This window comes from Otolemur garnettii, unplaced genomic scaffold (assembly GCF_000181295.1).
Source record: "Otolemur garnettii isolate 467f Iridium unplaced genomic scaffold, OtoGar3 scaffold00001, whole genome shotgun sequence".
Lineage (NCBI taxonomy): Eukaryota > Metazoa > Chordata > Mammalia > Primates > Galagidae > Otolemur > Otolemur garnettii.
In genome coordinates this window covers 9,108,746-9,179,897 of record NW_003852396.1, presented here as the reverse complement: position 1 = coordinate 9,179,897, position 71,152 = coordinate 9,108,746, and the positions used below count along the sequence as shown (strand labels likewise).

Here is a 71,152-nt window from a genome sequence, read left to right as displayed (position 1 = left end):
TGTAGAGGGCAGTATTGGAGTACAGGAGATAGACATACCAGGCTCTCCAAAAAATAAACGTACATATTGGAACTACGGTAAACCTGTGTTTGTTTGTTCATTTTTTATGCAGCTCAATAAGTATTTATTGAGCACTGAGGATATGCAAATGACTCTACAACTTTTGTTGTACTGCTGTCATGAAGAAACCTAAAACTTTGTAGGGAAAAATATAATAACACACGTCCACACTTACAGCTATCATATGTCTCTGAATCTGGTGAACTCTATAGGAGTGGTGGGCTGACCAAAGCACTATAGGAAGCTTTAGAAAGTCAAGGAAGAAACAGCATTATGAGCAAAGCTGAAGATAGGGAAGTAGGGGCATGTTTGAGACATGTTAAAGTCCCGTTTGGCTGTCGTATAGGGTCCAAAAGGAAAGCAGGGGGGAACTAAGAGAAGTTCAATGGGAGAGCAAAAGGAAGGGTTCACAGACTGGCCAAGAATTTTACTTTATTCTGTATGCCATGGAAAACCCCTTAAGACTTCTAGATATGGGAGTGGAGATTAATCTGGTGGTGATCTGGGAGATAGGCTACAGGTGGGGTGAATCAGAGCCAGAGAGAAGCCACTTTCTAGGCTAAAGTATTAAGATCCTACACTAGAATGGTGGCAGGTGGAATGGAATATCGCCAAATTGTTTAATTCAGTTTATTTTTCTTTTAGGATACATACAGCGGTTTGATGGGTCCTCTGATTGTATGTCGAGAAGGAATATTGAATGAAAGGGGCAGAAGAAGTGATGTTGATTATGAATTTGCTCTCTTGTTTTTGGTATTTAACGAGAATGAATCCTGGTATCTGGATGACAACATTAAGAAGTATCTCAATAAGGATCCACAAAGTTTTAAGCCCTCTGATGATTTTGAGGAGAGCAACAGAATGCACGGTAAATCAGGGGTTTAAAGAGAAGACCATTGTTGAAGTAAGCTTGGAAAAATTCCTATAACTGTAGAAGGCCACCTCCTCTGAGCCCTGCCCCCTCCCCGGGACACCTGGAGTGAAGCTTTCCTTCAGAGAGAACCAATTTAGCTATTTGTTGTCTGGCTGCAATGTCATTGAGGCTTTGAACCAACTTTCAGGGTCACATCATACCTCTGAATGCTGGGATCTCTAAACTGTGAGACTGTGATGTAATTCTTCAAACAGAAGTCATCACTTATTGCTGTATTTCTGTAATACATAATAACTTCAAATTTTAGGGCCTGGTTTATATTGTCTAGGCCAGTGTTTCTCAAACTTCTAATGCTGCAATGTATTTTCGTTGTTAAAAAGGGGTCACAACCCACAGGTTGAGAACCGCTGCTCTAGGCAATGAAACGCCATCACCAAATTTCTGTTTTAATGCGTCTATGTAATATTTAATTCCGTGTAATTTAAGGTGGGTTTGTTTGTTTCAGCAGGAGTAATGTATTCAGGTGCACACATCCATACTCTCTCAAGATGTACTTTCGACCAAAAGTACACAAAAGGGTGGGCTTTGCCCACAGTCATAAAACTGGCTGTTAATACAGATTACAGTAGCCGGATTCCTGATTCACTTACTGTCTCCCCTACCAACTCTGCTTCCCTCTACCAAAAGTCTTCTAGTGTGGTCTCTGTTTTTAGTGAGTGCAGCTGATTCGCCTGTGCTGGGATGCACAGCGTGAAAAGTCAGCAGGGAGCAGAGGCCTGAGAGTCGCTCTCATGTAAACTCAGTCTGCCTTGGTCATTGGATCATGCAGCTCAGCCTCCGGGGAGCTCTCCTTTTTTTGGAGATTCTGCTATAACTGGTTGATTAGGCTGAACTAGTTCAGGATTAAACTAGTTCTAAGACAGTCAAATATTAAGAACATATCTTCTACTTCATCAATTTTGATTTGTATAAACTTGTTTGTTTGTGCCTTGGACCACTCACTCAGCTATGAGATGCTACCGTGAGCCTGTAGCCTCCCTTGTAAAGATAATATGCTGAATAAATAAAGCAAACATTTCCACTGAGATATAGCTTTAGAAAATAAACTGCTATTTCTTCCTTCCTGGCTCTCATTGTATAGGGATTTCTGAATAATCTGAATTTTGAGTCTAGAATGGTGGGGACATTGGTAAGTGTGAGTGAGATTGTTACATGTTTACCAAATAAATGAAAATATCAGTGACCTAGAGACCTTTTTAAGCCATTGTAAAAACCAGATTAAGTATCTTCTCACTAACCAGAGGCTATTTTCTTTTCACCTTCTCAGCTATTAATGGAAAGATTTTTGGGAATCTCCAAGGCCTCATAATGAATGAAAATACCATGACCAACTGGTATTTGTTAGGGATAGGAAGCGAAGTGGACATCCATACCATCCATTACCATGCTGAGAGCTTTCTTTTCAAAGTAAGTGTATGCAGAATGCTTTGGGGAAGAATTTTGAACTACCAGATTCAAAGTATTTCCACTGAAGAGTAAGAGAGTTATTTGGCAATAATGCTTATGAGGGGTGGTGTTTCATAGTAGAGAATGGAACAGAATAATGTGATTATTCCATTTGCCCGGCAGCTATTTCTTAATATGTATGTGTACATTAATCATGCTCGTAGAAAATTCGCCAGGCCCCGCCTGAGTTTTTTTCAACAGTCTTACGGCCATAATTCTGATCGCACTGGATGATGTTAATATCGTATGTAAAAGTGCACATAGTATGTGTTCCTTTGCCTAATCCTTCCATCTTCCCATTTTCTTCTGTCCCTTTCTGTCCTTTCCCCACCCACTTTTTTTTTTCCTATGTAATTAGCTAACAGAATAGTCCTACCCAGTACAGGAGATACTTTGAACTCTGGCTTGAGCCTGCAAACTTTATCTTGACTTTTGCCCTGGAGAGCTGGGCTGGACCATGTGTGACCTTCTGTTCTCTAGCTTCATATACCATCTGGGTGGTGCTGGCTGTGCAACAGAATCACCTGCGAACTGTGTAAAAAAAATAGATTGCCAGGCCTCACCCTAGACCTGCTGAATCAGAATCTCCAGGGATAAGGTCCAAATAGTCATCTCAAGTTTCAGTGTCATCTACAAGGAAGTAGAATAAAAAAGAATAATCACATCTAATCTGTGGGGAAAACTAGAATCGATCCTTTCCTTGTTAAACAGGAATAAACAGTAATGCTAATAAAAGATCTAATAGCCTTTCCCCTCTGTATATTTTAACATTGTTTAGGACATTATTAGCCTACGATGATTAGTGTTTTCACATTTTAAATGGCTATGCTGCTTTTCAGAATTTGGCTTTTTTGACACACATTCAAAATGTATATTAAAAGTTTATACAATTTAGTAAGATACACAAATTATAAAAAATTTCTATTTGTGTAAATTTTAAAAATTAAGATATAATTTACACTGCATAAAATCACCCTATTTAGTGTGCAGTTCTATTCTGATAAGCACGTACAGTGGTGTAATCACCACCCAAACTACAGAACCCTGCCGTCATCCCCTAAATTTCCCCCTTGCACTCTCCAGTGTCAATGGTTTGCCCATGCTTAACACCTGGCAACTGCTGACCTATTTTCTGTCTCAGTAGCTTTGCCTTTTCTGAATGTCATGTGGAAACATACTTTGCAGAATCTTGAATCTGGCTTGTTCCGCTTAGCACGGGCATTTGAGTTGCACCCATCAGTATTGGTGGTTCATTCCAGGTGGTTGCTGAGCAGAATTCCACTGTATGGATGTGACACAGTTTGTTCATCATTCTCTTGTTGAGGGACATTTGGGTTGTTTTCAGGGTTGGTTATTACAGACAAAGCATTTGTGTACATGTTTTTGTGTGAACATAGGCTTTCATTTCCCATAAGAAAATAACTAGGAGTAGGATTGCCAAATGGTATGGTAAATGTATGTTTGATTTTGTAAGAAACTGCCAAATTGTTTTCTTTTTTTTTTTTTTTTTTCAGTTTTTGGCTGGGGCCGGGCTTGAACCTGCCACCTCCGGTATATGGGGCCAGCGCCCTACTCCTTGAGCCGCAGGTGCCACCCCAAATTGTTTTCTAAGAGACAATACCATACCATTCTGCATTCCCAACAGAAATATATGAGAACTCCATATATTCCACATACATATTTGGTATTTTTAGTTTTATTTCATTGTATTTTTTCTTAGACATTGTATGAAGTGTGAAGTGGCATCTCACTGTTTTATAAATAATTTTCCTGACGGGCAGTGATACTGAGCATCTTTCCACACATTTGTTTACTGCCATCTGTAAATCTTTGGTGAAGCATCCAAGTTTTATGCCCACTTTTAAAAATTGGATTGTTTGGTTTTTACTAGAGAGTTTGAGGGCTTTGTATATTCTGAATACAAATCCTTTATTAGCCATGTGATTTGAAAACATTTGCTCCCAGTTCCCGACTTACCTTTTCATTGTCTTAACATTATCTTTCAAATAGCAGAAGCTCTTAATTTTTGGTGAAGCCCAATTTTTTATCCTTTATGAATCTTGCTTTTGGTATCATATATAAGAAATTTTTGCCTAACACAAGGTCACAAAAAATTTCTTCGTTTTCTTTTAGAAGTTTTATACTTTTAGGTTTTATAATTAGGGTTCTGATCCATTTTAAGTTAATTTTCTTTTCCTTTCCTTTTCTTTTCTTTTTTTTCTTTTTGAGACAGAGTCTCACTATGTCATCCTCAGTAGAGTGCTGTGGTATTACAGCTCACAGCAACCTCAAACTTTTGGGCTTAAGTGATTCCCTTACCTTAGCCTCCCAAGTAGCTGGGACTACAGGTGCCCGCCACAACACCCAGCAATATTTTGGTTGCAATTGTTGTTGTTTTGGTGGGCCTGGGCTGGATTTGAATCTGCCAGCTTCAGTGTACATGGCTGGTGCCCTAGCTGCTGAGCTGTAGGTGCATGTGACTGGTGCCCTAGCTGCTAAGCTATAGGTGCTGAGCCTTAAGTTAATTTTCTATGGTTTGAGGTTCATTTTTTTTTCTTTTTGGCATATGGATTTCTAAATGTTCCATTACTACTCATTGAAAAAATTACTGGTTCTCTTATTGAATTTCCATTGTACTTTTGTCAAAAATAGAGGAACACATATTTATGGGTCTATGTCTGGGCTCTCTATTCTGTTACGTTGATCTCTATGTCTGGAGTATCATCATAACTCACTGCAACTGCAAACTTCTAGGCTCGAGTGATTCTCCCACCTTAGCCTCCCAAGTAGCTAAGACCACAGGTATGCACCACAACGCCTGGGTAATGGTTTTGTTTGTTTGTTTGTTTTTTCATAGAGATGGAATACTATGTTGCTCAGGCTAGTCTTGAATTCCTGAATTCAAGTGATCCTCCTGCCTCATCCTCCCAAAGTGCTGGGATTACAGGCATGAGCCACTGGCCCTGTCTGTCCCTTCTTGAATGCCATGATATCTTGATTACTTTAGGTATTATAAGTCTTGAAATCAGGTGGTGATTATTTTAGCTATTATAGATCTTTGCCTTCTCATATAAATTTCAGAAATAGTTTGTTAATTTTGATTAAAGACTCCTGCTGGGCTTTTGCTTGAAATTGCATTGAATTCATACAATGGCTCAAGGAGAATCCTGATACCTTAACAATACTGAAGCTTCCAACCCATGAACATGGTATATCTGTCTATTTGTTTAGTCTTCTTTGATTTTCTTTCATCAGTGCAGTTTAGTTTAGTTTTCAGCATACAGATCTTATATATATCAATTTATACCTAAGTATATTATGGTCTTTAATGTAAAAGGTAATGTTCCCATTTCAGTTTCTAGTTGTTTAGTATCAATATGTAGACATGTAATAGATTTTTGCATATTAACTTTGTATCATTTTAAATGATAAACTCATTTTAATTCCAATAGCTTTTCTGTAGATTTTAGGGGGATTTTCTACATAGACAATTATGTTGTTTGTGAATAGAGATGGTCTTATTTCTTTATTTTCAATCTGTATGCTTTTTCTTTCCTGTCTTATGCATTGGCTAAGACCTCTGGTATGGTGGCACAAATGGAAATCGTCATCTTATTCTTAATTTCAAGGGGAAAGCATTTAGTCATTCATGGTTGAATAAAAAGCTAGTTGCAGGTCCCATTACCAGGTTGAGAAAGTTTCCTTCTGTTCTTAGTTTGCTGATAGTTTTGATCTTGAACAGATGTTAAATTTTATGAAGTGTTTCCCCCATCTATTGAGATGATCCTATGATTTTTATTCTTGTGTCTATTGATGATTTTCTTTAGTCCATTGCTAAATTACATTTATTGATTTTGGAGTTTTAAGCTGCCTTTTCATTTCCAGTATAAACTTTACTTGCTTATGATACATTATCCTTTTTGTGTTTTGCTGGATTTGATTTGCTAGTATTTTGTTCATAGGAATGTTGATTGTAGCTTTCTTTTCTTATAAAATATTTGTTTGGTCAGGGTAATTTTGGCCTTATAAAATGAGTTGGATGTGTTCTCTTGTATATTCTGGAAGAGTCTATTTAGAATTGGTAAACTGGTATTATTTCTTCTTTAAATATTTGGTAGGATTTGCCAACAAAGCCATTGGGGCCTGCAGTTTAGTATGTTAGAAGGTTTTAATACAATCACAGTTTCTTTAATAGATACAGTGTTATTCAGGAAGTGATCTTTAGCAGTTTGTATCTTTTAAGGAATCCATTTGTCCAATATTCCTTTCTTATCCTTTTTAATGTCTGCAAGATCCTAGTGATGTCCTATCTTTTATTCCTGGTATTTGCAATGTGTGTCTCTTTCTATCTTTCTTTAGTCTGTCTAGAGATTTGTATTAATTATCTATTGCTACATAACAAATTACTCCAATACATAGTGGTCTAAAACCACAAACACTTACTATCTCACATTTCCTCTGAGTCAGGGATCTGGGAGCAGTTTAGCAAGGTTAAATTCTGATTCGGTATCTCTCATGAAGCAACAATCAAGATGTCACCTGGGGCCGCAGTCATCAAAGGTATTACTGGAGCTGGAGGATTCACTTCCAAGCTCTTGCCCATGGCTGCTAATTGGAGGTTTCAGTTCCTCTCCACCTGGGTAAGGGCTGGGAACTGGCTTCCTGCAGAGGGAGGGATCCAAGAAAAGAGAGAAAGAGAGCATCTAGGACAGATGCCATGGTCTTTAACACCCTAGAAATGGAATGTCATTACTTTCCCATATGCTGCTGGTCACACAGACCAAGCCTTATACTTGTAGGAGGGAACTACAAAGGTTATGAGTACCAGGAGGCAAGCACCACTGGGCCACTATGGAAGCTGGCTACTACAAGGTTTATCAGTTTTATCAATATGTTCAAGGGATCAGCTTTAGGTTTCTTTGATTTATTTCTATTGTGTTTCTATTCTTGATTTTATTGATTTCTGTTCTTTATTATTTCCTTCTTTCTGCTTACTGTTTTTTTTTCCTTCTTTTTCTTCTTGCTATGCTGGACAAAGAAAGCCACAAGTCGTGTGTGTGTTTTATTTTTGCAGATGGATAAATCATACCGAGAAGATGTGTATGATCTCTTTCCCATGACATTCCAAACCATCGAACTGTTTGCAGATCACCCAGGGACCTGGTTGCTGCACTGTCACGTGTCTGACCACATCCATGCTGGCATGGAGACCACCTACACGGTCCTCCGGGACATAGGTACTGTTGTCTGTCAGGGATGCCAAGCTTCCTGTAGACAACAGGAGGCATGACAAAAATCTCAGATATGGCCCTCAAGGAACTCAGTCAAGTAAAAGGGCCAGATATGTAAGTACATAAGTATAATAGAGTCTGACGGGTGTCATAGCAGAGTACAGGGTTTAGTAGCAGCCGTAGGGAACAGTTAACCATTTGGAAATAGCCAGCATTTGACAGAAGACAAGACGTTCCAGATGGATTTTAATGGGTGAGCAGAAGCAGGAAAGGCGGATGGGGTAGGAAAGACTGTGCATTGACATGAAGTAGCAAAGTCAGAATCCAAGAAAGACCGGCAGACACTGGTAGATGAAGTCCTCGCTGGCAAAATGAAATGACTCATATAATGGAATGAACCTCCTTTTGTCGTTTATAAAACAATCAATTTGTCTTCTTTATGCAGACAACAGGACTCCCTACTCCAGTCTGTCTCCTTCCAGAGGGCCGTCCTACCCGGCCACAGTGCCTTCTGATGGTAAGGATACCCTCATCCTGCATGGGAATGGGTCAACATTTCACTCTCCAAAAAAGGCAAGGGTCTGACACCTCACTTTTTATTTTTCTTTTCACAGAACAACCCAGCAAGGAGAACCTCTATTTCTTTGGCAAGAGTCTGGGTCCGAGAGGAGCCAAGGCAGCCTTGGTCATCCTTTTCATCACTGGACTCCTCCTCCTGATCACCACCGTGATTCTCTCCCTCAGACTCCGCTCTGCGAGGAAGCAGATGGTTTACCAGGAGGTCCAGTCCTGTGCACTCCCCACAGATGCTCTGTGAACAGTCTGGTCTTCCTCAGCAGGGAGGGGTAAGGCCCTACAGCTGGCCAGCCAGATGGCAGCCAACAGAGAAACTGGACCAAGGCATCATTCACCAAGGAAGGTTGACAGGATCCTGGATCAGGCTTCTGATTCTCTGGAACATCATCCAAAGCACTTTGCTTTTGTTTACTTATTTTTCAATGGGCTGTGAGTAATCCTCAGGTATTAAACACAGAAAAAGAAGCATGGGCATAACTGAGAAGCGCCAACTCTTAGTCTTTTCTGGGGATGAATTCGCTTAAGTGGGAGACTCTCTGAAAGATATCTTTACATTCCATCTTCCATAGTTATTAAACAGTTCTTCCTTCACTAACTGTCAAAGTTTCTAAATGAACAACTCTAGAAGGCATTACAGTGCCTCAGACATCTAACAGGAAGGGCACTGATTTTTCAACACCATTCCATACGATGCTTCCTATAGTTTCTCCAGGGGAAATATCTTTCTGAGGAGTTTGTAGAAATGTCTAAGTCAGTATCTGCTGATAGAATTGGACCAAATGGAGTTTGGGGGGGCATTAGCCAGCTCTTCTGGACTTTTCTCCTTTAATATAAATAACCTGTGCATTGATTGTTATAAAAGGTAGAGTTATAAGCTTTTTAAAACAATTGCTGCTGTTTTCACCCAAACCTGCAAAAATACTTGAATGTTTATAACTCACTTCATGTTTTAATGTTTTTACAATGTGTTTCTATGACAATGCTTGTATTTTCAAAAAATCAAAAGAGAAGTTGTATTTATACTGCAGACTGTGGAAGACTGGGATCTGTGGAAGAGCAGGCTACATTTTCCCACTGTGAGTCAGAGACTCCCGGGGAGTTCAGCGCAAGATCTCATTAAGAGAGGCAAACTTCGGAGGAGGCTAGTCTGGGCTTGAATCTTGAGTCTGATTTTTCATTCAGTTCAGGGGCATCTTTCCAAGTCTCTGTCTTCTATGAAATAATAACAGTGTTATCAAGTGAGAAACACCAAGAGGAATTCATCAACGCCGGTGACTGGGTGGAAGGAGAAGGGATCTCTCAGAAGTCCCGGATTCCATGCCTCTTAAACACACAGTCCTATAAGGAAGAAAGGAGGAAAATAAAGAAAAAGAAAAAAAAAAGGCGAGTAAAAGAGTCTTGGTGGCAGTTTTTAAAACTGTTAAATCAGCATTGAAAATAAGTTTTACAGTTTCCAAGGTTCAAGTGCAAAAATAAACTACTGAGAAACTACATTCCACCCATTGCGGCAATCTGCATTCTCTGTAGGCAAGCTTAGACATTAGGCCTCCCAGTAATAAACGCAACAGTGTTTTATTACCAGGCTGAGAAGCAAGGTGCATGGCCTGGGCTGGCAATGCCCATGTTAGCAGTGGATCATTTGAGCATCCAGGTGAAGGACTAGGACCTAATAAGTACTCTGGTGGTGGAGGGGCATGTCATACTTTCTCATCTTCATCTTGGTAAGGGGAATCGGGTAGTTTGATAGAAGCTATAGGTTTACATAAAAAAGGGGATCCAAACGCTAATAGTTCTGTTCATAGTTTGCTTGAATGTCAGATCAAACAGGATTCACAAACGATTTTGAATTTCAGCTTGTTAACCACTGACAATGTGATTTTGTAATACACGTTCTACAGTTTCAAACATCTGTAGGCTACATAATTTCATAATAATTATGGTGAATGCCTTATTTATTACTCTCCTTTAGTAAGATGACAAATTGTTCAGTTGTAAGTTTTTTCCTTTTCAGTTTATTTTTTTAATGAAAACAAAACCATAAAATGCAGAGTTTGATTACATCATTTCTCTTTTTAATAAAGTTTAACATAAGATGGCTATGTGCATGTTTTTTTTTTCACTCAAAATTATCTATTACTAAATGGGGATGAAGTCTTAAAGGAAAATTATCTTTTAAGTATGTATTTAGCTGCTGTGATTATGCCAGTTATTCTAGTCAGAAGAAATGAAACAAAATAATATAACTCTGTAAGTAATAAGGCTCCTCAAACACTGTTTCCTCCAATGGACCCCATGCCTTAATTCTGAGCCTCACTCTCCTGAGAAAATCAACTTTACACACACCCTTCCCTCCTGTTACAATGTCAGAAGAGTCCCTGCTCCTAGCAGGGCAGCCTTTCCGTGGGACTCTGGAGCTCATTCTTTCTTGATTTCTCAAGGACTTCATTCCCTTACTTATCAGATTTCCCTACTGAGATTCTGTGATGCCATCAGTAATGTTTAAAATTAAAAACAGAATGTGGAGATTCATCTTCCTTAACTCTGTAACCTCTTTCAATGCAGTTTCTCCCCTCTTGATAGCAGAACATAAATAGTTATCACACTTATCGCTTGTACCTGGTGACCCCATGTGATTCTCTCCCCATTCCAATGGCTTCCAATCTGGGGTGCCCAGGTCCCACACCCCAGTCTGCTGTTGTTGAGATCACCGGCCATGATGCTATGCTCAGTGGTGGCTTCTCCATCTTTACCTTACTCAACCTCTCAGCAACAATTGACAGCGCCTTCCTTTTGAACCCCTCCAGTCCCTTGGTTCTGCAAGGTGACTTCCTACCAGCCTGTCTTCTTCCTCAATTGCCATTCTTTCCCAATCTCTTTTGATAGCTCCTTCTCCTCTGTCTGACCTAAATGTTAGCATGCCTCAGAACCTGGCATGTTCTGGGCCTACACATACTGGGCCATTTTCTCCCTTTTCACCCTCTGTGGTAGGCTAACTAACATCCCCAAAGATTTCATGTTCTAATCCCTAAACCTATGAGTGTTATCTTGTGTGGCAAAAAGGACTTCACAAGCATGATAAAGTTAAAGATCTTGAAGTAAGGAGTTTACCCTGGGTTACCCACATTGGCCCTGATTGTGTCCTTAGGAAAGAGCAGTGGGAGATCTGACTATAGATGGAGTTGCTATGCTGCTGGCTTTGGAGATGGAGGAAGGGGCCATGAGCCCAGGAATGCAAAGAGTGCAGCTCAGAAGCTGGGAAAGGCAGAGGAGAGGATTCTCCTCTAGAGTCTCCAAAGGGAACTCAGCCTTGCTAATATCAAAACTAATTTCAGCCTTTACAGTTCCAGAAGTGTATAAGAATGAATATGTTTCATCAAGTTGGTGGTCATTTGTTACTGTCTTCTCCACAGTTGATTTCATCCATCCTCATGGATCTGGAAACTGTCTTCATGCTGATAAATTCAGTATGTGTTTCTCCAGTCCTGACCTGGGCTGCAGACTCACACAAATCCTGTTCAAGCAGGGTTGCTGCGGCAATCCCCTGGCCACCCTCTCTACTATCCCTCCTGCCTCTCCCAACTACTATCCACATGCTGCTACAGTGTTCTTCGAAAACTTATCACATCATCTTTCTCGTTAATAATCTTTTAATCTCTTTCAATTTCACTTTTAATAACAATCAAACTCTGTACCTTAGTCTTTAAGGCCTAGCCTGATATAGCCCATGCCTGTCTCTCCCACTTCTTGAACTCTACTCGGCTCCATCCTTCATCAGTCCCTATGCCTCTCCAGTTCTTTCTGCCTTGGGGCCTTTGCACGTGCTGCCTTTTCTTTTTTTCTTTTTTTTTTTTTTTTACTTTTAGTAGAGACCAGGTCTTGCTCTTGTTCAAGCTGGTCTCAAACTCCTGAGCTCAAATGATCCCCCCACCTCCATCTCCCAGAATTCTAGGATTATAGGCATGAGCCACTGCACCTGGCCCTTGCTTCTATTTAAATTCAGCACAAGTGGAAGGACTTTATACTGAAAGGAAAAAATTGCCAAGACTGAGGAAAATTTAAGCAACTGCTGAGATTCAATCCAGATCCTCCAAAGACTTGATATGTAATGAAAAAGTCATACAGTTCACTATCACATCACATAAGGCAGAATGAGCGAAATGCTAGGCCAGCGGCGGACAGTGCTTCGGAAGGGAGGGACTCTTTACAACTGAGGCTTCCTGGAAGGCTTCCCAAAGAGCAAGGCTGGAACCTGTTGGATGAGTAGATTTGACAGGGAGAGAAGAGGATGGCACCTACAGTTTTCCCTGTTTCCTCACCAGAAAGCTCCTGTCCCAGTTCTGACTGCCCCAAACTGACTCTTCCTCCCAGGCCCGGCTCTTTCTCTGTACCTCCCTTGGCATACCCTACCTTTCCCCCAAATCACTCAGCTGTCTAACTTGCATTATTATGGTTTATTGTGCATGTGTCTATTTCTCTTACCAAGTCATGAGGTCTTTGAGGAACTGGAATGCACCCACTTCAACTTTGCTTCCGCATCCATTGAGCCCAGAACTGGCCCCTGACTAGCCCCTATATATATACCTTGAATGTATGGATAAATTAGCATAATTTAGGCCACTTGAAAAAAAATTTCAGGCTGGGTGCTATGGCCCATCCTGTAATCTTAACACTCTGGGAGGCCAAGGCAGGAGGCTCACTTCATCTCAGGAGTTCAAGACCAGCCTAAGCAAAATCAAGACCTGGTCTCTTCTAAAAACAGAAAAACAACTGGGCATTGTAGCAGATGCCTATAGTCCCAGCTGCCCAGAAGGCCGAGGCAGGAAGATTGCTTGAGCCCAGAGGTTTGAAGTTGCTATGAGCTATGATTCTACAGTACTGTACCCAGGAGGACTGAATGAGACTATGTCTCAAAAAAAAAAATTAAGGTGAAACATTTTCAGATTCCTTCAGACATTTATTAAATAATGTGAATTAAGACACCAGCTCGGTGCTATACATTTGTGCTAAGTGTTGGAGACAAAAGTGATATACGTGGACCTGGGCCCACCCTCATGAGGCTGACCATATAAGGTGACATACATTAAATGAATAGTTAAACATTTGTTGATCGTAATTGTGACTATTTTTAAGGAAAAATAGAGAATATTAACAATAGGTGACATGTAGCTAGACTCATGAGTTGCCAAGCACTGTCCTCAGCATCTCCCATGTGTTAACTCATTTGATCTTTAGCACGGTCCTAAGAGATATGACTATTTTACACATAAGAGAACTGAGGTGCAGTTCTCTCACCACAGTTGGTGGTGCCAGTATTACCTGATCTAGTTTGCTTTACCCACTGAAAAGGATGGAGCTGAGGCCAGAAGGCTGAATAAGGGCTGGCCAGGCAAAGAGACCACTTGAAGAACTGAAAGGGGTGGTGAGGCAGCCAGTGGGCATGCCATGAAATTTGAATTTTATCCTAAAGATAGTGGACACTCTTCAGTAGGGAAGTAAGGTGATCTGATTGGAGCTCTTGAAAGCTCTATCTGGCAATGGGGGAGAATGGCCTGGGAGACACATTTCTGTGTATGCTTAGGAGACAGGTTGGTGGGCCGAGATGGGGTATTGGTGGTAAGCTGTCAGATTTGCTGTATTTAGGACAGAGAAGCAAGAGTATTTGGAAATTGCTTTGGCAGTTGGTTGTGGAGATGAAAGTGCTAAAGATGGCTCTCCAGGTTTCTGAGTTGAGCACATGGTTTAAGGAGAAGTTGGAAGATTGAATTCCTGTGAGCCATACGAGTGGAGAGCTGTGCAGGCTACTGGATGTGTGTTGAGAGGACAGGCCAGGGTGGAGAGGTCCACGTGGGAGTTGAAACTTGCACCCATGCACCTACGGGGAAGACAGCCACCCCCAAGAGGTCTCATCTCTAAGGTCTTGCCTGTTTCAAATGTTGCTGGTGATAACTGACAGGTCACATCTAGTGGACTTCCAAATTAACCCACCTGGGAAAGGTCTTAGGATTCATGGCTTACATCCCATTGAGATAGGTGCCAGCAGCCTCATGGGTGCCAGTTGCCTCATCACCTCCATAAGATGGATACTGGCGGCCTCACACCCACCCACCCCGGGTCGGAGGAAGAGGAAAAAGAGGTAAATGAAATGGTGCCAAGTACCATTACTCTTAGATGGGTCCAGATCGGGCCAGAACAGAACAAGATAGGAACTAAAGAGCCAAGTACTGTCACGATGAGGGTTAACAAGCTAAGTGCTATGACAAATTGTTTTACTTACTTGCTAACTGCCAGATCTGCTTGATGTGACCTTTATGTCACCTATCCACTAATCGGCTAAATTGCAAGGTTCGCTTCTGTAGGAGGAGTCATGGTGACCCTGTGCTCGCTTTTTGCTTGTTTTGCCAACTTTCTTTTTGCTTCTAATCACTAACTTCCAGCCTACCTGTTTGGCCCTTTGCTAACTTTCAGACTAGAAAAACCCCAGCTTCAGACCCCTCAATGCTCTTTCACTTAGTCTGCTTTAGACTTTGCTGAGACAGCCCCGTGGTTAATAAAAGACACCTTATTGAAATTCTAATTTGAGTCGGTGGTCCTTATCTCACCCCATAACACCATCTCTGAGCAAAAAAAAAAAAAAAAAATACCGAGTCCCTTCAATTTTATTGCTTCTCAAATTGGTATCATAATGATTATTATATAACCTACAGACATCGAAAAGGACACTGATTTGTTTCTGAATCATGAAGTTTGAGTGATTGTCCTGTGGGCGAACCGCCTTAGTGTGTATGTTCTCATCTGCAGCCAATGAGAGTAATCTCTGTATTGCATCCTCCAGTGAAAAAGGAAAGCTCAGTTATTAGGAGTTCCCCTCCCTTACAAAAGCATTCTGACTCACAATAATGGTTGTGAATTGGTTGGTGTGTCTTCTCAAACTGATGGTCACATTTGTCTTGCAGTAAACCTTTATCAGAAGATTTCTTCCTCAACGGCCTTAATTTCCAGGGTCCCTGGTCGGAGCATTGCCCTTGTCTTTCTCATCATGCACTTCCTGGGGGCAGCTCAGAAGTAGCTCTCTGGCCCCCAACACCCACCTACCTGCAGGCGCAGGGGTCTGTGAAGCAGCGGGAAGGTGGCCTGTTAGGGTTAAAGGCATTTTGGCTTTGAGAGGTTGGGAGAGGTGAGGAGAGGCCAGTGGAACTGGGCCTTGGGAAAACTTAAGTCCAAGGGTGAGTGGCATTTAGATAAGCAGAAAGGTAAGAGAGAGAATGTTCTATGTTCCTGGAAGAGGAGACCAGGGGCTGTTTTAGCCAAGGCGAGGATTAGTCAGGGTTCCTGGGATATGAGAGTGAATACAGGTCTGGACCAAGCTCTTACCGGCATGGCAGGGAAAGTGCTAACTCAGGTCAAAGACCCAGTCCCGACCAGCGATCTCCACAGTTCCCGCGCCTCCCTCGCACGTGGACTCCTGCAAAAGTCCAGCGCTCCCCCTGCAGCACACCTTGGTCCTCAGTGCTTACTGGCCTTTTAATAGACCCATTGTTCTTTCAAGCTTTTGTAGCTTCCTCTAATCCCATTTCACCAGGTAGAAATAATGGGGGTGGGGCGCAAATGGGGGCCATTCCCCTCCAGAGGAGTTGCCTGCAGAAATGATTTCAAACATCAGGTGCTAGAAGTAGGGACAACAAGGACCGAAAGGACTGGAGAATTTTCAGAGGGGCCGCTCAGTGCAAAGACCCCTTCGCTGGGGTGGGCCTGGGGACAGGGAGGCAGCCGCGCCCACCCCGCCCGCGTCACCGCGTCTTCCGGAAACTCCACGCCCCCGGGTACTCGGTTTCCCCGGACGGCGCCGGAAAGGCGCGGTGGGGGCGGGCTGGGGGCGCACGGGCCGGGCCGGGGAAGCGCTTTGTTCTGCGGTTGATTTTAGCTCCCGTGGGCGCGCGGAGTCCGGTGTCACGCGCGCCCCGGGGACCCGCACGGGCCGAGCGCGCGGGGGCGGGACCGCAGCGTCCGCTTGGTCCGGGCCCCGCCCCGCCGGGCGCAGAGCGCGGGCGGCCGCGGCTCCCGCGGGGTTGCTGGGAGCCGCAGGCAGGAGGCACCGACAGGCGGGATGCGGGAGCAGCTGGAGCGCGGGCAAAGGGAAAGCGAAAGCTGCACTCTCCGCCGGTGACAGGGTGAGAGCGCGGCGCGGCCCTCCGGACGCGCGCGGTACCCGGGTCTGCCCCCGCGGGCCCGCCCGGCCGAGCGCAGCGCGCCGCAGCCATGGCCATCGCCCACCTGGCCACGGAGTACGTATTCTCCGACTTCCTGCTGAAGGAGCCCAACGAGCCCAAGTTCAAGGGTCTGCGGCTGGAGCTGGCAGTGGACAAGATGGTCACGTGCATCGCCGTGGGGCTGCCCTTGCTGCTCATCTCGCTCGCCTTCGCACAGGAGATCTCAATTGGTGAGGCCCGGGGGCCGGGGCCGGGCCGGGCCGGGCCGGGCCGGCGATATCCAGGGCTGCCGGGCCGGGGACATGGGCTTTTCCTACGCACAGGCCCGAATCCGGGCACGCCCCTGGTAGTGCTCGTAGCTGCGATGGGCGTGAAGTTGGGAAGAAAGGTGCCCCAGTTTTATGGCCCAAAGCGTTCCTTGCCTGCGTGTGTCATTTGTACTGTCAATTGTGTTCACATCCTACTCCGCAGTTCTCATGTCCTGGGCGCCCCCCCACCCGTGTGACCGTGGCTTAGAGTTCATATCCCACACTTATGACTGGCGCCCTTGTAGCAGATGAGCTGAGAACAACTGTGTCCTCCTTTTTACCCCATCCCTCACTTATTTGTGCACTCACTTAAAATTCCGTATCAGAGAAGTTCCTGAGGGGTTAAATGGAGGGTGTGAAAACTGTTCTTTAGCTGTCTTGACACTGAGACTTTATTTACTGGGACTTTAGCAGCGTTGTGGATGATAGGAAATACCGTGTTTCCCCGAAAATAAGACCTACCCAGAAAATAAACCCTAGTAGGATTTCTATGCATTTGTTAAATATAAGCCCTACCCCATAATAAGACCTAGTGATGGGCGTGGCTATGCAGCATATCTGTGTAGCTACCACATGCATTTCAGCGCGGAGACATCCCCTGAAAATAAGCCCTAGTGTGTCTTCTTGAGAAAAAAATAAATGTAAGACAGTGTCTTATTTTCGGGGAAATACGGTACCTGCTTGCAGGTACTAACAGATCCTCTACTCTAAAGGGCTTGTAGTGGGAATATGAGATGAAGTCCCCATTATGCAAATTCTCATTTGCTCTTAGAAACAGCTCTGTAAGATGTGAAAATTTGGTGGTTTGAGCAGGATCACGTGGCTATGGCTGGCCTTCCTTATCAGCTGTTCAGACTGTCAGCTCGGGAGAATAATATATGAATTAACAGGAAGACAGTATAGGAGGGTAAAAGACAGTTCTGGGGCAGGCGGAGGTTGGGAGGAGAGGAAGAAAAGGCCAGTGGGACTGGACCTTGGGAACACTTAATGTCAGATGCAGGTGGAATTTGAAAAAGCAGAAGGGGAAACCTTTGTTGAGATTATGATTAGGCAGAAAAGGTATTTCTGGAAAGGGAGACATGGGGACAATCTTAGCCAAGGGAGGAGGATTAGTCAGGGTTTCGGGATGTGAGAATCAGGTTAGAACAGAGGAGCGCAGACTGATGGTTTCAGAACTGTGAAGTTATTGTTAGAGCAGACTGGTTCACAGCACCACCACTTAGTACGAGCCTTAAGGTGGCAGGCAGAGTCTGTGAAGGATGGGGCAGGATGGAGCCGGGAAGAGTTCAGGGAAGAGTTGATTAGAAAAGGGTACAAGTTTGATTTTGTAATCTGCAACACTAAGTTTAACTTGGCAGGAAGTTGCCAAGTTCACTGTGGAAAATAAGTGTTCAGTTTCCTTGGTCTTTGAGCTGGCATAGTCATCAGGGTTTCATTTTGACTTCTGATGACAGTGAATCGAGGCTTCCAGCTGAACAGGAAACCACCAAATGGCATGGGTCATAGCAATAATCTACCTGTTCAGTCTCCTGGAATACCAGCTGTGTTCTGAACCCACTGCTTGGCACCAGGGACACAGAATGAGTGAGGCTTGGTCCCTGTACTAGGGGAGCAGGGCTTGGGTACCCTGCCTTTGGGGATAGAGAGCCAGGAAAGATGAGTCAGTTACCCTCCATGACCAGGTGCCACCTCTAGCCCATGTACTAGAGACCCTTCTAAGGCACATGCAGTTGAAGTGCATTAGCTATATCCAAATCGACACCTGTCTGCGAGATGAGGGGCTGAGATGAATTCACCGTCACGGGACTGAGCTCATGCTGTGTGCATACACCATAGTGCCTTGGGGGAGGATGGGAAAGGACTTGGAGATGGCAGTCTTGTCCTGCCCTTTGGTGGTTTACCACCCAGCTTGGCATTAGAATGGACCTGTTAGCAGGTGCCATTTTTTTAGTCATGTGTGATTCAGAGACCAAATACCGAGCTCTGAGCACCAGGCCAGTGAAGGTTGGCAGGCACTTGCATGAAGAGCCGTCAAGCGGACTCCCATGTCTTTTGAAGTGCTTCGGGAGTTCCAAGGCAAGGACAAGCATGGAGATGAAGCCAACAGGACCAGGAATACCTATCAGACTGAGTATGCATTTAACTGAAGCCAGCAGAAGGGCGTAGAGTGGAGAGGAGAGGCACATGGGTTAACACATGGAGTTGGTACTAGCATCATGTCACACAGCATTTTGTTTTGTTCACTTTAGCCAAAACCAAAACATAACAAAAAAGAACAACTACCAAGGGAGAATGGAGTAATTTAAATGGAGCAGCACGATGTCCACCACGTTGGACAGGGGGCGCAGGCCCCAGCAGGAGCGTGCACCTGGCCTGCAGACTTCACCCTCCCTCTCGTGATAGTTACCCTCTTCCTCCCTGGGGTCTGGAATACACTTTCGTTGTTGTAGTTTACACAAGCATTATAACCTGCCCATGTGGCTGCCCACCTGCAAAATACTTAATCTTCTATTGATCCCTGGAAGCTGGTGCCTTGTATGGCACATTGAAGCCACTCTGGAAACGTTTGTTGAGTGAATGAAAGGTGATAGCTTTTGGCATCCTCAGAAGTTTATTGAACCTGGTATGCTTGGTGCTGTGACTTGGCAGTAGGGTGTCAGACACATGTAAGATACAGACTCCGCTCCTCTGAAGCACCATTTAGCAGAGAAGTTGAACATGTAGCCCACCTAATACAAGATTCATGGGATCTGGGTTTGTCAAAGGTGTGTACTAAAGCCTGGTACAGTGGGAGGGCAGAGGAGGGGAGTTTCTCCTGACTCAGAAACAGTGAGGGGTTTATGTGAAGAGGAGAATGAGTTCAGCTCTGAAACAGGGTTCCAAGTATATGGAGCTGTGTACACTGAAGCAGAGACGTGTGAGACAACGTGACGTGTGGCCACAGGAGCTTTGGGGCGCAGTCACACAGCCAGGTGGGAGTTCAGATCACTATACAGCAATTTCGTGTGGGAGAGAGCACAGCAAATCTCTTTTTCCCATTTGTATTGGGTGTGTAGGCATAAAATTAGAAATGAGAAAGTCAACTTCAATGATTACATGTACCAATTGTTTTTTCCACTTATATTGATAAAGTAGTATATAAAAATTCATCAGTTGTGATATAAAATCCTCTTAAGGGTAGAATTTCATTTTCCAGTTAGGGTTCAAGTTGTTCACTGCTGATTTTTTTTCCTTAAAGAAACATTTTTACTTTGAAGAAAATTCAGTAAATCAAAAAATATGTGTGGATCAATTTTTAGAGTTAACAGAGGGTTCTGTGTGGCAGGTTAAAGAGAGAATGTCCTCGTGTGATAAAATGTATTCAGTCTCACATTAAAGGCTTCTTGTTAGTCTTTATACTCACTAGTTTGCTCCACTGGGCTCCTTTCAGAAAAGAGGGACAGAGTTTGCCCAGGCCGCAGAGACCCCTGAGCTGACCTTGATCAAGCCCCGCTGGGTGATTGCGTGGTGGCTGCAGGTGAAGTGTCCACTCCTGGGGATTCTGGCTTTCCCCTCCTGTAGCACCTCGCATAGGCCCAGCACGGTAGGGGCTGGTGTGGGGCTGCCTGGGCTGGTGGGGATTGTCGTGGGGACAGAGGGCACAGGGGATTCTGCCTTGCTCATTAACCTTGCTCTGCCTGCCCACGGGCTGTGGGTCATTGTGGGAGTGACGTGGTCTACAGGGGCTGGTGCCATAGTCAAGGGAGCTTTGCATCTGTTTGGGGCCACAGCTGTTTATTGGTCCTGACATGCCCTGTGACAATGAGAATTACAAGCAGAAACCCTCTTGAGGGAGTTGTAAGGAGACTTTTAGCTTCTGGCTTGTGGCTGGGAGCATGTTGGAGGTGTGCTAAGTGTGCTGAGGAGTGAATGTGAGGATAAGTGTGCACCTGCTCTGTTTAGGCTGCTACCTGCTGCTAAGCCTTTCTAAAATACTATAGGCCCAGCTCCTCAAGAGGGTACAGTTCAGTTGGGTACAGGAAAGAGTATACATAACTGGCACACAGCAGAGGGTAGTTTAAATTTCAGTGTGACTTTGAGCTAAAAGGACCCGGCTGTTGGAGCCAGAGAAGGGAATATCAGTGCTGGTTATGTTCTACCAGCCCTCATTTCTGCCTCTCACCTGCGATCATGTCTTGTACACAAAAGGGGCTTGATAAAGGTCAGCTGGTGGGTCTCTGTGGCTTGGGCAAATTCACTGAAGGAAATGCTGGTTCTCCAAGGCACATTAGAGAACTATCCTGGGTGTGCCCTGGGGGATGGCTGGGCTGAGGAGGGAAAGGAGGGGAAATTATAGCCATTGAAGTCAAAATAAAACTACAGAGATAGATCTCTAATTTAGCATTTTATTTGGGAAGCAAGAATTACAATTTGGGGCATACACCAGATTGGGTGGACCTTGTCTGAAGGACAAAGGGAAGGTTAGGAGTTTTACTAGAGAAATGTTACATATTGTTCTGAAGGAAAGATCCTGGGCACCAGGGCTGGCAGGCTGTGGTTTGAGAGTGACGGTGGTAGATAAAACTAGTCTTAAAGAGTCACAGCAGGTGGTTTCAGCAGCTACTAGTTATAATTGATCTTATATTTATGGTAAGCCATTTTAGGAGCCCAACTGTGGAAAATTTAATTCTTGGAGCAGGTGCTGTATCACCTGAATGCTTTCCCCCCTTCCCCGCAACTCTGATTTAGTTGGGTATGATAAGAATGGTCCACTTGGACCCAGTCACTTGGAAGCATCCTCCCTGAGTGTCATATGATGATACAGGTGCCATCCAGGTCAGGTCAGTCTCAGCTCCCTCCTGGACATTGCCTTTCATTGTAGATGGGACATGTGTTGTCCCACTTGAACTATAGACTCAGGTTATATTTCAAGTACCTCAGATTTCCTTTTGTGATATTTTTAAGGAATCTGTGTTCAAAGTGCCAAAGAGCTGTATTGTGGCAGAAGGATCAGTGTCATCCTGTTTGGCTTGGGGACCACGTAGCGTCCCACATGGCAAGAGTGCCAGGAGACAGAGTCCTATTCAAAGAAAGGCCCCTCATCTCTGCACATCTATTCCCAGGAGCTGCTAGAGGTGCTGTACAGTGAACTGAGAGGAAGGGAGAGAGGTAGGCTTACGGAATAACTGGGTGACAGCGTGGTGTAGGCTGCAGGCATGATTGTACTAACTGCTCTTCAAGCTGTGAAATTCATTTAAGCCATTGAAGAAATTGATTCTCTAAGTGTGCTACTGTTATGGACTGAATGTTCGTGTCTCCTTCCTAGTCCATGTGCTGAAGCCCTAATCTCCAGTGTGATAATATGTGGAGACGGAGCCTTTGGGAGATAATCAGGTTTAGATGAGATCATAGGGTGGGGCTTTCGTGATGGGCTTAGTACCTTTAGCACAAGAAGAAAAGAGAGAGATCTTCACGAGGAAAGGGATGTGAGCACACAGGGAAAAGGTGGCCATCTGCAAACTGGGACCAGAGCCCTCAGCAGGCACCCTTCTGCTGGCACCTGATTGGGGGCAGCCAGACTAACACATGTTTGCTATTTAAGCCACCCGGACTGTGGTGTTTCCTCATAGCATCCCGAGTAGACTAAGACAAAGCTTTCAACAGACCAGACTCTGAATGGGATTCATACTCCTGGGAACTTCCCACAGAGTCTGCTGTGCCCTGGGTTAGGGCACAATGCCTTAGGAGCGGCTTTGATTCTCTGTCCTAATCTGGCATGTAACCCTTGGGAGAGGAGAGCCCCCACCTCCTGCCAGGATGGTCCTTGCCGTGAGCCAGGCAGGCTGGACCAGATGGGCTGCAATGGGCAACCTGTCGACCGTTTGAGAAAAGATGTCTTGGCTGCTGGGCACCATGCCTCTCTCCCAGGGGGCAGCCACAATCTGGGCAAAGAGGAACTTGGTACTTTTGAGTTAGCTGTGCTCATTTGCTGTCATTATAGGACAGGCCTTGGGACCAGTGACGCAAAGGACCTATAACTGCAGCTGCTTCCAATATCATTTGTTAGCAGTTCCCCTTTCACTTTCCAAAACCGAGTCAGTGGCTGGGTGGCTTAAGTCATCTGCTCTGTTGTGGCTGAATTTAGGTACAAATTGGGAATGTCTTCAGGCTGCTTTTTAGCATGTACCAGCTGGCAGACCAAACTTGTTTCTTTTCAGGGATATCTATAAGAGTGGGGCAGTATTTAGGGTCTCATGGTGTAAGCTCCATAACAGCACTTCGTCAACTCACGGGTAGAAGCAAAGAGCCAGGAGGGACTCCTGACCCCGGCTAGAAGGATGTAGGAGAGGCAACTGTTGCAAACTTGTTTTACTTTGTTAATGTTTTTGTTGTACAAGTTGTACCTAAATACTTTCGTATGGTGAAGGGTTGTAAACCTCCTTCACCACGTGTCTAGGTAACACTGGTGGACACAGCCTTATTGTTCCCTTTCTCTGCATCAATGTAGCATGTATACACTCTATTTAAAAAAAAAAACACAAATTGTGTTATACCATGGTGGTTTGCTTTCCCCGCATAGTATATTTGAAGAGCTTCCCAAGTCAGTACATAGGTGTCACCTCACTGTTTTATAATAGACAGAACAGTATTCCCTAGTGTAGAATAAATATTCTTAGCATAGTTCATCTAAACAGGCCCCTAGTGATATTAAAATTCTTTCAAAATTTCTACTCTCACATAAAGCTTGTTTGCATAGAAATCTTTGTAGATCTGCATCTCCTGCCAACACTGAAAGTAGATGAGCACAGTATCAGTTTTTAGAAGGATGAAATCATTTTCTGGGATAGCCTTGCATTCCTGAGTTCCAATTTCAAATAAGTAGGAAAAGACGCCGCCTTGTACACTGTCCAGCTCTAATTCCCGCTACATGTGACTCAGAACTTTGGAAGAGGCATTTTGCTGTGCTCTTGGTGTTAAGAAAGAAATGGCTTCTTTCAGGAGTAAAATTGCAACTTTAAGTGGGATTTCCTGATAATGTGTTTTCAAAACCCACTGGAATTTTCCTTCCTAATATTTACCACAAGTTGCATTTGGGTAATTACTTGTATAATTATTTGTTGTATACTGTTCCTCCACTGGACTGTAAATTCATTAAGGGCAGAGACCACATGTCCTTAAAACTTGATACACAGTAGGCTTCGTTCAAGTGTGTGTAAATGAACAGAATGAACAGGGAGGCCAGGAGGGTTGTAATGTTTTTTGAATCGTTGTTCTTATATTGTCTCCAAAATGGGACTTTGTGCAGTCTTGAAAGAGTGTTAACTTCCATAAAAAAATATTTGGGGCTTGGCGCCTGTGGCTCAAGCGGCTAAGGCTCCAGCCACATACACCTAAGGTGGCGGGTTCGAATCCCCAGCCCGGGCCCGCCAAACAACAATGATGGCTGCAACCAAAAAATGGCCAGGCGTTGTGGCGGGTGCCTGTAGTCCCAGCTACTTGGGAGGCTGAGGCAGGAGACTCGCTTGAGCCCAGGAGTTGGAGGTTGCTGTGAGCTGTGATGCCATGGCACTCTACCCAGGGGGATAGCTTGAGGCTCCGTCTCAAAAAAAAAAAAAAAAAAACTATTTGGGAACTCTGTATAGTGTCATTGGACCTGACTAGATAACAGAAATAGACCAAGAAATATGAAGTGACAGGAAAGAAAACTTTAGTAATGATGAGAGCAGTTAAAAAGGACAATCCTAGAACACACCCAAAGTGCATTTGCCCTCTCAGTGCAGTGCACCCTTGACTTTGAGACCCAGTTAGTTAGAGGATCCATATTATTTACTGCCACCTATTATTGTCCTCACCACCCCCATCTCCAAGCCCCTTAAAAAAAAAGAAGAAAGAAAAGAAAATGAGGCGCCTGCTGTGGGGAAAAACCAAAAATCCTATTATTTCAAAATAAGTGAAACTCCTGACCTCTTAGAAAAACTGAAAATAACTCTTTGGACCTTTGCAAGTCTAGGTGTGTATTGCAATATCCATTTTAAAAAGCCTGCAAACGCAGTCCCTCTGCAGTCTTTTGCTTCCTGGAATTGCTGACAGATCTGAGGTGGTGAGAGTTTGGCCCATGGGTGGGAAGGGGAGGCAGTTTTGGAGCATTGTGCGTGTGCACTGACTGAGCTGGCCAACTCTGAGCAAGGTCGGCCCAGCCATGTGACACGGGGTTTCTGAGGATGGCAGGGAGACCTTCGTTGCCTGGGGAGTAGGTGGTCTAAAGAGAATCTGTGATCTGTGTGCTGCCCAGGCCCACTGGGTTCTGTCGGGGGTGGTGATGTGAAGGGGAGTCTTCTCTTATTTTTCATTCATTCTCACTAAAGCCTGTACTCCTTTTTCTTTATAAATATTTATATGTTTGTCTGATTATAAAGATAAGGCTTGCTGCAGAAAATATGGGAAAATCGAGAAGAGAAAATAGCAGTAAATCCAGCACCGGGGTAACCTCTGCTCTCTCTTGGTGTATCTCCTCCTGTGGTTTTTTATATATACAGAGCTGGTCACTTGTATTCTCCTTTTTAAAAACCAAACGCTAAATCAGTGGCATGTTATTGACAACCTAAAATAAGTGACTGCGGCAAAGACTTCAATCAGTGGAGGTTTATTAAGCCAAAGTTGAGGATGCCTGGGAAAAACACAAACCATAGAAAAATCCTTGGCTGTGTTTTTAGAAGGAGAATTTGGAAGTGTTAGTATGTAACAGGAGTAGGGCATACAGAAAGGAAAACCGAGGGAGTGGGTGGGTAGTGAGACACAATGGTTAGGTTCTTGTGGGACCTAGAAAAATCTGCACTTTACATAAGGTAAGAGAAATGCTAGAAGAGAAACTAGGAATGAGAGAAGCATCAGTTATATAGATGTCCCTGGGTGGGTGAGAGGATGGTCCTGTCTTACCTCTCACCTGCACCTGGGAATATACATTTGTAATTCATTATTGCTGTGGAATGAACAGACTTTGGTTTTAGGAGCTGGACGGAGCTCCTTACTTACAGGAGACCAGCAAGGGATTCCCTTAATGAGTCTTCTGCGGGGCCAGTCCTTCCTAGGTGCCTGAGGGCAAAAAGCATAAGGAGTTGGGGTGGTGATCCTGAGATTTTTATTTTCTTTTGTATTACTATGTTCTTAAATCTTTGTAAACTTGATTATTGTTGGTGATACCATGGAATGTTGTACAAGTGTATGATTACTAGTAAATAGCATAGTGAAGAACATTCTTGAACATAAACCTCTTCTCTCCAAAGATCTCAGTATTTCAGCAGAATGTGTGAGTCTAACTAACAGTGTCAAGGTGTAGTGAACATTGTCAAGATTCGTGATTCCTGTGGTTAGGCTGCCCCCTGGGAAGACTCTCCGTGGACATTCTACCCGCAGCTGAGACAGCGCTAGCCCTCTCCTGTAGTTGCCTGCACTAGCTGATGATTTTTGACAGTTTAATAGATTGATAAAGGTATTCCGTTGTTTTAAATGACATTTTTTTCAGTTACAGTGAATTTTATTTAGTTACAGTGTAGAATGTTTTATCGTATGTGTCTTTTCCACATACGTAATTCTGTGAATTATCTGTTCTTTAGTTTCTTTCCAAGGGTATGTTGATTTCTCAATGGGTGTTATTAACCATTTTTGTGGATAACATAGTTTCAGATATTGTTTAGCTATCCCTTATTATAGATACTTTCAGTTGTCAATTACCTTCAAATTTTGTTTACAGTAAGTTGTGATGTGCAGAACTTATTTTAAGTCATCAAAATTGTCTTTTAACTTTTTATTTCTTCAATTCCATTCTGATTAGATTGATGGAGCCCCATCCTTAGAGTAAGTAGGCATCATTTTTTTGTAATTATCTTTAATAACTTTATTTAAACATTTACCTCTTCAGTCTGTTTTGTTCTTTGGATGGTGTAAGTCAAGAGTAACTGATAATTCCCCCTTTATTATTTGGTGGGGATGCTGGTCCCTCACCAGGCCAATTCTTAAGTGACCCTGTTTTTAGCCTGTTTTAGGGTTGTCTGCTCATCTCTTAATTCTCATAAAACACCAGAACATTCTGTTATGGCTCTCATATTGGCTCAGTTATAGGTGTGAGAGGATGCCTGGATGAATAAATCATGATATAGCAGAACCATGAGCAGGGAAACCACAGCTCAGCAATCCAAGGCCTGACTTGCTCCGCACCAATTGTTCCATCTCTCTGGGAGATTAATTCTTCACAATATATTAAATATTTAAGAGGTTACAAAATTACAGGAAGAGCATCATTACAGCAGGACCCTTACTGTAAACTTGTCAGGTTAGCCCAAATACTGGACTTTTTTTTTTTTTGATAGTTATAAAGAACACTATTTTGATGTATAATAAGAAATATAGGGTGGCGCCTATGCCTCAAAGGAATAGGGTGCTGGCCCCCTGTGCCAGAGGTGGCGGGTTCAAACCCAGCCCTGGTCAAAAACTGCAAAGAAAAGAAAGAAAGAAAGAAAGAAATATATTTGGTCCTTGGTTTCCCAGTGCTCAGCTCTTAAAATCCTTGGAATCTCCAAAGTGAGGGGTGCCTTTTCTGCATGCTGGTCAGGTGGTGGTGGTGGGGAGGAGTGGTGGGGGTGGGGGGTGTTCCTGGATAGCCTCAGGGTGGGGGCTGGTTGCCAGGAGAAACAGCCTTGTGACGGAGGGTCGGAACTTTCAGCTTTGAGTTGGTGACCAGTAATCCATGATTTGTCATGCGTCCATAAAACCCAGAAGAACAGGGTTCAGAGAGATTCTAGGTTACATCCGTGGTGTGCTAGGAGTGTGGGGCTTCCCAGCGCCGCGGGAGCTGCAGTTCCCTCTCTCAGGACCTTTCTGAACCTTGCTCTAGGTCTCTCTTCACCTGCCTGTTCATTTGTATCCTTCCAAATATGCTTTGTGATAAATTGATGGACTAAGTGAAGGCTTTGCCTCCGTTTGTGAGTCACTACCACATGTTCAAAACAAGGAAAGCGTTTGGGGAACGCTCAGTTTATACCTGATGGTCATATGTTCTATTACTACTGTCCTTGTGCTTGTAGGAGGTTATAATAAATACGGATGGGGTAAAGCAAGTAAAAGTGCTTTGAGAAAAATTACAGCTTTCTCATCAGTTCAGAAAGAGGCGAATATTGGAGCATGAAGGATGGGCTTTGCCTGCACTTGGTGCTTAGCTGAGGAGACGAGCTTGTTTGTGGGTGTACAGGCTTGTCAGTGCAGGGAGTTTTCCATATTAATTGCAATTTGGCAAATATCTACATGTCTGTGTTAAGACAGCAATGGGAAAATTAAAGCACTGCCCCTTTTACTTTTCTTGTTTGGACACACCTCAAGCTGAGTTTCTTCCCGAGGTCACTGTTTAGTGTATAACACTATTCTTTTACACTGGTAGTTTTTGTAATTGGCTCATTTAGATGTCCTGGAGATATTTCCCTGTCAGTGCTTGTAGATCTGCCTTGTTCTTTCTAAATATGTCATGATTTTCTGTAGTGTGACTACACTGCATTTTGTTTCTATCTATAGACTCAGGAGTTCATTCCACTTTTTCCTGCTACAAACTGTGGGTCAGTGACCGTCCTTGTGGTGCTGCCTTGTGCAAGATGTACTTCTCTAGAGCGTGGTCCTCAACTTCTTGTTCTCGGGATCCCTTTACACTCTTAAAATGTATTAAGGATTCCAAGGAGCTTTAGTATGTGGGTTTTAGCTATGCGTATTTATCATATTAGAAACACAACTGACAAATTAAAAAAATAAACCCATTACATGTTCACCTATATATTTTTTATGAAAAATAACTTCAGAAGTAAAAACTTAGTAATAAGAGTGGCACTGTTTTCCATTTTTGCAAATGTCCTTTATGTCCGTCTTAACAGAAGGGCGGTGGCTTCTCGTGTTTGCTTCTCCTTCCTTGTCGTGCTGTCCTGGGCAGTAGACTCTGCAGACTCCACTCATGAGAGATGAGAATCAGCAGGGAAATCACACAGCACATGGGAATCGCTTAACCTCACTGTCCTGAAAGGGCCTCGAGTTGCAGGGGGTCCAGACCACGCTTTGAGAACCGCTGCTCTGGGGTTAAACTTGATAGTGGAACTTTAAGCCAGGTCAAAAGGTGTGCATATTTTAAATTTAAAAGACACTTCTGGTGGTCTTCCAGGATCTGGTCAGTTTGCATGTCCATCAGCGGTGTAGGGGACATGCCTTGCCTTGCCTCTTAGTCGTATGGCATTTAGCATTTTCAGAGTTTTTAATGTGCCATTCTTACAGTTGAAGTGACATCTTGTTGTTTTATTTGTAGTTCCCTGTTTACACTGGGATTTGATTTCTGGGCTCTCACTGTGACGCTTGGTGGCATCTGGTGACTTCTCTCTTTGCTGCTTGCCAGTGTCCTTTGGTCTGAGGTGTTTGAGTCTAGGGCAGTGTTGTTTCATGGCAAACTTGAACTTCCAGAACTTCCAGTTAAACTTCTGCAGCACACTTAAATTATATTGATTTAAAAAAAAAGAGTATAAAAAAATATAATTACTATGCTTTGAATGGCTTTAGAAATTAATTTAATTAATGTTCTTTACAAATTCTTGCGATCCTCTCACAGCACACCAGCTGAAAATTACTCTCCTAGAAAGTACTGACAACTTGCTATCCTTGGCTTCTGAAATTCAACATCCACAGAAGAAATTAATCTTAACTATTTCTTTTTATCTTTTTTAAAAAACCACAGGGCTTTTTAAAAAGCTGGATGTTTTACTTCTGAGCCCTCTGTTTCGTGTTTAAACTTAGTCAACTAGTAAAACTAGCAAATGCTATTTATTAGGAAATGTGAAATTGCCTGCTAAAAAAGCTTTCTTTTAAACGTTGACACCAGCTCCACACTTGATGATCTAGTGCAGTGATTTTCAACTGGTGTGTTGCAGGAGGATCTTAGGTATGCCATGAACATTTTTAAAGATCATTAAATTATTTTCAAAAGAAGTTAAAGTACTGTAAGTGTATTCTTTTTTCTACTCTTGTTTTTTTGATCACCGCACAATTTAAGTGTCCCATGAGAAAAGGCAGGCACATTTGGTTCAAAAAAATTGAAAAACACTGATCTGGGGTAGGGGCTCTAAATGATTTCAAAAAGCCATTTCATGGGGCAGAGTTATTTTTAGGAGAGAGAGAATCTTACTCAGCTGTACCCTCCCATGGTAGTTTACTTTTTCCTGACAGTACGGGGTGGTTTATTTGCAAAATAGTTACTGATGCCTGTGAAACGAGGTAATACTTGGAAAGAGGCCTGATACATTATCAATACTTAACACATGTTGGCTGACACTGAACTGGTGTAAATTCAGCCTCTACAACCTGACAGTGCTTTGTAAAGCCATGAGACAGTGGCACACGCTTCACCCAGCTCTCAGATTCAGGCACCTGCTCCGGGAGGAGTCTGGGTGACAGTAACTGGACCTGCCTCTCTCCTCTCCACAGTGTCCTTAAAGGGGAGAGAGGCCAGGGTGTTGACATTCTTCTTAATAAGGCTTCATTCCTTTTCTTTTCTTTTCTTTCTTTCTTTCTTTCTTTTTTTTTTTTTTTAGACAGAACCTCAAGCTATCTCCCTGGGTAGAGTGCTGTGACATCTCAGCTCATAGCAACTTCCAACTCCTGGGCTCAAGCGAGTGTCCTGCCTCAGCCTCCCAAGTAGCTGGGACCACAGGCACCCGCCACAACGCCCGGCTATTTTTTGGTTGCAGCCATCATTGTTGTTTGGTGGGCCTGGGCTGGATTTGAACCAGCCACCTTAGGTGTATGTGGCTAGCGCCTCAGCCGCTTGAGCCACAGGTGCCGAGCCCATTCCTTTTCTATAAACACTCTGAGCCATTACAGTCTCAGTTTTTCTTTATTGCACACATTAAAGCCATTAATGGGATAGAACTGAAGGATCACGCTCATGGTGCTTATTGCTTAGCTGAGGAGCAGCTGTGGGGAGCATGCATGACTGTGCGTCTCGCCTTGGGATCAGTCTCAACCCTGTAGCATGGGGCCATTGCAGAGGGACTCATCACCAGATGTACTCCTCTGCCCTGGGACCTGATAAGGCTCATCCCTGCCTCATCATAATGATTTTTTTTTTCATCTCTCATCTCCATTCATTCATGTTTTCATTCACTGGACATGTGTTTGTTGAACACTCTGCTGCTCAGTAGGGATCTATTTGAAGAAGGCAGACGTGGTCCTAGAAGCTTGCAGTCTCACGAGGAGACAGCTTCCATAATCATTTCAGAATGAGGGAGGCTCATCCAGCTGGGGCCTTGGGAGAGGCTCCCTGAGGAGGCGGCACGTCAGCTGAGTTAGTGACTCCCCCATCAGCGAGTGTGAAGACTCTTGGGGAAGAATGGACATGGACATGTTTTCTTGGAGAACCTAAAAGAGGATCAGTGTTACTGGGACCTGCTGGGCATGAGGACAAGTGCAGGTCTCTGATCATCGCGGGCCTGTGGGATTGGGATTTTAGTGTGTCCAGTAAGCACTCGAGGTCTTGTGATTGTGAGTGACTTGATCGGATAACATGTTTTAAGATCTTACCCCACAGACTTCATGGAGGATGGAGAATGGACTGGACTGGGCCAGAAATAGATGTGGAGAGATGAGTTAGGGCAGTAAGTTCAGGCTTATAAATTATGTGTGCTTTGAGGACCAGCACTGTCACATATGTCTTGTGATGCACTGTGGTACTTTGTATGGGGACAGTGTCTGATATTGAGCCATGCTGGGAGCTCTACAAGTACACCTGGGGCCCCTCTGATGTCCAAGGATGCTGGAGCCCACTTGGGAAGGACCTGAGCTGGTCACTTGTGAGTCTGCCTGGGTCTCAGTGTGGCAGCTTTTGAAGTCAGGTCAGTACAATGGACAGTGAGGAGAAGGCTGTGCCTGGCAGTTGTGGGCCAGGTGCCATGTGAGTGTCTGGTCCTGGGTGGGCCCTAGCAGTCCATTCTCCGTAACTGGCAGAGCAGGAAGTCCTGTCTGCTGAGGGCCTGTGAGAAGGTCGGCAGCCCTGGAGGGTCTGGCCCCAGCCCTGGTGAACAGCTGAGGGGCAGGTCTCAAGGGAAAATACTGCCTTGGTGCTCCCAGTGCTTTCCCCTACTGACCTTGGGATCAGCATTAACTAACAGCCACTGTATATCCCCCCATCATTTTATCCCACATTGTCCTTTATCTGATCCCCAGCTGGATTCTGCTCCAAGCACAGTGATCTGCTGCTGTCCTAAAGGGGCTGTCAACTTTAATACACGAAGAGTGTGCTCCTGCTGTTTCCCGAGCCTGGAGTCCCGTCTCTCCTGCCGTCTACCACCTTCAGATTTATCCTCATGCAGTTGTTTTCAGCTACTATCATTAGTGGTTTGTATCTTTGGCCTCCTCTGCTGGACTATATACCCTCAGAGGGCAGGGACCGTGCTGTTTTTATCTCTGAATCTCCTGCATTGCACACAGTAGATACCCAGTGAATGGTTTTTGGGTTAAGCTCAGCACTGTTGAGCTCTGAGTGCCTTAGAGAACGTCTGTGCTGTTGCTCCATGTGAAGTGGGAAGAAGGGAGCCCCAGCTCTGATGAAAGGTGCATGGGTGTCCCTTTTCTTTTTGAGGTTCCTTGAATAAAAGAGCATTTTCCACTTTAGCATTTGCATATCACATGAGACCCATGATGGTCTACAGAGAATGTCTTTGTATTTGTAAAAGGCAAGAGATTTATGTGGTTTGAAGAGAAACCAGAGTATGAGAATGTCTTGTCATTGTAAAGAGATCACGTGCCCAGTTGTCTGCCTAATAGTGACAGTCATTGTAAGTTTTTTTCATTTTGACATTGTCCCTAGTCTTTGATTCAGTAGAGAATTTAAATGCTCAAAGCCTTGCAGCTCTGCAGTTTGTTCCAGGAACTACAAAAGCTAGCTTCTAAATGGCATCTTTGACAGACCCTAGGGACACAGGATGTGAAAGGACCTAATGAAGTTGGGTCTAGTTTGAGGCTGTGCCCCTTTAAATCTGTTCATCTGTAGAATGGGTGTCAGGATAGCTAGTTCACAGGTTTCTTTCCCTGGAATGAGAGCATCTAATGCCTGCCTTCAATCTAGGATCACAGTTGCCCAAGGCCTGCTGTCCCCGTGGGGAAATCAGAGCACGGAGGGAAAAATGCAGGACGTGAGAAAGGAGCTCTGCATCCTCGCCTTGCCAGGGCCTCCCCGGTGCCTACATGCAGAGAAAAATTCTAGCTGCCAGTGACTGAGGTCTTCCTGCGAGCTGGTGCTACAGCAGCCATTTTATTTAATCCTTGTAGGAATTCTATGAGGTTTGACAAATGAGAAAAATGAGGTTCAGGGAGGCGCCTGTGGCTCAAAGGAGTAGGGCACTGGCCCCATATACCGGAGATGGCTGGTTCAAACCCAGCCCCAGCCAAAAATGCAAAAAAAAGAAAAAATAGGTTCAGAGATGTTAGTCAACTTGCTAGGAAGTGAAATAGAAAACTCAGTGTCTGTTGAATATAATGAGGTCTTTTTCACGGCTCAGTGGGTAGGGAGCCTGACCTATATACTGAGGGTGGAGGGTTCAAACCTGGCCCCCGGCCAAACTGCAACAAAAAATAGCCAAGCATTATGGCAGGCACCTGTAGTCCCAGCTACTCAGGAGGCTGAGGCAAGAGAATTGCCTAAGCCCAAGAGCTGGAGGTTGCTGTGAGCTGTGACGCCACAGCACTCTACCGAGGGCGACAAAGTAAGACTCTGTCTCTACAAAAAAACCAAAAGAAGTTAAAGCAACATTCAGAAATAAAGGTTCTAGAACCTCTATTTATAGAAGACTTAGTTTTTCCCCTTTAAGCTGGGATCCTTTCCCCATATCTAACTAGACTTTCATATAGTTTCCTGCAAATTAGGCTTTTATGTCAACAAAGACCAGCTAAACATAATTTTGTAGTAATCCCTCCTTGGCCTAAGGGTGTCTATTAAGGCTGCTCCCTTGGCCTTGATACGGTTTGTTCCTTTAACTTTCCTTAGTCTGACCCTTTTTTCCTTCTTTTTTTTTCTCAGCAGCCATTTTTCACATTCATCTTAGGATTCTACCCCGCTTCCCCAACAACTTTCTTAAATGATGCAGAAACTAAGACCAGGCACATTTTCTCTGCTGGACATGTGGCCAGTCTGGGGTTGCCGCAGGCTTTGTTTCCTGGTGTTCACATTCCTGCTGCACCATCTCTGATGGCGTCCTCTCCTGGGCCCACCTTTCCTGGCACCAGGTGACCTCCGTGCCAAGGTTCCCTCCCCCAACTACAGCGTCTCTGTCTCCATGCAGAGTAGGAGAGTTAGGTGCTCTGAGTGAGGTCCTCACACTCCAGCCATTGGTCGCAGGTGGCTGCTCTTGTTGGCTGTGGTTTTTCATGACATTTTCTGTGAATTTGTGTCTAGTGTTCAGGACTAGGTTCAGGAGATTGATGCTGGCTCTGTCCTGCTGCCTCTCATGTTCTGGGCTGGCCTCGCACTCCATAATGCCTGTGCTCCTCAACTCCCCCCGACCCTGTGGCCTGCCAGTACCTTTCTCCCTGTGATCACTCATACCCAGAGTGTCACAGTGTCAAACTGCAATTTGACCAAGTAGTAGCTATCTCACTTTACCTCTCTGAGCCTCAGTTTTCTCATCTGTAGATTGGGTATAATGATAGCTGGTTCACAGGTTTCTCTTACTGGAATGAGAACACCTATTCCTGCTTTATGGTAGCATTCAGCAAATACCGTCCCTTCCGACTAGACGATTCTGTGTTGGGAAGAAGCTCACATGCAATCAGTACTTCAGATGCTATCAGCATAGCGTGGGAGTCACACTGGTTCATGTAGGATTTTTTTTCCCCAGTGTGTGGATGATTTGTGCCACCAAGTGAGAACATGGGGAGGAAGCGGCTGAGGAAGACTGTACAGGTGCTCCTCGCCCCTTGCTCTTCCCCATGGCTCTGCCTGCTCATGTGCCCCATCTCAGAAGTGCTCTTATGCCATTTTCTCTGGGCTTCCAGTGTTCTGACCCATGTAGCTCACAGCCTCACCCCCCTTCTGCACCCCTTCATTATGCGAGTGTGTGTTTATTGGGCTTGTGGCTCTTTCTGTTAGTTTTGATTAAAACTGCATATATTTTTGATCTGCCTCAACCTTGTATATTCTATAAGCCCTGTTATTTTAGTGATTTTTGCAGAGAACTGTTTTCTTTAACATATAAATAGTGGTATAGTAGAGAGATTTGGTTTTCTTGTCTACCGTCCGACTTGTTTTGTGTTTTTCAGGTACAGACTTATGGGGTACAAGTGCAATTTTGTTATGCACATAGATTACACAGTGGTCAAATGAGGGCTTTTAGGGTGTCACTCAAATAACATACGTTGTCCCCATTAACCAATTTCTCATCTTCACCCCTCTCCACCCACTGAGTCTCCATCGTCTGTCATTCCACCCTCTACACCCATGTGTACATGTTTTAGCCCACGTGAGTGACAGCCTGTAATATTTAGCTTTCTGGGCTGGGCTTGCTTCACTTTCAATAATGCCCTCTAGCTCCACCTAGCTTGCTGAGAAGACATGATTTCAGTCCATCTGGGTTTTTGCATTGATCTTCATTTTCTGGACCCAAGCCTTTGGGCGTAGACCAGGCGAGGACCTAGGGGTGACAGAAGAGACTTCAGGCAGACATGTGCTGTGACTCTTCACACCATCTCTCTCTCACCTGAACTACTGCAAGAAAGTGGTAGACTGATTGGTCTCTTCATCTATACTTGACCCCAATAGTCAATTACTGACATAGCAATCAGTGTAATTTTTTTACAATGGAAATCAGATAATTTTGCTTTAAAAATTCCAAAATTATTTTGTGCAAAATTCAGGACTGAGCAAATGGGTAACTCTATGGAGACTGTTGGGAGCCAGTGTTCTCACTGTGAAAGGAGGAGGGAAGGTGAAGGAGAACCCAATGATACTGGATTAGAAATAAATTTCTGTGTAAATTCACAATTAGAAAAGAAAAAATTATTTCCTATTTTCATCTGCTAGAAGGGCCCAGAAGCAGTGACAATCCAGGAACAGTGAACACATCCAGCACCCAAATCTTCATTTTAAAATTCCCACTCTTTGAGAAGTGACCGATTGTAGGGTTAGTGCAGAGAGAGCCCAAGGTTAGCCCAGAACATCTTCTACCAGGATGTACACAGGAGAGTTCAGAAACTGATGGGACCTGTCAGAAGGACACAGGAGCTAGCTGGACAGGGACCATTGAGCATCAAAACGAGTAACAGTGATGGATCATAAGTATACAGAGAATTTCATGAGTTCATGTTGATCCTAAAAAAACAAAGAGAAGCTTCCTCTTCATAGTCAAATGCCCTCTAATGTATGTAGAGGGAAAGATAAAGTCAGAAAAAAGCGCTTCAGTTTGCAATCACAGTTGAACTATTTGGTTCATCACTGTGTGAAAGTTTGCTACAGGACTGCGTAACAACATAGTCTGCAAGGTAACAACTAGTCTCCATAGTAACAGCTATGTCTACAACATCCTCTCCAAGGTGTCCCCACGTATTTCACAGGGAAAAGGCACTTTTATAAAGAGAGGCCTGGCAGACAGCACCTGCACTTCAGTGACCCTTATAGGAGACTTCGCCAGGGTGGGGGAAACTGCCACCCGGTGTCACCAGGGTGGTATCCATAGGAGGACCCACCAGCTGTCCTTGGGATTCCTACTAGGAGTGCAGAACCTGCATCAGAGCACAGGGAAACCATCAGACACCAATCGAGGGATGTAACACAGAGTGACCTGTGCTCACCTCACATGTAGGGCCATGAGTGACAGAGAAAGGCTCTGGAACTGCTTTGGGAAAAGTGATTAAAGAGATAGGACACTTAAATGCAGTGTGGAGAGCAAGATTGAATCCTGATTGGAGAAAAAGTTGCTATAAAGGATAGTTTAGGAAATCTAAGTATAGGTACCAGCTAGTATCAGGGGTTTTTTTTTTGTTGTTGTTGTTTGTTTGTTTTGAGACAGAGTCTCACTATGTAGCCCTCGGTAGAGTGCTGTTGCTTCACAGCTTACAGCAACCTCAAACTCTTGGGCTTAAGCAATTCTCTTGCCTCAGCCTCCCAAGTAACTGGGACTATAGGCGCCTGCCACAACACCTGGTTATTTTTTTTTATTGCAGTTGTCATTGTTTAGCAGGCCCAGGCTGGGTTGAACCTGCCAGCCCCAGTGTATGTGGCCAGTGCCCTAGCTGCTGAGCTACGGGAGCAAGCCAAGTTTTTTTCTTTTTTTAAATTTTGTCATTGAACTAGGTTATTTATGGGAATATCTTTGCCCTTAGAAGACACACACTTCAGAGAATAAAGGGTCATGATCTCTGCACCTGAACCTGACACTTATATGGTTCAGGAAGAAATATATATATGTTATCTATGTATATCTGTCTATATATGTTTGTGTGTGTGTGTGTACATATATATTTATATGGAGAGAGAGAAAGAGAGGGAGAAAGTGCTTGAATCTAAATTCCAGCTAGGTAGGACTTCATTGTAATATTCTTAGTATCTTTGGTAGATCTGGAAATAAAATTTCAAAGTAAATAATTAAAAAAGTAGACACAGCAAAAAGTATCTCTAAGTTTCTAGACATCTATCATTTCCTATAATTTTCTGTATATTTGAATTAATCTTAGAGGACAAAAGTTTCAATCCATCTGGCACTTACTTTTCATCTGGGTACCGCTGAGTTCCTCTGCCGCCTTCCCCTGCACCTGGATCACGGAGATTCCACTCATCCCGCAGTTGGGAGGCTTCACACGGAATTGCACGAGTTCTTCTTTTGTGAGGTTTCAGTTTTCCGAGTGTGCCGAGGGGCTGGACTGGCCACCATAGGAAGGAAACCCCTCACACTGCTCCTTAGTTCTCTGGTCATTTGTCTTTCTGGGTGGATCCTGGCTCCATGTTCATGTCCTGGCTTCTCTGTGGCTGCCATCTCAGCCCAGCTGACATTTCCCTTCTGCTCTGCACTTAGCAGGCTGTGTTATTTAAAGCATCATTCTTGACTCAATTACATGAGCCTTGTAGGTTCCCTTCTAAGATTTGTGGCTTGGTGGTTTGTTGTCTGTGAGGCTGCACAGTCGCACATCCTAGACCGTATTAAAAGCATTGCTGTCTGGTCAGTGCAGTGTCTGATGTGTTAGAACAGAGACTTTCAGCTGGTGTGCCTGAGAGGATCTTAGATGTGCCACAAAAAATTTTAAAGATCATTAATTAAATTATTTTCAAGATACATTAAAAGCACAGAAGTACATTCCTTCTCTCCCTCTCTTTTTTAATCATCATAAATTAAGTGTGCCACAGAAGTTTAACTATAGGTTCAAATGTGCCAAGAGAAAGGAAAGGTTGAAAAGCGCTGTGTGGGCTCACAGAGGCAAACCATTCATTCTAGAATGCCTGGCATGGTTTGTTGCTCTGTGCTACAGGGACGGGTGGTGAGTATGTGGCACAGCTTGGGACTAGCAGTGTTCTCTCTAGCTCGGGGGTGTGGGGGTGTCTGGACATTCATTAAGCAAAGACTAGAACTCACCCTGTTCTTTGCAGCACCTTCGACTGTACTATCTAATAACTCATTTAAAAGGTAACACTTGATTGGGCCATCTTAGCGCAAAGGAGCAAGTGTCAGCCCTGATGTGTTCTCTTTAAAACCCAGGCTTAGCGGTGGAGGGGGAAAAAAAGACCTGGTGTATCAATTTAGTTTAAAGTAGAAGAAAAAAATTTCAATTCCATTTTTTAGTTGAGTCACAAAGAGTACTTGCATTTTTTTTTTGCCTTAGAGTCAGTTTCCAAAGGAAAAGTGAAGGCAGTTTGAACAATTTGAGACTTTTAGAATTTATTTATTTGCTTTTGTTCAAGTTGAAGTCTGCTAGGAAGATAAAAGGAGAAGAATTTGGTTCTTTTTTGTAAAAATTAATTATTGCAATTTGGTTGTATATTATGATGGTTAGGAGCTTTGAGTATTTGGCAGGGAAGAATCCTTTGAGGGGAAGCTCATTTTGGTTTTATTATGTCGGGGTTAAGGGTACTCAGTTCAGACCCGCTTGGTCCTTCAGAGCGCTTATTTTCAGAGCTGGTCACTACCCATCTCTTCCTCTCTGCTCCTCATAGGTAGGGACCTGTTGGTGTGATTACTGTCAGTGAACTTGAGAGTTTTCAGTAGTTTTCAAAATTTTTTGCAACCTTAAAATACAGTGAGGACTTTCCGGTTCAGTGTATTATAAGGTGTGTTACGACCTGCCTGGATCCCCTGTGTGTGAGGGGTGCGTGTGTGTGTGTTAATTTACAGAAAAGTGAATTGGAACTGATTTTGTTTTCCAAATGGAAACATTTTGCAAACTTTTAAAATGGTATGTAGATACTAATGATCGTCATCGATACAGTCATTATTACACTCTGTCTACCCTCTGTTCCTCCCAGAACAGCATCCCCAGGATTTACGATTCCCCTCAAGAAACGCCCCTGTGTCCTTCCTTCTCTTCCTATTGTCTCTGACCCACTGTTTTGCAATAAACCTGTGTCTTTGGCCTCCTTTCACTTATGTTTGAAGGGTACAGATCTCGGAGACCAGAGTTGATCGCCTGGCTCTCCAGCCCACTAGCCCCAAGGTCTCACCGCCTGGCTTCCCTCATCTTCAAGCTGGGGTGACAGTCCTCAGCAGGTGTCAGCTCCCTCCTGCCTCTGCCACCTCTCCGGTCTCTTCAGTGTGCCAGTGAGTGACTCCAGCTTAGAATCTCTTCCTTTGAGGAGTTCCTCTGGAGTCCTCCTGCTAGTTGACTAGATTTTTCTGTTCCTGTGTTTGTTAAACTTGTGGTTTTGACGAGTTGCATTAACTCCTAAGGAGGCCTGATTCCTATGTTGCCCACAGCACTTGAATGTGGAAGCAGGGCAGAAAAGTCATTCCCACACAGCGTCCTGGGAGGCGGAATGCCTGTGTTTGTCTGAAGGCACCAGGGGCTGCTCATAGCCTGCAGCTCTTTCGGTAACAAGGAATGAAAGTCTATTAAAAGAGAGAAGAGTGGGAAAAAAAACAAAACATGAGAACAAGAGACAGACAGTTAGCAAAAGTAAGCCAAAGCCCTCCTCCCACGGTGGGGCAGAATGGAAGCGTCGGCCTGCTCTGGCTGGCAAGCTTGTTCACCCCAGTCTGGGAGCTAGGGGTACAGATCTAGGCTGCACTGAGGGCCACCTGGGCTGCTGCCCAGAGAGAGATGACCTGCACCCTGGGCTCTAGGTCAGAGTGTCAGGAGTGTGGACTGTCTGTGGCACAGATCGCGTGTTTAGTGGGCATTATGGCTATGTCCACGGGACCCTGTGAGCACATGTCTCCTCCTAGTGATCTTCCATTTTATTTGGCAGACACAGCTGCTCTGTATTCCCAGCGGGAAGTAGTATACTCTGTTGCTTCTGGGGTAAGCCTGACGCTCATTTCTTGCTTTTGGTGCAGTTGTAAAGGGCAGTGGGTGTCTCACCACAGCCATTTCCTGGAAATCATCCTGTGCTCCTTAAGCTGCACACAGGGCACATTGTGGACTCTGGCTGGAGGGTCTCCCTGGGCTGTTTTCTCAACTGTTGAATTGTGCAGTGATATCTTATGGGGATACATGATCATTAATGGAAATGTAATAGTGCTTTAAAACTTCCAGGAAGGTATTATTTCCTTGGTACAGAGTAGTGCATGAAGTTCAGAGAGACAGGTGTGTTCTGCCCTGGAGGACACAAGGCACGCGTGGGTGTTCATGCCACATCATTAAAGGGAATTGTCTACAGCATCTCTGATGGCTTTAAAGTGCTGTGGGAGGTCCATGGGGAGGAATCTTGGCAGAGAAGATGATGTCGTTGGGGTCATGTTTGGAAGGCCTTAAGGGAAAGGTGTGGAGGGGCTCTGGCTCACAGGTGTTGGAGGCAGGGTCCTGGGGCAGAGGAGTGGTACAGAGACTCAGGCCTGTAAGCACGTGAGGGCCTGGGGCACTGCTGACTCGTATTAGAGCACCCGTGCAGATTTGTGCCCTGGGCAGGGGGGACCAATGAGAATTATTGAACCAAGGGAGTGTCAGGATCAGAACGGAGCTTAAGGATGAATAATCTGGCAGTGGCTTAAACTGGTGGAGGAGGAGAAGCTCTCTTGAACTGGAACTGGAAGAACTGGAAGCCCTCTTGATTGGGAGACTACTAGGAAAATACCTGAAGACCGAATCTCTTTACCTCTCATATTATTTTCAAGAGTAAATGAGACAGACAGTCCAGGTCCCAAGCTTCCCCACCCCACAGCAGCAGCTGGCCAGCCTGACCTGGTGCTTTTGAATCAAGCTTGGCTGGCACAGATTGGATAGAGGAGGCTTGTGACTCAGTCCCCCACTGTGCCAAGCACCCCTACCCACCCAGCCTGCACCCCCTGCTTTGCCCCTGTCTTCTCTCCTGCTCTTCCCTCCCTGCCTGTCGGGACCTCCCCAACTTCGTTTCCTGTTTCTGGCCTCGGAATACATAGTACCTGGAGCTTGGTCTATTTCTTTTCCCAGATTTGTCCTTGACTCTTTCAGGCAGCTTTTTTTCTTCCCAGCCACCTACTCAGATTCCCCATTCTGACAAAGCCCTGGTCCCCAGGACCTCCTCGTGTGGCCTTGCAGAGTGACCGACCCAGAGAGGAGTGCTAAGAGAGACTGGGAGTTGGGTATAGGTTTAAATCATGCTGCCACCATTTACTAGCTCGGGTTGGGGACTACAGAAAGAACTGTGAGCTTTGGCTTCTCCCCGGGTAAAGGGTAGATAAGATCTCTCCCCCTCTATGTCCATTTGGTTGTGAGGTTAAAATAAGGTAGTGATTTAAGGGGCTGGTTGGTGTCCAGTGAATACTAATCACACACTGTGTTTTCTTCCAAGCTCCTTCTTGAAGAACATTTCCTTACGTTCAATATGTCCTGAATGTCTTTCTGTCTCCCCCTCTCTCATTTTCCTTTTTCCCCTACCACTGCCGGGGCGAGGTCCTTGAGATCCTGACACAGAACTTGAAGGACCGTTTCCTATAGAGAGAATGTTGATGAATACTGGGTAGGCATTGTAAGGACTTTACCTAAGGAACACTTCGGGACAGGCATGCTTTCATGAAAGGATAACAATGTTTCTCATTTTCATTAGTATTTGAACAGATGTTCCCAAGCAAGTGACTCACCTTACCAGAAATACCACTGTATAACCCCAGGACTGCCTGTCCCCTGTGTGTCTGCTGTTGTACTCAGAGGCCTCTGTGGGTGGGAGGCACAGGAGGTGTCCAGCAGTCACACTGATGCAGGGGCAGTGGGAGCTTAGTCCTGAGTATTATGCCATCCTGGCTACTTTATTTTTCTTATAAAATGTAAGAACTCAAATTTAATGGGAGATTATCTTACCCATCCCCTCATATTTAAGCCATTCCTGCTCCTGTTACACAACGTTTTCTGATGTTTGTGACTTTTCACCATGAACCCCTTCCAGGGTGCTTGCTGAAAAGTCCTTCCTTGATGTCTGTGGTATTAAGGCACCTGTTGAGGAAGATGGGGTGCTGGACTTCCCTGGACCCTGGCACATAAAAGGCCTCAAATGGTCAGCTTCCTCTGGGGAGGAGTGGCCTTACACCTGCGGCAGGACAGGGAAGTCATGTGCCCAGAGAGGAGTGCTAAGAGAGACTGATTCTCATGGTGGGTGACTGTGGGGGTGTGGCAAGGCTCTGAGCACCTCATCTTCCTCAAGTCCCCCTATTCCCCTTGCTCTCTGTGGTGGGGAAGGGAGGTAGACGAGCATGCCCCCATCTTTACAGTGAGGCCAGAATCTGCTCACTAGTTCTTCTAGAGAAATAGGACACTTAATGCCCAGCTGACAACTGGGAACTGGCACCCTAGTAAGTGCTGTAGCAGCTGCCTTTTGCCTTTTTAGTCACTGCAGAATACTCTAATATGGATACACTATTAATATCATTCCCGTTTTGGAGGTCCCAGGCTTTGTTTGGAAGGTTACGTCACCCAGCTGTGAGTGGCAGTGTCAAGTTTAAATACAAGTCTGTCCAGGCCTCTCCCACTCTGCAGGATGTGGGAGAGTGTGCCTGCCCTGCGCGTGCACACACACATACACACTCACACACACACCCTGTGTGTGCCTGACGGGGATGGGAGCAGGCCTGGCCCCTGTCTGTTGGTTGGGGGGGGGGGGGACACAGCTTCTTCCCTGAGCCCCACAGTCCTGTTGACAGTTTCCTGTCACATCAGTCAGGACCATGGAGAGTCTTCACAGATAGCGTCTGCAGGGTGACCCAGTGTTCAGTTTGCAGAGGACAAAACCAAGTCCCAGAGTCCCTTCCAGAAAAGCAAATTGATGGCAGAGCACTGAGAAGGACCCGGCCCCTCCCTGGTGGAGTGCCCGTCTCCTGCGGACGGGTTTGCTCTTGCATTCGCCGTCTGAATGCCAACTGCTTGGGCTGCAGTTTGGGCTCGCGTCTCTGTTTCTTAGAGGAGATAGAGAACTGTAAATTCCCCACGCAGTGATCTCTCACAGGTGCCCCTTCAGCCTTCTCTTCCTCAGGCTGCAAGTCCTTGTCTTTTCATTTTAAAGGACCCTTTTCCTGGCCATTTTCTCCCTGAGACTTCTCCTCATTGCCCTCCCTGCATGCAAACCCCCTTTCTCTCCATGCTTACCCTGAACTAAACTTGCTCAGTCCACATTTCCCTTAATGCATTTGGGGGCCTAGGGTTTTTTTTTTTTTTGCTCCTTTTTTCTTTATATGGTGGTTTCAGTTCTCCCAAGAGATTTTTCCCATTGCACCCAAGCTCCTGTCATGACCAGTGTTGGCAAAAAACAAAAACACTCCAGCACTCAGTTTGAATGTGCACTTGGGTGTGTTTTCGTCCTCCCCTCACTATTATTTATCCCTGTGTCTGGTCCTGGTTCTTAACTTGACACTGTAGAGAGGGGCAGGGGTGAAGCAGGCAGCTGCATTTCAGTCATCTAGAACATCTGTTTGCTTTTCAGGTACACAAATAAGCTGCTTCTCCCCAAGTTCTTTCTCCTGGCGCCAGGCTGCCTTCGTGGATTCTTACTGCTGGGCAGCTGTTCAGCAGAAGGACTCACTGCAGAGCGATTCTGGAAATCTCCCTCTGTGGCTGCACAAGGTAACGGGACATATGCCCAAATCTAACTTGTATGCTTTATAGATACAGAAGCCACCAGGGAGGCTGCTGCTCCACATCTACACAGGTAAGTACAGGCCAGGGCCACATCACGTGTGTAGCCCGACCTCAGCTGTATCACACCATGAAACTGTTCACACTTTAAAGTCCAGAGGAACGTAGAGATGACCTACTTGGTAGAGTACCATCGGTTGCACAGAGATGCGGAAACTTAGAGATGACCTGCTTGGTAGAGTACCGGCGCTTAGCACAGAGATGCCCTTTGGATTTTACCTCTGTACCAACAGGCCCCTCCTGTGCCTTAGGCACCTTATGTCATTAGTGCCCACCAAGATGTCTGGCCATGATAGACCCTCAGTGCATTTTGAATGTCTGAATGATGTAGTCAGACAGGGGCAGAGTTGGGACTTGTGAACAGCTCTTTAGTTGGTGCCTTTTCTGCTACACACAGGTTCTCTTAGAAAAAATAAGACCCGACATAGAGTTAAGCTGCTTATATAACACATGTGCATCTAGAACATCAAGAAGCCTAGTCAGAATTCGTGGGGTGTGAGCTGCAGCAGGGTCAGGCCGCCTCCTGGGGTGTGAGCTGCAGCTGGGTCAGAACTCCTCCTGGGGTGTGAGCTGCAGCAGGGTGAGGACTCCTCCTGGGGTGTGAGCTGCAGCAGGGTCAGAACTCCTCCTGGGGTGTGAGCTGCAGCAGGGTGAGGACTCCTCCTGGGGTGTGAGCTGCAGCAGGGTCAGGATTCCTCCTGGGGTGTGAGCTGCAGCCGGGTCAGGACTCCTCCTGGGGTGTGAGCTGCAGCAGGGTCAGGATTCCTCCTGGGGTGTGAGCTGTAGCCGGGTCAGGACTCTTCCTGGGGTGTGTCTGCAGCAAGGTCAGGCCTCCTCCTGGGGTGTGAGCTGCAGCAGGGTCAGGACTCCTCCTGGGGTGTGAACTGTAGCAAGGTCAGGACTCCTCCTGGGGTGTGAGCTGCAGCAGGGTCAGGACTCCTCCTGGGGTGTGAGCTGCAGCAGGGTCAGGACTCTTTCTGGGGTGTGAGCTGTAGCACAGTCAGGACTTCTGGGGTGTGATCTGTAGCCAGGTCAGGACTCTTCCTGGGATGTGTCTGCAGCAAGGTCAGGCCTCCTCCTGGGGTGTGAGCTGCAGCAGGGTCAGGACTCCTCCTGGGGTGTGAGCTGCAGCAAGGTCAGGATTCCTCCTGGGGTGTGAGCTGCAGCAGGTTCAGATCTCCTGGAGTGTGAGCTGCAACACGGTTTTTGGAATAGATTCTTTTGCTTTCTGCTGGATGCAGATACTGCAGGTAAGGGTAAATACTATACCAGGGACACCAATATCCAAGTTTCAAGAGCTATAGACGAGGTAAAGGTCAGGGCCTCTGTGGTCAGAGCAGTGGTGTCACCGGGGTGGGGGTCGTGGGTGGGCAGCAAGGAACTGAGGCTGGAGGTGGTGAGTGCGTGCACAGGAGATTGACTGGGGCATGAAGTGACTGCACTAGGTCTTCTCTGTGCTTATGAAAGTAGGACTTTGTTTCAGCCTGTCACTAAGTTCAGTTTCAACCACTATTTGCTTTGTTTATCGTGAAATAAGCAGAACGTTGTGTGTCTTCTGGACGTCTTCTGGTGCTGGCGTCTGCTGAAGAAGGCATAGAATTTTAGCTTCTGGGCAGCCAGAGGCTGAAGCTGCTTTGACTCCCCCCTGCTTTGATCTGTTGCTGGACATTCAGGCAGCATCCTTCTTTTTAAAAGGAACATTTTCAACTTCCGTGACTCAGGCCTGTTTTCCTTCATGTTGCTTTATTGCCTGCCGTTTGGCACGGAGATGCCCTGCAGTGCTTCCTGTCTTCATTGAGGTGAGTCCTGGTTGGCTTTGTGTGGTTTAGTCACCAGGGCAACAAATAATAGAGAATGGGAAAGCTCCATTATTCAGATGGCTTTGCAAATCTGAATTCATGCGATTGTAGTTTAAGTCCATTTATTATAATGTTCTTAGGAAAATGCAAAGTTGTAATGAGTCACTGGGCTTGGTGTCGATGTATGCGGGGGAAGAATATATAATCTGGGATTGTCTAATGTAAGAGCTGGCAGGAATGTTAGCAAATGTGAAACTTTTAGAAAAAGAAGAAACTCAAAAAAGATTTCTTTCCAAATGGCATTTTACACATAAGGATGTGGGAAACTTAGGAGATGAAGCCAAGAGTCACAGGACTAGTTGCCAACAAGCAGACCGGGACTCGTGGGTCCCTGATTCCCAGAATATTGCCTTTCCAGTCCAGGAGCAGTGTGGGTAGCCAGGCCTTAGGCTAGCTGGTGTTAATGACAGGTCAGCAAGTGTTTTCTGGCAGTGGAATACTAGCTGGTTTGGACAGAAGTGTAGCTGAGCATCTGAATCGAGCTCTCACCAGATTCACCAGGGAGGAGACAAACATTGAAGGCAGGACCCGTCAAGCTGAAAGGACCCTGGCCAATCCTGGGGAGTATGGGGTGATCACAATCACACCAGCTCTCACTAGCATCCCTGCTTAAATAATTGCGATGTTGATTGAGTAAAGTAGATGTGGGATTGCCAACGTCTCCTGGCCTGTCAGAAAAGTAAATTCTCTCTGGAAGAAGGTGCCATCATCCACAGCCTCCAGTTCTTTCTCTGATTTTTCACATAGGAATACTCAGCACTTACCCAGAAATAACCAGGTATGCAAGAAAACTGGGGGAAAAGTGAGAAACGGAAACAGACTTCCAGGAGATCCAGATGGGAGATTGACCAGACATGCATTTTAAATGATATTTAATCCTACAGTCAAAGAATTACCATAAGGCAGAGAATTCTACAGAGGAAATGGAAACAATGTGGAAGAATAAAAGGGAAATTGTCAAGCTGGAGACAGGAAATAAGAGCTGATTTTAGCTGACGTTGGTGGAGGGCCTGCTGGATGTAAGAGTGTCTGCCTGAGCCCAGGTGATGCGGTCCTTCCTCAGGCTGCTCACTGGGGGGTGCGGAAACCAAGGTGCAGGAGAGAACCGAGAGGGAGTGACTGGATGGTCAGTGGCAAAAGGAGAGCATGGTTATCCTGGAAACCAAGGGAAGAGTGTTTTCAGACAGCAGTGCACTGTTAAATGCTGCTGCGGAGAAGCCAGTGGGGTCAGGGTGGGCACAGCTTAATGGCTTCAGTGGACATATCAGTGATCCGCAGGGGTAATTTTAGCGGAGCAGTAGGAACCAGATGGCCAGGGCAGAAGAGTCAATGGCACGTAAGGAAATGAAGATGATAACAGTGAACCGTTTCTTCACATTTTTGTTTCTTTTTCGGAAACTTTTTCCCTGGTAACCGAAAGAGTAACAAGCTAGGTGGCAGCTGGAGAGAAAGTTCGGATCCAGGAAGATTTTGCTGTCTGAGAGTGTTTTTAGCATGCTCAAATGCCAGTGGATGTAAGAAGGCAGAGAAAGGGTTAAAAGATGCAGGGCCCATCAGGGACCAGTGCGCTGCCTGGTGGACTGAGTGGCACTTTCTGGAGAAGCTTGTCCTGTTGGGAGCAGTGGGTCCTTTATGACTGTGAAGGGCAGGGCAGGCTGGATTATAGGGGATTCTGCAAACTGAACAGGAGTTTAGGTTAAATGCTGGGGACCGTGGGACCATTGCAGGTACCTGAGCAGGAAGGACTTGGTGGTTCCCGGAGTTTAGCCTCAGTGCTGGTGTGCAGGAGGGAACAGAGCCACTTGGTAAGCACAGAATGAGGGTTCTGGTCAGGGAACAGAAAACGAGAGAAGCAGCTAGTTCTGAGAAGGCAAAGAACAAAAGGAAAGCAACTTGATGTCTTAATTAGAAGATTATACAAAAGGACGATATCACACAGGTGGTATCTAGTGCCTAGACCAGGAGTCAGCAGACTTTTCTGCAGATAGCCAGATAGTAAATAGTTTTGTCATTTCAGGTCACACAGTCACTGTGGCAGCCACTCCACTCTGCAGAGACAGACACGACTGGTTATGGGCAGGGTTGGCTCAGGGCTGGCACTTCGCTGACCCCTGGTTTCGGGTGGTAGTGGTGGAGGTGGTGGGAAGGGGGCAGGTTCAGGCTGTCATTTCTAAGATGTGGAGCTACACAGATGTGCTGATTGGACATGGGAGGATGCCGGAAAGATCAGGGCCAAGGAGCTGACCGAGCTTTTAAGGCTCTGGGTGCTGAGGCCATTTGCTTCTTTTGGAGAAGCCTGGTGAGGAAGCAACATTTTCCAGGTCCATCCTTGTAGCATACACAAAACTTTCCTTCCTTTTTAAAGCTGTATAACATTCCACTGTCACTACGTCTCACGTTTTGTTTATCCATTCACCAGAGGACACATGGATTGCTCGCACCTCTCGGCCATGGTGACTATTGCTGCTGTGAACATTCGTTCCAGTAGTGGCTTCCATTTCTTTTGGGGTTATACCCAGAAGTGGACCTGTTGGTTTTCTCCTGGCAATGAGTCTCCATGTTTGGCAGACTCGTGACTGTTACGTAAGCAGGGTCATCTTGTGGCTCTGAGGGCCAGAGTTTAAGGCTTGTTCAAGGTCCCACAGCCAGATGGTGGGAGCCTGAAGCCTACTTTGGATCTCAGATGTGTTTCATACGTGAAAAAAGGCACAGGTTTAACTTTTGTGTGGCTCCAGAAGTTTGGATTGTACCTGTGCGTGGAAGTTACCAGTTGGTGAAGTTCGGCTCGGCACATGGAGGGAGCAGAGCTGTCCAGCAGGGGCCGCTGTTGACCCGGGAGGCCCTTAGTTCAGCGAGCTCAGGGGCCTGTGCTTTCTCCCGCGTCTGCGTTATTCCTAACCCTCGCTGCTGTTTCTTCCAGAGCTGTTCTTGCCACCAACTGTGTCAGCCCCACCCCTCCTCATTGCTGCCATCCTCCCGGGCACCCCTCATCCATTCAGAACTTCGGGAGTGGCTCATAACACACTCAGCACCCAAAGGCAACATCATGTCCTGGATGGCAAATCAGGTGCCTCCTTTCCTGCCTTACCTCCAAGGACCTCCACCTCCTTTCCACGTCCATCCTGCATTCTTGTGCCCACATCATTCTGAGCTTGTCACCTGGAACTAAATCAAAGCTTGCCTTGCATTACCTCCCAACTCCTGCCCTCCGACGCCCTGTGCCGCCATCTTCAGATAAAGAGGAAACTTAAGATGAAGACATCTCAGTGTTCTGCCCAATTTTTCTCCCCTGCATTTTCAACCCCTACCCATCTTCAGGCGCTCGTCCCCATTAACTTTTTAGCACACTTGTTTCCTCATCTCAAGAGAAGAAATTGGAAACCCACCATGCCCTTTTACCTGTCACCCTCTCCCTCTCCCCAGCACCCCCTCTGCACAGTCCTGGCTCCCTCATCCAAGCCCTGGGCCACCTGGCCACACCCCTTGGATCCCGCTGGGACACCAGACTGCTCTGCCCTGGCCAGCAGCGGCCTGCTTGCCCCCGAGATTAGTCCCCACTCTCTAGGCTCATCTCACTTGGCTCCGCTCTGCCACCCAGCCCTGTTGACTCCCTCCCGGCCTGTTGCTGAGATTAGTTCCTACTCTCCAGACTCATCTCACTTGGCTCCACTCTGCCACCCAGCCCTCTCGGCCCTCCCTCCCTCTACACATGTCCCCTTGACTCTGCTCACAGTCTCCCTCCAGTTGCTATTTCTTTTGTTTTTGGAGTTCCTCTAGGGCTCTGTCTGACGCCCCTTTTTCTGTCATGCTGTCCCCCCTTCCTGCATCATCTCATCCTTTCCCCTATCCCAGCTTCTGCCCAGGCACCACCAACACCCAGGCCTTTCCTCCAGCCCAGACTTCTTCCTGAGCTCCAGACCCTCACCCAGCTGGTGTCCCCAGTGTGTCCTGCTCAAAGCTGAGCACACGGTCCCTTCCCAGCCCTGCTGTGACCTGTGGCCCAGCTGATGGCACCACCATCTGCTCCTTTGCATCAGCCAGAAGTTAGCATGCTGTTTTGACTTTCCCTCACCCCCCCCTCATCTTGTCAGTCACCAAGTCCTGTCAGTTCTGCTTTCTTGAGTGTCCCCTAAGCCCTCTGCTTCCTCCACTCCCCTCTGGGCAGCTGCTGCCATCCCTACCTCTTGACTCCCTGGACTCCTGCGGTGTCTCCAGACAGCTCTGGCTGCTCCATTCCTACTCCCCTTACCCATCTCTACGTAATTGCAGGGTGTTCTTTTTTTGCTAATATGATCCTGTCATTTCCTAACATCCTCCAGTGCCCCTATGAAAGGTCTGTATTAATTTTTTAAGGGAACATTATTTGGCTAATAAGGCATCTATTTCCAGCACCTGCACCCCACCGTTCTTGGGCCCCTCCACTCTTGGCCCAGCCCCATCACCCCATACCTCTGGGATCCTGAACATATACCTCCCCTTGCTGGGAGCACCATCCGCTGTCCCCTCCCTCTGGCTGACCCCTGAAATGCCATTTCCACCTAGGAGCTTCCTCTGAACCTACAAGCTGAGGGTTCTTGCCAAGGCATACCACTTTAAGTGGGGGTACTTTGTGGACAGTAGACCATGTCCTGCCTTAAGAGAGATCTAAAAACAGGGTTCTACCCAAGCAAAGCATCAGTGCACCCCACCCCCATCTGCCCTATTGCCTGGTTGTGCATTCTGGGAGCAACTTGTACCTTTCCTGGAATCATCCTTGGCTATGGTAATCACTTGCTTTGATTCTGCTTACTTACAGATTTCTAAGACTGTAAGCTCTAGGCAGGCAGAAGCCAGGCCCATGGTCTCCTGAGACAATGCACAGCTGGAGCAGGTGCTCAAAGCTCGTAGGAGGGAGGGACGAGAGAAGGAGGTGGCCTGTGTGCCCCTCTGCTTGGAACCAGGCTTGGGTCTCCAGGCACATCCTGAGTGAGGCGGGGGTGTAGAGGCATAGCAGCTATTTAAACACTTCTAAATTCAATTCTGATGCTGGAGTTAAAGCCCCTCCCAGGTGGTCATAAACTCATTGAAAGGGAGCTCCCTGCCTCATAGGACAGTTCATTTTATTTCCTACATTTGTATGGGAAGGCTCTTTCTTGTCTGCTGGTCCTAAAACCTGGAGTCCGCAGTTCCCTCAAAGAAGTTATTCAATGTAATTTCAAGTGGGTGTCAGTATTGAGAGTTTATGACACTGGCGTGATAGGTGGCATCGTTTCTTCCCACCAGCTTCTTTCTCCTCTCTCCTCCTCTCTCTCTGTCTCCCACCCCTTTTACCACTGATGGTCTCATCTCTGCGCGATGTGTGCGTCCCAGGCAACTGGCAGGTGGCGCCCTAGGACTGCTTGAGCACTGGTCCTTTTGGCGTTTTCTCTGTTCAAGTTCACAGTGTAGGCAAGTGTTAGCCCAATTTTTCTCTGAAACAGAAAAGTCAGGTTTTGACTGAGGAAAAAAACTCAGTAAGAACAAAAAAAAAGTAACAGTGGGAAAATCCTTTATTTCTCTTCCCTAAAGTAACAGAAACTTAGCTAGAGGGGATCTCTGAGGCCACCAGACCAGAGGTTTCCAAACCTTAGCATTACCCAAGAGGCTTTGTAAAAGTATAGGGTCCTGATCCCACCTAGACCAGGAGATTGGAACCTCTTGGGGGAAGGCCAGAAATAGGGTTTGTTTATCAGCTTCCCAGGAGACTCTGATGGCGGGGCCCATCTGGGTTCTGTGCCCATGTTGGCACCACCTGTCTGGGTTAGTGTTTCTCAAATTCGCTGCATGCAGATCACCTGGAGATCTTGCTGAACGGGGACGCCCAAGTCCGTAGGTCTGATGCAGACCTGCTACAGAGACCGTGTGGCTCCCGAAGCTTGTCCTGTTTTTACTCTGGCTCTAGTCTGCCAATCCCTGATCTAGAGTACTGAAGCCCTTCCAGGGGGTCACAAACTCACTGACCGGAGCTCCCTGCCTCCCAGGACAGTTTGTTTTCTTTCCTGCAGCTGTATGGGAAGGCTCTTCCTACCAGCTGCTGCTCCTTCTCCTGGTGGCATCTTTCCCTCCTTCTGTGCACGGATGCTGTGCTCACCATCTTCTCTTCTCCGGGTCTCGCGCCATGTTGGGTCCCCTTCCCTCAAGAATGTTACCCAGAGTGAAGCACAATGCCTTGAGTGTCTTCCCTTGGTACAGAATAGAACCCACACCACCTGTATGTCCTGCCCTCTGTGCGCTCAGGGAGGGCGTGAGCTTTCACGGGGTAGGAGCCCTTCACTCTTCTGAGTGCCCCTGTCCAATCGGGATTGACCGTACGCGGCTTATTATCTGAACAGCATGTCGCCAGAACAGACATCCTTCATGCTTCCTTTTACTCCATTTCCCCAACAGAATATGTTCTTGGTTTACCTACTTCCTATTTCTAACATTCTTAAATGTTAAAGGCCACAGGCCCAGCCATGGTTTTCTCCTGTCTCTTCCTTCTAACCCATTCTTTCTGGATGATCTCAACTGTGTCCTTGGTTTCGACCAAATCCTGAATCCTAAGACTAGCACGAGTCTCTTCTCTTATTTTCAGTGATCTCTGCTACATGCCAGGATGTCCTTGACTGCAGGTGTGCTGTGTTCAGGAGGCTCTTCATGTCAGCTGGGATTCTGGCCATCCTTGTTTATTTCAGGTGGTGGCACCCCCACCCACGGCCTCACAGAACTGGGAACCCAGCATGATCGTTTCTTCCCTTTCAATCCCTCACTTCCGAGGGGACACTGACACGTGTGTCTCTCGGTTGCTCAGATCCGTTTCCCTTCTCTTGTTGCCGCCGCCGCTGTTCAGCGCTTACCACTTCCTCCTGCCCTGCCCCTCTCCCCCTGCCCCGCCCCTCTCCTTTCCAGTTGTTTCCTTCTCTGCGGCTATAGTGATTTTCTAAAACAAGTTTGATCACATCTTACACCAGTGCTTTCCCACTGTGTAAAGCATAGGGGTGTGGGGCCTTCGTAATAAGGTCCCTACCTGGGCATGAGTTTCCTAGAGCTGCCATAACAAATTATTGTAACAGAAATTGATTCTCTCATAGTTCTGGAGGTGTTGGTAGGGTTGGTTCCTGGAGGCGGGGGGTGCTCCGAGGGAGAATCTGTTAGGAGCACATCTCCTAGTTCCTGGCCGTCTGTGATGTTCCTTGGTAGATGCATCACTGCAGTTTCTGCCTCTGCCATCACATGGCTTCTCCCCTGTGTCTCCACCTGCCCTTCACTGGATTCGTGCCCACTCTAATTTAGTGTGACCTCATCTTAACTAATTGCATCTGCAAAGACCTTATCTCCAAACAGTTCTAGTTGGACATGAATGTTGGAGGGACACAACTCAACCCACACATGCTTCCAGCCTCAGCTTTTTTTTTTATTATTAAGTCATAACTGTGTACATTAATGCATTTATGGGGTACAGTGTGCTGGTTTATATACAATTTGAAATACTTACAACACACTGGTTAACATAGCCTTCACCACACTTTCTTAATTTTTGTGTTGAGACATTTGTACTCTGCACTTAGTAGATTTGACTTGTACCCTTGTAAGCTGCACCACTGGTCAGCTCTTTGTATTTTCTCACTTGCCAACTTGCTCATTCACTTTGGTGCTCTGGAGAGGTGAGAATTTGCTAGATGGACAAGAAAAGGATTCTAGGCAGAGGAAAGAGGATACCTGAAAGGCCATGGAGGACATGAAATTTGAGCTGAGTTTTAACATAAGACTTTATTTTGAGTGCTCCACTTCTATCAAATAGATCAGTTGTTATTTCTTGTATGAGGTTTCGGTGACTCTCCCAGAGACTTTTCTGTTTCCTCAGTACTTAGTACTAATGTAGGATGGCCATAAAGTTCGTGTGCAATTTTAAGTTGCACACTATTTTAAATTGCACACGAACTTTATGGCCACCCTGCGTATTTTGTGGCTGTCACTTCTCTGTTTTGATTGTTTAATGATTGGCTTGTTCTCTTCTGGCCTGTGTGGTCTTGAGGCAGATTCTGCACCTAGTCTGTGGGGGCCCAAGTGTCTAGTCCACTCTCTGCCTGACACATAGCAGGTGCCTAGGAGAGATTTTCTGATCTGTATTTCATCTCACAAGATGAGGTCACATGCATTTTAGTAGAGGAGTTGTTCAGTCCTAACTAGATGGTTCTCGGCTCTAGATGAGGTGGAAGGGGTTTGACGTGCAGGGAAGTTGTGGGAGGTCACACCTTCCAGGTTCCTTCCATCTAGAGGTCCTGTGTCCTAATGGCAGCCTTTTTCAGAAACAGCACACGTTTTTAAAGCAGATAGACTGAATATTGTGGTTGGAACAACTGCCTGGTTCGACATTGCTCTCAAGAGTTTCTGCTGTTAGATGAGCTCAGTTCTAACTTGCACCATCATAGTGCAATCGTGGCTTTTGCAGACGCTCAGCACCTCAGACTAAGCGTCGTGTAGACGGAGCTTTTGAGGAAAGCTGTTGCCATCCGCGGATGCATTCTCAAAGCACGGTCACTTTTCCAGTGTTGCTTATTTGGTCAAAAGGATTTTAAAGACTATAATTTAAGGCTTTTTAGAGGTTCCTTTTTCAATTGAATTGATTTTACTACCTTATTACAGACTCACTGAAAGTTGCTTTTTTATTTTTAATGGGGGAGGGGAAAGAAGGTTTAATGTGGAGAAAACTAAAAGATAGGACATCGAACTACAATTCTGCAGAGGTGATCAAGGTGTGAGGATATTTTAGGAAAAAAGCAACCAGCCAGGGTGGTACCTAAGGCTTAGTGAATAGGGCACTGGCTCCATATACCGAGGATGGCAGGTTCGAACCCGGCCCTGGCCAGTCTGCAACAACAACAACAAAAATAGCCGGTTGTTGTGACAGGCACCTGTAGTCCCAGCTACTTGGGAGGCTGAGGCAAGAGAATCCCCTAAGCCCAGGAGTTGGAGGTTACTGTGAGTTGTGACGCCATATCACTCTACCGAGGGTGATAAAGTGAGACTCTCTCGCTTAAAAAAAAAACAAAAAACAGCAAACAGCCAATATGTGATGCTTTTTTTTGAGACAGAGTCTCACTATGATACCCTCAGTAGAGTGCTATGGCATCACAGCTCACAGCAACTTCAAATTCTTGGGCTTAAGCAATTCTCTAGCCTCAGCCTCCGGAGTAGCTGGGAGTACAGGCACCTGCCACAACACCCGGCTATTTTTGTTGTTGTTCTTGTTGTTGTAGTTGTTGCTGTTGTTTGGCAGGCCCAGGCCAGGTTTGAACCTGCCAGCCCTGGTATGTAGCTGGCACCCTGCCGCTGAGCTACAGGCATGAAGCCAATATGTAATACTTTCCAGTATTTGCATTTCTCACCACAGTGGACTGTGCAGAACCATCCATTGGCACTAATTATTGCACTGCTCGGGCATGTTAGCAAAATTGCCACAGACTATAAACAGTCACTTTTTAATTCAGGGGAACAGTTTGAAGTAAATGTCATTATTCAGGTTGCTTTGTAACAACTGTGATTTATAAAAATATTTCACAAGCCCAAGTTAGAAATTGTTTTCTCCCCATGCTTCCCAGAGAAAACTGCCTGGCTCTCCTGGTCATGGAAGCAGCACCCATCTGTGGCGTGCAGTTCACGTTTGTAGACTAGTGGGCACCCTTCAGAGTGAGTGAGGGTGGAGTAAGCGAACATTGCTCCTCCCTACAGGCAGCCAGGAATTAGGCAGCCAAAATGTCGCTAATCATAGCCTGCTGTGAGTGTCAGTGTGTGACGGGCACCGTGCAAATTGGGTCAGTCATTCTGAGAAACCCTGTCCCATGCCAGAGCACCACAGTGAGGCAGCTGTCTTGGGGAGGCCTTTGCCAAGTTCAGGGCCATTTGTGCTGCTGCTTTCCTCTGGGGCAGAGGTCCCCAGTGTGGGTCCATGATAGAATTAGGATAGGAATATACACGATGGCCTTGTTTATTATTCACTTTTAACTAAAATGTAATGTCAAAAAAGATTATATGTAGGCAGTTATCCATAGTGGCATTAGCCATACCTGTGAGTTTATCACCCCAGAAATCACAGATGTTTTGGAATATTGTTTACTTGTTACTACTTCAAAGTTATGGTAACTGTTAACCCATTTGTTTAGAGGCTATTTAATGTGTTAATAAAGAAGCATGTGTGAATTTTTTTTTTTTTTTTTGAGGCAGTCTTGCTCTGTTGCCCAGCCTAGAGTGCCATGGTGTCAGCCTGGCTCACAGCAACCTCAAATTCCTATGCTCAAGAGCAAGGCCTTCCAAACATGCCCAGCTAATTTTTCTATTTTCAATAGAGACAAGGTCTTGCTTTTGCCCCAGTTAATTGAGAACTCCTGAGCTCAAGCACCCAGTTTGGCCTCCCAGAGTGCTAGGATTACAGGTATGAGCCATTGCACCCAGCCTGTTTTCAATATTTTGAGTATATTAATGAGAACCATTTCCTTTTTGGAGCTATAGTATAACTTAGGGTCTAAAAAAATTATTTTTCATGAAAAACAAGGAAAGACTAAGGAACTTTTACCAAACCAAGGAGATGATGTCACCCTAGTGGATATGCTGGATAGGATCTGGGTGTAGAAAAAGAGCAGTGATGGATTGAAATCTAAATGAAAGCCTGAGTTGACTTTATAGCGATGTGCTGATGTCGGCTCTGGTCTTGATAAGTACATGGGACATTCCGCACTGTCTCTGCAACTTTTCTGTGCTTTTGGAATTACAGTGAGGGCCGTGGTGTGGGATCTGCTACCCACTCCCAGAGATGCTTGGGGTGAGGGGTTCATGTCACCTTGAGGTCATTATGGTCTCTGTCAGTTACAGCTCTGAGAAACTGTGAAGTTAGACCAGTCCAAAGGTAAGAAGTTCTCCAGAGCAGCAGTGTCATTTAGAGTGTATTAGCCTGGTTCTGGGTCAGAGGGGACAGGGGTCATATTCTGCTTCTCACCAGGTCTCTGAGCTGGAGCCAGGAACTGCTCTGAGCTCCTCTTCTTTCCCCTTGTGAAGTGGAGCCATCCACACAGGACGTGTCAGGGTTGTTGTGAAGACTAAAGGTCCCGTGCCCACCAAGCTAGCTCTCTTATTGGTTCACCTGGAATGTTTTAGTGCCTCGCACCTGCCAGGGCCCACACTAAGCATTTCTGGTAAATTATCCCCTTTAATCTTTCTGACACTTGCATGACATGACCATTTCATGGATAGGGAAATGAAAGGTCAGAGGCTCAGTGTTCTCACTGCCCAAGGTCCATGGTCTTCCTAAATCTTTTCTCAAGGCCAGGCCTTTCCCTAGCGCCCAGTAGAGCTGGTTACCAGGCTGCACCCCACATCCAGATGCTGTCCTCACAATTCTGTTGCCTGTTGTGGTTGGCTTCTCAGGACCCCACCTCGTCCAGCCGTAAAATCAGGGTGTTGGACTGTCCTCCAGGTCTGTTCTAGGACTGAAGGTTCGTTCTGCATTCTGTGAATTTAATTACTTCTTTCAGCTGTTTTATTGGAATCATTCCTAGATCACTGAAGCCAACATTTTTCTAATTTGTTTTGGGTGAAGTTATTTATTTATTTTTGGCATTATCCCAGATTCCAAAAAGGTAAACCAGAGAATCCTAAGCCTCAGATGCCTCTTAAGACCATAAAAATTAAACCCAGCAAAAGCCATTGTGATGTTTACTGATATGTACCTGTTCTTTAATTGGGATTTTGTTCGGAGATTACTGGGAATCATGGGAATAATTTTATTTTCCCTTTTCCTTCTATGATTAGAAAGGAGAAGTCATGTATCACCACATAGTTGCCAGTTATTTCAAATTAATGTCTGTTGAAGAAAAAAAGATAGTTACCAGTGTGGAGTAATCCCTAGAGAAGTGAATTTAGCCATAAGAAGTCATTTAGGTAACAAGCTCAATTTCCACAAGTGCTGTAAGCACACACATTTGTCTCAAAGTGAGTAAGAATGAGCGGAGCTCTCGGCGCCGTGGGTGGCTGTAGTGTATGTGTTGGCAGGGGCGGGGAGAGGTCCGTTAATCCCATGGCTCCTCTCTCCTCTGCAGTTTTTCCCCTACATCCTGTTGCTGTTCGCAATCCTCCTGTACCTGCCCACTCTGTTCTGGCGTTTCGCAGCTGCTCCCCATCTCTGCTCTGACTTGAAGTTCATCATGGAAGAGCTTGACAAAGTTTACAACCGTGCAATTAAGGCTGCAAGGAGTGCACAGGACCTCGACCTGCGAGATGGAGCCTGCCCAGTCCCAGGTGTCACTGAGAACGTAGGGCAAAGGTAACTTAGCCCCAGCAGGCAGCTCGTCAGCTTTGCAGTACCAGTTGTCTGCCCTTCTCCTGCCAGCCTAGACCTAGAGTTGGGCTGGGAGCAGGAAGGGTGTCATCTACCTAGTGACGGCTCATGGGAGCCAGGGATACTCGCTTTCCCTAGATGTCACCCTTACCCTTCGGTCTCAGCACCTGTCTTCTGTCCCAACTCCCTCCTTTGTTGAGTGAAAATCATTCTCTCATCTCCTGAAATGTCCTCATGGGGGAGCTGCCCAAGGTACTATGTGAAGCTTGCTTGCTTTGATCGATTTACTCCTTAATGAAGAAGCAGAGAGGATTTCCCAGCAACTGAACTTAGAGAAAGGATGTGAAAGAAATGGGAAATAAGTGAGTAGTGCCTTGCCTGGAACATTCTCCTTCTAGTCCTTGTTACCAATAATAGGAAAAGTAATATGAATAGCTGTTAGTTTTTGAATGCACTGATAGATCCCAGACACTGTGTTGAGTGCTTTACGTACATTACCTCATTTAACCCTCAGAACAACATTATTAACTAAAGGCATTTATTTACCTCCCCTTCCTCTTTTTTCCCAGATGAATTGCTACCCTACAGCTGCAGATGGGAGAAGGGGACCTGAGCTGTGTCTATCAGGCCCTCACCTGCTGAGCTGTCCCCACCTCCTGCCTGTAGGAAGCATAGACAGAGCTGGGCTGAAAACTTCTTTACCTTATTCTGCATATTTAGTGGAAAATCACAGTTTAACCAAAAAGAAAGGCAGTTCCTATTCAGGAACTAATCCATTTAACAAACATTTAGCACTTACTAAGAATTCCCAAATATTAACTCATTAATTAAGCCATCTTTAAAATGTGAAGGAAGAAAGTATTTTGTTATTCCTTTCTTCCTTTTCTTTTTTTTTTTTTTCCTAACCTGATTTTATTCTCTAATAGTGTAATGAAGTAATAGGTAGTCAGGTGCGGGTGTTTTGAGATTTTTAGTGTGACATTGGTAGGTGTGTTTATGCTTTTCATAATAGATGGTCTTGGCGAATGTCTTAAGTTATTTTTGTTTCCTTTTCTTTTTAGTTTGTGGGAGATATCTGAAAGCCATTTCAAGTACCCAATTGTGGAGCAGTACTTGAAGACAAAGAAAAACTCTAATTATTTAATCATCAAGTACATCAGCTGCCGGCTGGTAACCCTCACCATTATACTGTTAGCCTGTGTCTACCTGGGCTATTACTTCAGCCTCTCCTCACTTTCAGACGAGTTTGTGTGTAGCATCAAGTCAGGGATCCTGAGAAATGACAGCACCGTCCCTGACCAGTTTCAGTGCAAACTCATTGCAGTTGGCATCTTCCAGTTGCTCAGCTTCATCAACTTTATAGTGTATGTCCTGCTGACCCCTGTGGTCATCTACACGCTGTTTGTTCCATTCAGACAGAAGACAGATGTCCTCACGGTATACGAAATCCTGCCTACCTTTGATGTTCTACATTTCAAGTCTGAAGGGTACAACGACTTGAGCCTCTACAATCTTTTCTTAGAGGAGAATATTAGTGAGCTCAAGTCATACAAGTGTCTTAAGGTACTGGAGAATATTAAAAGCAGTGGTCAGGGGATCGACCCACTGCTACTCCTGACCAACCTGGGCATGATCAAGATGGACGTTGTTGATGGCAAAACCCCCAAGTCTGCAGAGACGGTGGGAGAGGAGCAGGGGAACCGGATGGCAGAGCTCAAAGGTAGGGTTAGTGTTACCGGGCGGAGGCTGCCAGAGCCCACACAGTGATTTTATAGCAGCCTTTTAGCAGTACTGACAGCTTTCCCCTGCCCATCAAGTGTGATCTCAGGTGGAACCCCTCAGTATGGGGAAAGATGGGGAAACCCCAAATTTCCAAAGAAGAAAAACATTTTGCTTCCACGGGAGGTTCTGTCTTCCTTGGCTCACCCTCTGTGTCATACCCTGCCTCTGAAGCCAGCGCTCCTCCCTGGTGTCTTTCTTGTTTGTTTTTGTCTTGTCTTACTGGCTTCTCTCTGTGCACCCCTGACCTTCATGCCTATTGTTCTCTGATTTTCTCTTTCAAAATGGACTGGAAGTTTGTTGATTTATTTTATTTTTTATTATTTGGGATTCATTGAGGTTACAAAGAGTTAGGTTACACTGATTGCATTTGTTAGATAAAGTCCCTCGTATAATTGTGTCCTGCTCACAAGGGGTGTGCCATACACTGTGGCTCCCCAACCCCGTGCCTCCTCCCCGCTCCTTACTTGCTCATTCTGCCACCCTCCCCACTTGTATTAGCTCATCACTGCCTTCATATTGGAACTGAGTACATTTGATTCTTCTACATTCGTGTGGTGCTTGACTAAGAAAATGTGTTCTGCTTCCATGCAGGGTAATACAAAAGATGTAGGTCTCCATCTTTCTTAATGGCTGAATAGTACTCCATGGTATACACATACCACAACTTGTTAACCCATTCCTGGGTTAGGGGACATGTAGGCTGTTCCCACATTTTGGCGACTGTAAATTGAGCTGTGATAAACAGTCTAGTGCAAATGTCCTTATGATAAAAGGATTTTTTTTCTTCTGGATAGATGCCTAGTAATGGAATTGCAGGATCAAAAGGGAGGTCTAATTTGAGTTCTCTGAGGGTTCTCCATACTTCATTCCCAAAAGGCTGAATTAGTTTGCAGTCCCACCAGCAGTGTAAAAGTGTTCCCTTTGCTCCACATCCATGCCAGCTATCTGCAGCTTTGAGACTTGGTGATGTGGGCCATTCTCACTTGGGTTAGGTGATATCTCAGGGTAGTTTTGATTTGCATTCCTGAGATGATTAGGGAGGATAAGCATTTTTTCATGTTTTTAGCTATTTGTCTGTCTTCTTAAGAGAAGGTTCTATTTATCTCCCTTGCTCAGTGATAAATGGGATTGTGGGGTCTTTTTGTTGTTGATTAATTTGATTTCTTTATAGATCCTAGTTATCAAGCTTCTGTCCGATTCATGATATGCAAATATCTTTTCCTATTCTGAAGGTTGTCTGTTTGCTTTGGTTGTTGTTTCCTTAGCTGTAGAAGCTTTTCAGTTTAATTAAGTCCCATTTGTGTATTTTTGTTGTTGCAAATGCCATAGACGTCTCCTTCATGAAATCTTTCCCCAGGCTGATATCAAATGTTTTCCCCACAGTTTCTTTGAGGATTTATCCATCTTAAATTAATTTTTTTAAGTAGTGAGAGGTGTGGGTCCAGTTTCAGTCTTTACATGTGGTTATCCAGTTCTCCCAACACCATTTGTCAAATAGGGATTCTTTTCCCCAGTGCATGCTTTCATTTGGTTTATCAGAGATCAGATGGCTGTAACAGGTTAGTCTCACCTCATGGTTTTCTATTTGGTTCCAGATGTCTATGTCTCTTTCTGTGCCAATACCATGCTGTTTTGGTCACTACGGCTGTGTAGTATTAGCCGAGAGTCTGGTAGGCTGATACCCCTGGCTTTGTTTTTATTACTAAGAATTGCCTTGGCTCTACCGTGTTTCTGTTGGTTCTATAGAAAACGAAGAATTTTTTTTTCCAAATCCTGAAAGTATGATGTTGGTATTTTAATAGGGATTACATTGAATCTATAGGTTGCTTTGGGTAGTATAGACATTTTCACAATGTTGATTCTTCCCAACCATGAGCATGGTATGTTCTTCCATTTGTTAATATCTTCTGGTAATTGGTTTTGTAATTTTCTTTGTTGAGGTCCTTTACCTCTTCTGTTCTGTATATTCTTAGGTATTTCATTTTTTTTTTGAAGCTACTGTGAAGGGAATTGTGTCCTTAATTAGCTTCTCATATTGGTTGTTACTGGCATATACAAAAGCTACTGATTTATGGACATTGATTTTACACCCTGAGACATTGCTGTACTTTTTGATCAGTTCCAGGATTTTTGACTCTTTGGGGTTCTCTAAGTATAAGATTATATCATTGGCAAAAAGCAAGAGTTTGATCTCCTCTGCACGAATTTTGGATGCCCTTTATTTCCTTCTCTTGCCTGATTGTATTGGCTAGAACTTCCAGCACTATGCTGAATAGTAGTGATGATAGAGGACAACCTTGTCTGGTTCCAGTTCTAAGTGGAAAAGCTTTCCGTTTTACTCCATTCAGTATAATATTAGCTGTGGGTTTGTCATAGATGGCTTCGATCAGATTAAGAAATGTGAATGTATATATGATCTATGTGTTTATGATTTAATAAAAATAAATATATAAAAAGTTAATTCTAGTTAATAGCAAATGAAAGGATACAGCTTGGAAAAAAAAAAAGAAATGTGCCACCTATGCCTCTATTCTTAAGTGTTCTAATTAGAAAAGGATGCTGAATTTTATCAAATGCTTTTTCTACATTGCTTGAGAGGATCATATAGTCTTTATTTTTGCTTCTGTTGATATGGTGAATTATGCTTATGGATTTGGGTATGTTAAACCAGCCTTGCATCCCTGGGATGAAACCTACTTGATCATAATGAATGATTTTTTTAATGTGTAGCCATAATCTATTGGCTAGGATTTTATTGAGAATTTTTGCATCCATATTCATTAGTGAAATTGGTCTAAAGTTCTCCTTTTTAGTTGGGTCTTTTCCTGGTTTTGGTAGCAGAATAATGTTTGTATCATAGAACATGTTGGGGGAAGATTCCTTCCTTCTCAATTTTTTGGAATAATTTCTGCAGTATGGGAATAAGCTCTTCCTTGAAGGTTTGATGGAATTCTGGTGTGAAGCCATGTGGACCAGGGCTTTTTTTTTTGTTGGGAGATTTTTTATTGTTTCTTTGATCTCAGTTCTTGAAATTGGTCTGTTCAGGAGACCTATTTCTTCTTGCATAAGTCCAGGGAGAGGGTGTGAATCTAGGTATTGATCCATTTCCTCCACATTGTCAAATTTCTGGGCACAGCATTTCTTGTAGTATTCAGAGATGATCTCTGTATCTCTGTGGCATCTGTTGTTATTTCCCCTTTATCGTTTCTGATTGAGGTTATTTGAGATTTTACTTTTCTGTTTCTAGTTAATCTGGCCAAAGGTTTATCGATTTTATTTATTTTTTTGAAAAACCAACTTTTTGTTTTGTTAATTTTCTGGATGATTATTTTGTTTTCAGTTTCATTAATCTCTGATTCAATTTTGGTTATTTCTTTTCTTCTGCTGGGTTTGGGATTAGATTGTCCTTCTTTTTCCGATCCCATAAGATGGTTCGTGAATTTGTTGATGCATGCTCTTTCTGTTTTTTGAACGTAGGCATCCAATGTGATAAATTTCCCCCTTAAGACTGCTTTTGCTGTATCCCACAGGTTTTGGTAACTTGTGTCTTCATTGTTTTTATACTTGAGGAATTTTATGATTTCTTCTTTTATTTCTTCCTGAACCCAACTATCATTCAGCATAAGGTTGTTTAATTTCTAAGTCTTTGTGTGAGGATGAACATTAGGCTAAAAAGCAAAATGTGGTAATGCAAAGAATATGAGAGAGATTTTTAGCAGAAGTTGCTTAGCATTGATAATTTTTGCCACCCTTCTGTCTTAAATATTTATTTTCAATTTTGGCAGGTCTGGACCTACAGAGTGAAACTAGAGCAAATAATGGAGAGAAGAATGTACGACAGAGACTTCTGGATTCTTCTTGCTGATGATTTTTTCTCTCAAACTTCAAATCTGTGACTTCTGTAACATGGGATTTATTTTAGTTAAAGTAGCCCTGTTGGGTTCACAGCTGATTTGCAGTAAATGGTTTTCAGTAGGCGTCTTGTTGAGTCCCTAAGGAAAATGTTATGGAAGAATGGTGTATGAACTTCCCAGAAGAAGTGACTCGGAGATAGGTAACCCACAGCAAGCATACCTGTGTGAGTCCTCATCACATGAAAAGTGGTAGGACACGGATGAGTAGCCAAGAGAGGCAGCCCCTTGAGAGCCTCAAGAAACATCTTTCTGGACCCATGGTGCTATGAGACCCAGAGCTGCTAGAGAGCGAGCACTCTGGGAGATTGATTTTATAAAGTAATAATAAACAAGTCAGGATGTAATTTAACATGAATCTCTTATGTGTTCCAATGACTATAGGATGAGAAAAGCATTTACTGGCTCACAGGTCGACCATTTCTTAGCAGTGTTAAACTGGGTGTGAGTCTGGTGCCTTGGCTCTTGCACACTCAGGCTCTCTTTACACTGACCTATCTGTTTGGCTGATGAACTTGCACACACTATACACATAACCACTGTTTGCTGTACTCTGCCCTGAAGGGCAGAAGTCCCTTGCATTGCTCTGACTGAAAATGTAGTTAAGGAGATGGAATCGAAAGGATGTTCAGGCTGGATGTGGTGGCCCACCCCTGTATCCTAGCACTTTGGGAAGCTAAGGCGATCAGATTTTGGAGCTCAAGAGTTTGAGACCCGCCTCAGCAAGCGTAAGACCTTGTTCTCTACTAAAAATAGAAAAACTAGCTAGACCCAGTGATGGGAGCCTGTAGTCCCAGTTACTGGGGAGACTGAGGCGGGAGGGTCACTTGAGCCCAAGAGATTGAGGTTGCTGTGAGCTGTGTGATAAATGAAAGCCACATTTTTTCTGAAAGCTAATGATAAATGATGTCACATCACTCTAGGGTGACAGAGTGAGACTGTCTCAAAAAAAACCAAACAAGGGATGCTCACAGTGGCTTCAATTCAGGAAAGAATGCTTCAAAAAGAGCCCCATCAAGAAATCTGAATTTGCAGAAGTTAATCTAGTCACTTTCAAAATGTTTTCTACAGGATATTCTTCTGTTATCAAAGGCATTTGGAGCAAAATTTTACTTAATCAGATTAACAGAACCTAGAATATATAAAGTAAGGGACATTTGCACATACGTGATATTGTTGTGCTTTTTATGGTATGCTTGGAGTCGGAACAACCGAGAAATTTATGTTGTTCATATTTAAGCACGACTTTAAAAATTCATTTTAATTTATTCAGTGTTAGAATTGAGGCCATTTGGTAAGAACATTCTAGCATTGGTGGAGAATTATAGAATAAAGGTTACAAATGGCTCGATGAGACAAATGCAGACGTCATTCATAAACATTTAAGGCTGACAGAATATGTAGAACACCATTCCTAATTCTGACCATGTAAATAGATCGATGTTCATGTTTTATACAAAAAAGAAATCTTTAACATCTATGGACTCTCACATTTTATTCTTAGACAGTTTATAACACATAGCTTAAGTGAATAATCCTCAGGAACCACAAAGTTTACTTTTGACTCTTAGGGCAGCTATTGTAATCAAATTACTGTGTTGGGAAGGGCAGAAGTTACCTAAGTTGCTGTCTGCCTTTCAGAATTTTGAGAAAAGCAAAATTTATTTGTTCTTCTGTGAGAGTTTCTGAAAGCTAGTGATAAATATCAAGGTTGTAATCAGTGCTTTAAATTATTCTCTATTACATGATATTTATTACTGTTGAATTATAATGTGGCTTAGAAATTACAGTAACCTAAATAATTGATTTTGCTACATTTTTATATCATCGTATCTGAGATGTTTCATCTCAGTTCTGCACACTGACTTCTTTTTAAAAGTTGAAAAGATTTATGAAATATATTTTTCTAGAATATGTTTTTTTTGTTTCTTTGTTCTCAAAGGGCTTCATCTTCCCTGTAGACTACCCCTGGTTCATATTTTGAAGTGGTAGAAATGGGTGTTTTATTCTAGGAGACCAAGATCCCTCCAAGCCCCACCACACATAATTCTTTTATCAAGGGTTTGTATAATTTGGCTCCCTAATGTCCAGGAGGGTCTGTGATGTCCCAGGCACCTATAATAGGCTGGGTGCATCAATAAGAATAGGCAGGTGCCATCTTTGAGGACTTCAGAGTCAAGGAGAAGGCACAGCCACAGAAAAGGCTCTGCTCGGGAACGCTTATCAAATGCTGTATGCTCTTGGGAGACATGGTATTTTTTTTTTTCTCTCCCTCTTGTAGTTTCTGTAACAGATGGTTTTGAGTCTAGTTATAATTTTTCCTAGAGGCAGATGACCCTGTTAAGGTTCTTTAGCCACATGAAGTCTGGGCAGACCAATCATAGTGATTTTGAACAGTAAGGGCTCCGGTTGCCTTTGGAATCATACTTGCAGAGAATAGGGATGGGGAGAACACTCCTGGTGGGTACTCAGAGTTGCTGATTAGTAACAGGACTAAGATGGATGTCTAGAGATACATTTCTATTTGGAAAAAATTACTGTTAGGAAAGTTAACTCTTCTATCCACTGTGAGTTGTTGGCTTGGAGGACGACTTTTGAGGAGCCAGTTTCCTGGGGGTGGGAGGAATGAATGCTTTTGTAAAATTCTCATTGCTTTATAAAATGGAACAGGTAGATCTTAAATGACCCCTCCTCAGTTACTGTGTTTCCTGCTCACATCTCCCTAGTAAACCACTGTAAGGCTGCTGAACCAGGCTTATAGCAACAGTGCTGCAGCTAGAAAGGACAGACCGTTCTGTTCTGAAAGAAGTGTTTCCCCAAACCTTAAATTTTACACAGGGACAGAGAGAGACCTCCGGTGTAGAGGTTCCTAAACTTTGAGGGGTTACAAGCCTCCTTACAAATATTTTTAGAGCTGTGGATGCTCTCCTCACACACACACACACACACACACATTTAATGTGTCTGCAGAGGTGATGATAGTCTTTATCGGGCTGAGGAAGCCGCAGGGCAGAGAACCTGGCTCCCTTTGCTGTTGAGAAACTCCTTCCAGCTGTAAGACTGAGCTGTATGTTTGCTTAGTTAAGTCATGTTTGCATACCGTGGAGGGAACTGTTCCTTTTGAGTAACTGCCTTTATTTTCTAGAGTGAGATTGAACAGGGTCAGTCAGAGACAGAGTAGAGCGGCAGGCCTAGAATGACCAGGCAGCCTCGGTGGACCGCTGTTTTCTCCCTGGCCACGAGGCGTGATCTTACAGGTTCAAGTTAATTGTGCCTGCTCAGCATGTCTGGAATATGGGGAGGATGGGCATAACACTTATAAAATGCCTTGTCCTGCTTTACAGTTGTGCTGTGCACAGGTCTCGTTTGTATGAATAGGCTTTGTTGGGAGAAGCTGCCTGTGTCCTGCATACTGCCTGGCCACACGGCAGGCAGTCAGGTCAGCTGTGAGAGGCGGATGGTTAGACTCTTTTAAATGTGTTCATGTTTGGTTTATTTCACTTGTGGTCAGTCCAGGGTCCATGAGAGATCTGTGAAGCTGGGAGTCTTTATCTGCTACTATAGCACAAGCTCCTAAATTAACAGTGCCTGGTGTAGACTAGGCATTCTGTAAATATTTGTTGAATGAATCAACAAATAAACTGTTAGGATAAATCCTTGTTTGTTGTCAAGTGTGATTTGATTTTAAAAGGCAAATGGTCCCCTGGGACAGAAGAGGATAGGAGGTCCATTTAGACACTTGGTAGAGAGAGGAATAGTTCTGCAAATAAATAGTTTTCCACATTAGGGATTGTCCTGTGGAGCAAGTCATGACCATTTCCCAAGTTCAATACAAGGTCAACTTTGACTTGTAGTCATTAAGGAAATTGAAGTTTTAAAGGTCCCAGTCTCAGTAATTTCCCAGAATAAACCTCTTGGAAGGGATGTTGATTGAAATGTGCAATTATCAGTAACTGAGGGAAATGAGATGAAATGGCTCCTTCTGAGCAATCATTGGCATTTTGGCACTGTTTTTCACGAGTAAAGTAAAACCTTTAAAAAGATTGACAAGAATGATACTGTGTCGTATGTGGGATATAATAGATGTTAATTTGTGATTGGTTGTCTTGCCTACTTCAAATGAAATGTATCATGTCTGTGTGTTCTTTTAGCTGTAAAAATACTTTGTCACTAAAGCATGCAGTTTAATTAGTGATTGTTCTTTAAGTTTCTGAAAGCTATGGAAGTTTCTCATGCCTGGACTGTTTTCTTTTACCCTGCCCCCCAGAGGGGAGAAAAAGTCCTTGCAGAATTCTACAGTGTTACAAAAACTGAAGCCATCAGCTGCTCTTTAAGAAGTTGGCTTTTTAAAAGCACGATAATTACAACTTAATGGTATTCTGTAAAGTGGTGCTTTAGGCATGATTTAAATTCTTTTTCATGACCAACTTTCTCTAAAACTTTTAAAGGAAAACATACATTCTTTTGCTGTGTCTCTTATAAGAATGCTGCCAACAGATGAAAAATGACTTTACAAAATCAGACCATCTTGGTTTTGTTTCCACAAAGATCCAAGATGAGAACAAATCAGTGTTAGAAATAATCCTTAAAAAAATACAAGAATCTTGAAAGCTCTGCATTTTGGTGGTCATCACTACTGTAGTTCATGTTTCTATGAACAAAGTCACTTAGCCATGGTCTGTCTCCTGGCCATGCTTACTTTCATTTAAAAGAGCGGGCTAGGGTGGCACCTGTGGCTCAAAGGAGTAAGGCGCCAGCCCCATATGCAGGAGGTGGCGGGTTCAAACCCAGTCCCGCCCCCCCCATAAAAAAACTGCAAAAAAAAAAAAAAAAAAAACCCTAAAAGAGCAAGCTAAAGGCTGAAGATCAAGGCTGCTATGTCTATAGATAAAGACAAGATGATGTTTTGGTTCTGCACTGTTTGTATCCACCTAAATAAAACTTCTTTGAGTAATGAAAAATGTCTTGGTACTTCTTGCCCTCCCTTTAAGGAGAGTCATTTTATGTAAGACATAATAGGAGATGAGTCCCAGAACGTCCTGAGGCTCATTTCTCTCTGCTGGACACATAGCATTTAGTAGACTCCATTGCTACTTGCTAAAATCCAGCTGGCGGTAACTAAAGGAAGAAAGTCCTTGATTGAGGGCCCACAGAGTCTGGAATTTCTAAAGCAGAGATCACATGCTTTCTGATTGAGGATTGTTTGCCTCAGCTGGGGAAGAAGAAATAGGGACCGTGTGCTCTAAACATGAGTTGGCCTGCCCAGCTCTCTCGAGAGGACTCCTTTATACAATGGTTAATTAGTGCAATTTACTGTCGTGGGTAATCAGAGCCATGCAAAATCTTAGTATAGTGCCTGGTATCTATTAATAGTAATGGCAGGCACATCCGGGAACCTTGGATTATGCTCCATAACAAACTATTGCAAACTTTAGCAGCTTAAAACAATACACGTTTATAATCCCACAGTTTTCTGGGTAGGGAGTCAAGACAAGCTGAGCCGGGTCTTCTGCTCAGAGTCCCAATGCTGCAGCCAAGATGGAGGCAGGTTCTTTCTCATCTGGAAGCTTGACTGGGGAAGGAGCTGCTTCTAAGCTTCCTCAGATTTTTGGCAGAATGAGATGGGGTCTGGCTCCATCACCTGGGCTGGAGTGCTGTGGTACCTCATAGCTCACTGCAGCCTCAAACTCCTGGGCTCAAATGATCCTCTTGCCTCAGCCTTCTGAGTAGCTGGGACTACCTCATGCATGGATAATTTTTTGAAAACTTTTTATGGAGATGGGAGTGTCACTATGTTGCCTAGACTGATCTCAAAACTCCTGGGTTCAGGCAATCTTCCCTCATTGGCCTCCCAAGAGCTGTTATTAGAGGCATGAGTTACCACACCTGGCCTAGAATTCATTTTTATTAACTCAAAACAACTGATTAGAGACCTTAATCACATCTGCAAAATCCCCCCACCTATACATATTCCGATGGAATCAGGTCAGAGGTCTCCGCACACTGCACGGGCAGGGCATTGCAGGGCACCTTGGATTCTGTCTGCCACAGGAGTTATCGTGTCCCCGCCCATCTGGGAGACCTGTAGTGCATCCCCCACTCTGCCTCTCTGCTGCAGCACCTGCACTGTCCTTTAAAGGCCTCTGCTCAGGTGCTCTTCTCTGTCCCCCTGCCCTGTCCCTTCTATTTAGATAGAACTCAGCTCCAGCATCCCCTGCAGTAGGTTCTCCTGAGTTGCCTGTCCTCGTTCCCTGATTTGGATGCCCCTCCTGTGCTTGGCATTGCCTACAGCCTCAGTGCTTCATGCTTTGCAGAGTCATGATGGACCTGTCTCCCCAGCCTGGGAGGTCCTTGAGACAAGGCAGCTCTGTTCTCTTCCTGTACTCCCAGCACCTGGTACACAGCCCAGTGGGAGATGAGAGAGCATCAGATTAGATTGGAAGTGAATTCTCCCTAGGCCCATCGTCCATCTCCACCACCACCCTTTCCATTTTGCCCAACTTGACATGGCCAAGAGCAACTCTTACTTCCGTCTGCCATTTCAGTAATTGAGAGCTTAATGCCGGCCTTTCTGAAACACTGGCAAGGAACTCTCCCTGTGTTTTTACCATCTTCACTCATGCTAACTTACCTCTGAGTAGTCTCATTTCCTTTCTAAGGGTTCTCACACACCCCACCTCATCTAATTTGAACCCCACCATTGGGTGTGCTATTGATGTGAGATACTGATGTCACTGGAGTAAGAAGAGACACCTTTTCTGTTCACAATTCGTGTTCATCCAGGAAAGAGGCTTATCATGTGCTGTTCTCCCTCACTCCAGACCCAAGGGTGGGGGCAGGGGAGGGGGGAGAGAAGCTGAGCTGAAGCTGTGACCTGTGCCCTTCCTGAAGGAACCACATTACAGTAATAAACTGCAGAGTTGAGAGAATTTGCCTGTTCAAACCCCTCTGTCTTCCCCTCCCCCCTCAAATAATGCACTTCCCTCCTTGGAAGAGAAAGAGTGATGCTGCTTTGTGGGAGCCTAGAGACCTGGGCAGACCCTCCAGGAGGGAGAAGCAGATCAAGGCCACAAATGAAGGAAAACCAAAGCACATCTTCCAAGAGCCTGTTCCACTGTCTCCTGTGCCTTTTCTTAAACACATGGATATAAAAAAAACAAAAGAAACTAAATGCCCATCAAAAATTACTTCCAAATCCCCAGAAATGAAATTTGCATGATCT

At 44.9% G+C, this 71,152-nt stretch overlaps 2 protein-coding genes across 2 annotated transcripts in view; both read left to right on the top strand.

Moving 5' to 3' along the window:
- HEPHL1 (hephaestin like 1) overlaps positions 1-8,488 on the top strand; it is a 71,962-nt gene extending 63,474 nt beyond the window's left edge. The window contains exons 16-20 of the mRNA XM_003780820.2: positions 706-928; positions 2,262-2,401; positions 7,515-7,677; positions 8,117-8,188; positions 8,286-8,488. Of these exons, the coding sequence (XP_003780868.1) occupies positions 706-928; positions 2,262-2,401; positions 7,515-7,677; positions 8,117-8,188; positions 8,286-8,488 (801 nt within the window). The remainder of the gene's footprint in view (positions 1-705; positions 929-2,261; positions 2,402-7,514; positions 7,678-8,116; positions 8,189-8,285) is intronic.
- Positions 8,489-16,271: 7,783 nt separating this feature from the next.
- Positions 16,272-63,987, top strand: PANX1 (pannexin 1). Its single transcript, XM_003780818.3, has 5 exons — positions 16,272-16,684; positions 43,839-43,978; positions 57,999-58,222; positions 59,299-59,957; positions 63,805-63,987. The coding sequence occupies exons 1-5, from the start codon at positions 16,504-16,506 to the stop codon at positions 63,882-63,884; spliced, it is 1,284 nt and encodes a 427-aa protein (XP_003780866.1). The 5' UTR covers positions 16,272-16,503; the 3' UTR covers positions 63,885-63,987.
- The last annotated feature ends 7,165 nt before the right edge of the window (positions 63,988-71,152 follow it).

Bases quoted from the DNA above. Each gene is read 5' to 3' on its own strand.
- PANX1 (XM_003780818.3), top strand. From the start codon at position 16,504: ATGGCCATCGCCCACCTGGCCACGGAGTACGTATTCTCCGACTTCCTG. The intron at 43,979-57,998 runs GTAACGGGACAT...TCTCCTCTGCAG, and splicing joins TCCCTCTGTGGCTGCACAAG to TTTTTCCCCTACATCCTGTT. The intron at 58,223-59,298 runs GTAACTTAGCCC...TTTTCTTTTTAG, and splicing joins ACTGAGAACGTAGGGCAAAG to TTTGTGGGAGATATCTGAAA.